The sequence below is a fragment of the Cupressus sempervirens genome, chromosome 10, assembly GCF_028749045.1.
Source record: "Cupressus sempervirens isolate cs-2001-9-10 chromosome 10, ASM2874904v1, whole genome shotgun sequence".
Taxonomy (NCBI): Eukaryota; Viridiplantae; Streptophyta; class Pinopsida; order Cupressales; family Cupressaceae; genus Cupressus; species Cupressus sempervirens.
In genome coordinates, this window is record NC_143127.1 from 14127684 (window position 1) to 14199772 (window position 72089).

General features: G+C 34.4%; 1 protein-coding gene across 2 annotated transcripts; it reads left to right on the plus strand.

Moving 5' to 3' along the window:
- The first annotated feature begins 33803 nt into the window (after window positions 1–33803).
- Window positions 33804–35599, plus strand: LOC149532325 (putative anthocyanidin reductase). 2 transcript variants are annotated; one of them, XR_016356854.1, is made up of 6 exons: window positions 33804–34192; window positions 34281–34432; window positions 34520–34726; window positions 34798–34970; window positions 35069–35282; window positions 35379–35599. XR_016356854.1 is itself a non-coding variant. In XM_089803980.1 (6 exons), exons 1-6 carry the CDS (start codon window positions 34072–34074, stop codon window positions 35524–35526), a joined length of 1002 nt encoding a protein of 333 aa, XP_089660106.1. In that variant the 5' UTR covers window positions 33807–34071; the 3' UTR covers window positions 35527–35599. The 2 variants fall into 2 exon arrangements, 1 of the variants encoding a protein (XP_089660106.1); XM_089803980.1 differs by having other exon boundaries at window positions 33807–34192; window positions 34811–34970.
- Window positions 35600–72089: the final 36490 nt, after the last annotated feature.

The following is a 72089-nucleotide window of genomic DNA, read 5'->3' on the forward strand; positions in this document are numbered from 1 at the left end:
AGTGGTAATGGGGCTCTTTCCTTCTTTTTCCCTTTCTATTTGGACAAATTTACAACTGGTTAGAGCAGTAGCACTCAACCTTGACTTGTCTACCTTGACCTTCTGAGCATCAAAGAAACCATCACACTCAAAATGATTCTCCATTCCTTCAATCCAATCCATGATGAGATCTAGATCCATCTTGCCATTGAACAAAAGGAATGCCTTCCAAGGCTTTGCTATTTATTTCTTTTAGCGCCTTCAAGAAAGGCTCCTCTAGTATAATAAGGTCTAGTTTTGGGGCTTCTCCCTCCAATTCAATTTCCTTCTCTTTGGCTTCCTGCTTTTCTTTTTGTTATATCTTTTCCTTAACTCTGTCTACCATGTCTTGGACATCACTTAACAACTCTTCTAGTTGTGCTAGTCTTTCCCTCAATGACTTGTTGTCTTCCTCTTATTATTCTACCTTCTTTTCCAATTCAATATTGGTCACCATATTTCTATATCAATTGGATTTAGTAGGTGACAACATTCACCTTGCTCTTCAATTTCTTTTTGCACACTTTTATAAGGCTCTGATACCACTTGATAGGGAGAGGGGATGAACTAATCACTGGTTCATGCTTCTAGTCTTCCATTGAGACCTAAGGTGACTTCTAAGTCCAACAAATAGATCTATAGGATCCCTCTTATATAGAGATATCCTAATCCCAAACCCCACTCTTCTATCTTGAGCAAAATCCTTCTTTTGTCACTCTCTAGGTTCTCATGCTAGATGAAGAACACCCAAGGTTCCTAAGCTTTTATAGGTCTTTCTTTTCCAATCTTTACACAATTCTTTTCAGGCCATGGAGATGATTTAAGACCTCTCAACACACTTCTTTCATTTCACAAGGTAACTCAAAAAATTTATCTTCCTTACTGATTCCACACTTTTCCACCAAAATAAGGCTACTAGAAAAGAGCCCCAATTAGCCCTTTCGCTTTGAGAAATTATGGGTTTTCTCAATCTTCCTCCACTAACCAACACAAACTACCTTTAGGGACTTCCAATTATTTCACCAACACTCACAAATTTTCTAGGTTTTGGGTCTCAAAATGGTTGTACAACACCTCTACACAAATTGAGGGTTTTTGAGGGTTTCTTGACCTTTCTAGGCTTGTCTGCTTCATGGACTAGTTTGGTGCCTTGCAAGATTTCCACCGATCTCTTTTTTTTTTCCAAGGAGTCCTAACTCACTCCCCTATCTACTTCATGCTTTTTTTTCTAACAATCTTCTAATCTTGCTTTCTATAAGCTCTAAAACATTAATCTTCCCTAGTCGAGCATGCACTGGCTCGCCTAGGGCAAGAGCTTAAAAATAATTCCATGAATTTTGAGGGCCCTTCCACCTATAGGAAAGAAGTACATAGAGTACACTCACTATCCCCAAGAGGCTGTACTATTTCCACAATGGGATAGTAAGTTACATGTCTCTCAATGCCAACTGCCTATTTCAGATAGTAAACTATCAAAAATGAAAAGATTTACAAACTTGGAAAGAAACACACACACACACACACACCTACTTTAACAAATCAAAACTACCCTAAAAAAACCAAAATACAATGGTAAGATGTTGTAGGAACTAATTCAACACAGAAAAACTTTCATTGCTCTTTATTTTATCTTTTTGCATACAAATTCCACTCTACAACATACTATCCACACCCACACACTAGCAACATGAGGGTTTTGCAAGCTTATATAGTACCTCTTACATATTTTCCCATCACAACTAGGGTTGCCATCGGTCTCCACCATATTTGGAAGAGGTTGTGAAATGTTGTTCAACAACATTTGTAAAGTTGAAACTTTTGTACCTTGCAGCATTTTGTTTACATCTTTTTTTCTTGCCAAATTGGCTAACTCTTAGCTTTCCAAGGCTAGAGACCCTTTCCTAGGCTAGATACCTATGCTAGGACTTCATGATAAGGAGTACCTTACAAATTATAAGGCTCCTCCTAGAACTCTTATGACATCCTATCCCCTAATGAATATTTCCAAAGAACACAACTAGATCACTAGACCTTTATTCTATTTACAAATATCTCTTAGAGCATAGCACAACAAAATTTCTATTGGTGAGGGCCCTATTTCTCAAGGTGCCCCTGCACCACCTCTAGATCATTATTGATAAAATGTTCTTTGCAACTTATCTTCCACATTTTCCTACTCTTACTTTCACTCACATGTCCATATTATTTCATATTCCACTTGTATATTTTATCCTCACAACTTGACCTTTCTTATATATAACAAGCTAGGGAAATTTAGCCCTTCCAAATAATCAATAACCATCGAAATAGTTGGCCTCAATCAATTAATTATTAGACAATTGCATTCTATTCTCACTAGGTTGATACTAGGATTGAATGCTCAATTAATACTGCGAGTCCTTTGATACCCAACCACTCGGTTAACATTGTAAGAAGGATACCCTTCATTAACCAACTACTTAGTTAATACTGAAAGTTCTTCTTTACTTGACTACTCAGTTAATACTAAAATATACAAGGTTAATACTGCAAACACTTCATTGCTCAGTGAATACTAACATTTGTGTAACATCAGTAACAACATACAATTAAAGAATTATTTCCAACAAAACTTGTTTCACAAAAAATACCATCATACATACACATGCATATTCTAGCTCAAATGTTATTTAATCATATCTAAATATCACTTGCATAAAATAAAACTAGTCACATATGTATACATTAGTCATCAAATGTTTATAAATACTAGAACATAATCCAACATGTAAAAGATAATGAGGGAAAATTTCCCTCTTTAGGGTCTCTTTAGGCACTAAGCCCTATAATTTTTGGAGAGAAAGACCTAAAGAGACCTCTCATCTCTTACTCTTGAGGACTATCTATATGGTATGTGCAACATATGGAGTAGCACCATAAATCTCATCGTAAATATAGGTAAGGCTATATAAAATACTCTGGCATGTACCACTATACATGCTAGAGAATGTACCTCTAGTTAGGGATTCTTGAAGTCTCTGAATCTCTTGATTATGTGTGGTCATATAGCTCATAAGGTAGAATAGGCTATTGTTGGGGGGATAGTCTTCTGTCATGGGGGACAGGTTGTTTCTGGGGGGGGGGGGGATAGGATGTTGTTGATCCATCATGTGTCAAGCTCTATAGTATGTGTGTATGTGTAAACATGAAATTTATTAAAATGACATTTAAGAAACTAGAAATCATAAACATGAAATGATGAATATGCATGCAAGTCATATGTACATGTGAAATGAGCGTACTTATATATATATAAAATTTAGGTAAACATGAAATGAACATATACAAATGAATCAAATTTATTTTTAAACATGAAATGAGCATAAACATGTATGAAATTTAATTTTAAACATGTAAGTCCTAAAACATGAATGAACATACACATGTATCAAATTTTTTTTTTTTTAACATGAAATGAGCATGCACGTATAAGTCCTAAACATGAAATGAACATATACATATGTGCATGTACATAATGTGTACAAAAACTTTTAAACTTGAAATGAACATGTTCTTGCATATAAGTCATATGCATACATGAAATGAACATATACAGTATCTTAAGTCCTAAACATGAATTGAACATATTGATATCATGTACATACATGCATAAAGGAGTCCTAATAGGATGTTTTAAAGGGATAATATAAAATGATGAATTACTTGGGGAGAATGTAAAATCAAACATATGAAATCTAGGACATCTTAAGAAAATTATCTTTAAATAATATATCATGTGGTAACTTCATGTGCGTGTTTACATATAAGGATCTAGTTGTGGTAATTTTTGGTCATAATTAAGATGGCACATGTGCAAAATTGAACATCAATCTAGATCACATGAATTTCTAAACTACAAGTGTCATGTTTTATAGTTCAAATACACATGCATGTGAACATTTAAAGGGGTCCTATGGATGTAGGGGCCTAGGCAGGTCTACGGTCATGTTATTTGTTATAGTTAATTTTTAGGACCTTAAAGGTATGATCTACTTTAAAGGGCCTTACTAAGGGATCATCTTAAAGCAATAAAACCCAAGTTATATCAATCATAAATGATCCCATGAACCATTAAAACCCCTTCCAAGAAAAAATTATGGGTAGGATAAAAGGGTAATAAGAGGTGTATAAATTAATGGGTTCTATGGGGTCATAATTGTTGATTAAGTAGGATCACATGGGTGGACTATGATACATAGATAGGTCATATAGAACTAGATCTTAATAGGATGACTTAAAAAGAGAGAATCTAATAGGATATATTTGAAGGGGTCATAATAGGATATATGAAGGGGTCTTAATAGGATGACTTAAAAAGAGAGAATCTAAAATTGAACATGTATTTATTGAGGTCATAATAAACTAAATGGTTCTAATAGATGTGTACTAAAATGGGATAACCTAAAATCAAACCTTAATCCATAATAATTTTTTAAACTTAGAGGTCATGTCTAGATAGTTCATACATGTGTGTAAAGTGGTCCTAGTTTATGATGTTCATTTACCCAGAGGAGAATCTATAATCAAACATTGAAATTTCTATATGAAAATATTCAAAGAAATCTTAAAATGATGGCTTAAGGGGAGAATATCAAAATCTATCATCAATCCATCACATGAATTTCTAAACTACAAGTGTCATAGTCTCTAGTTTATATATGCATACATTTAAAGTTAGGGTCATAGGGACCTAGGGTCATGTTATTCATTATAGTTCATTAAAATGTTTTCATGGAGTTTACGGGTATGTGCAAGTTATTTATATTTCTAGGGTTATAATTTTATGTTCACTTTGTTAATTTTGGGTTATTATTCAATTTTTTAGTTTAAGTTGTGTAATTTAGGTCAAGTATTAAAAAAAAAAATTTAATGTACATGTATTATGTGTGTGACATACACATGCACATGTGCACATATATACATGTGTGTGTATATGCATACATAAGTTAATATATATAATTTATATGAATACATATATACATGCATGCATTTATATATATAGCTAATACATTAATTTAAAGACACACAGACACACAGACACACAGACACACACACACACACACACACACACACACACACACACACACACACACACACACACACACACACATTAAAATTAATATATTACAAACACATGCATACATAATATATGTACATTAAAAAAAAATATACATGTAATATGTGCATACATAAAAATAAATGTACATAAACATTAAAAAATTAGAGAGTATGCATATCCACAATATACATGCATATAGATATTTGTGTGTATATATATGTATGTATGTATATATATACATATATAAATATAAATATATATTTGTATATATACATATTTGCATATATACATCAATATATACATATATACTGGTGTAGGGGCACCTTGAAATATAGGGCCCTCACCATTAGAAATTTTATTGTACTATGCTCTAAGAGAGCTTTATAAATAGAATAAAGGTTTGTTGACCTAGTTGTGTTCTTTGGCAATATTGGTTAGTGGATAGGAAGTCATAAGGGTCCTAGGAGGGGCCTTAGAATTAGTAAGATACTCCTTGTCATGAAGTCCTAAGATAGGTCTGTAGCCTTGGAAATCTAAGAGTTAGCCAATTTGGCAAAAAATATGTCAAAAAGATGTAAACAAAAAAAGTTGCAAGGTACAAAGTTGCAACTTTTCAAATGTTGTTGAACAATATTGCACAAACCCTTCCAAAAATGGTGGAGACTGATGAAAACCCTAGTTGTGATGGGAAAAGACCTAATAGGTAGTATATAATCTTGCAAAACCCTAATGTTGCTAGTGCGTGGGTGTTAGTGTACAAACAGTATGCTATGAAGTGGAATTTGTATGCAAACGGACAAAACCAAGAGCAATGAAAGATTTTGTGTGTTGAATTAATTTACTGTAACACCTTAGCATTGCATTTGGGTTTTTTTAGAGTAGTTTTGTTTTATTAAAGTAGGAGTGTGTGTGTGTGTGTGTTTTTCCTTTAAAGTTTGTAAATCTTTTTATTTTTGCCAGTTCACTATCTTGAACCACACAGTTGACATTGAGGAATAGGTAACTCACTATCCCACCATAGAAATAGTATGACCTCTTGGGGATAGTGATTGTACTCTATGTATTTCTTGCCTATAGAAGGAAGGGCCCTCAAAATCCATGGAAGCATTTTTAAGCTCTTTCCCTAGGTGAGCCAATGCATGCCCATCTAAGGAAGATTAATGTTGCAGAGCTTACAAAAAGTAGGGTTGTGAAGATCAACAGGAAAACAAGTATGGAGTAGAAAGGGGAGTGAGTTAAGACTCCTTGGGAAGAAGGATATAATAGAAATATTGTAAGGCACCACACTAGCCCATACAATAGATAAACCTAGGAAAGGCCAAGATACCCTTAAAAATCCTTAATTTGTGCAAAGGTGCTATACGGTCTTTTTTGAGACCCAAAACCTAGAAAATTCATGAGTACTAATGAAATGATTGGAAGGCTTTGAAGGAAGTTTGTATTAGTTATTGGAATAAGTTTGAGTAAATCCCTGATTTTTTAGAGCAAGAGGGCTGATTGGGGCTCTTTTCTAGTAGCCCTATTTTGGTGGAAAAGTGTGGAATTGATAAGGAAGATAAATGATTTGAGTTTCCTTGGGCAATGAAAGAAATGTACTGAGAGGTCTTACATCATCTGCATGATCCTACAAGATGTGTGTAAAGATCAGCCAAGAAAGACTTAGAATAGTTTAGGAACCTTGAGTGTTCTCCATTAGGCATGAGAACCTCACAAGTGGTAAGAAGAGGATTTTGTTCAAGATAGAAGAGTGGGGTTCAGTATTAGGGGATCTCTACATTAGAGTTATCCTATAGATCCATTTGGTGGACTTGGAAGTCACCTTAGGTCTTATTGGTAGACTAGAAGCATGAACTAGTGATTAGCTCATCCTCTCTCCTTATCAAGTGGTATCAGAGCCTTATAAAGTTGTGGGAAAATCAATTGAATAGAAAGGTGAATGCTGTCACCTACTGAATCTAGTAGATCTAGAAATATGGTGACCAATAGTAAATTGGCCAAGAAGGTAGAAGAACATAAGGAAGACAATAAGTCATTGAAGGAAATATTAGCACAACTTGAACAGTTGTTAAGTGATGACCAAGACATGATAGACAAAGTTAAGGACAAGATGGAACAAAAAGAGGAGCCAGAAACCAAAAAGGAGATTGAGTTGGAGGAAGAAGCCCTAACACCAGACCTTGTTATACTAGAGAAGCCTTTCTTGAAGACACTAAAAGCAATAAATAGAAAAGCCTTGGAAGGCATTCCTTTGTTCAGTGGCAAGATGGATCTTGATCTCATCATGGATTGGATTGAAGGAATTGAGAATCATTTTGAGTGTGATGGTGTCTGATGGTGTCTTTGATGCTCAAAAGTTCAAGGTGGAAAAATCAAGGTTAAGAGGTATTTCTCTAACTTGGTGGAAATTTTTCCAAACAAAAAGGGAAAAAGAAGGAAAGAGCCCCATTATCAGTTGGAAAGGAATGGTGGCTAAAATCAAGTAGGCTTATATCTCTGAAGACTATGTGATATAACTACATAGGAGAAGGCATAATCTTAGACAAAAGGAGATGGATGTATCCTCCTACACTAGAGAATTTCAAAAATTATGCTTAAGCTCCAAGGTGGTGGAAGATGAAAGCATTAAATTGGCAAGGTACTTGAATGGAATCAAGTGGTCCATCCAAGAAGAAATGAGTCTTTTCACCCCTAAAATAGTCCATCAATGCTACCAAATTTCTCTAAAGGTGGAAGAGAAGGGAAAGAGGAAGAAAGATCAGACCTAAAGAATAGAGGAAGAGGTAGAGGTAACAGAGGGCATAGGGGAAGCTATGGAGGCAGAAGCAATGAAAATAGGTCCAAAGGTGAGTCCAAGCTAACTGGATAAAGTGGAGAGACCAATCAAAGAAGTGGTTCAAGTAGAGATAGAGGATTTGTAGGAAGAGGCAGATCACTAGGAGGAAGGGGACCATCTTATTTTGCTACTATGAAGTGTTACCATTGTCAACAATTGGGGCACCCTACCTATAGGTGTCCTAAAAATGGATTAACATCACAAGGTGAAAATAAAGTACCATATGTACATGAAGATGCTTCAAGTGTGAAGTCATTTGTTATCTAATTGGATTTAGAGAGTGTTGAGAATTTGATGATAAAGAGGATTCTAATTAAGGAACTAGTTAAAGGAGAGCCCAAGCAAAGGAGTTCACTCTTCAAGGTATGGTGTAAGATTATGGGGAAGGTCTACAAAGTTATCATAGACTTAGGGTCTACTGATAACATAATCGTAGAAGAGGCCATAGCTAAGCTCAAGATTCCAAAATACCTCATATCACTCCTTACAAAGTCACTTGGTTAAACAAAGAGCAATATGTTTTAGTGAATGAGCAAGCATGGATCGAGTTCACCATAGGAGGATATAAAGACAAGATTTTATGTGATGTTTTACCCATGGATGCCTATCACCTATTACTAGGTAGGCCATGGGAGTTTGATAGAAAGGCCATACACAATGGTGAGCTAAACTCATACACCTTTAAAAAGGATGGAGTGAGTTATAAAATTTAGTCACTACTTCAATCAAACAACCAAGGAAGTGGACCTAATGTATTGATGTTGAAGGGAAAAGAGTTCATGAAAACTCTTGACAAAGAAGAAGGAGTGGGTTATGCTATTGTAGTGAAACCCAAGGAGGAGAAAGAGAATAATAAGGAGGACATACCTCATGAAGTGCAAATTTTTTTGAAGGAAATCAAGAGCATCATATCAGATGGAGCACCTATAACCCTGCCACCTTAGAGAGAAATCATCAATCAAATAGATTTGGTCCCAAGGGCATCTTTACCAAACAAGGCACCTTACAAGATGACTCCTGAACAAAATAGGGAAGTTGCAATGAAAGTACAAGAGTTGATGGATCAAGGGTTAATAAGAAAGAGCATCAATCCATGTGTTGTGCCTACTATTTTGGCACCTAAAAAAGGAGGAACATGGAGATTGTGCATAGACTCTAGAGCCATTAAAAAGATCACAATCCGGTATAGGTTTTCCATACCAAGGATTGAAGACCTGATGGATTTCCTAGGAGGGGATAAGTATTACACCAAGATAGACCTTAAAAGTGGCTATTATTAGATAAGGATAAAAGAGGGAGATGAGTGGAAAACAACTTTTAAAACCAGTCAAGAACTCTATGAATGGCTAGTCATGTCATTTGGCCTCTCCAATGCTCTAGGTACATTCGTGAGGCTCATGAGGTGTTGAAAGACTTCACAGGTAAGTTTTTGGTAGTCTATTTAGATGATATATTAATTTTAAACATGAAAAAAGATGAACATTTAGAGCATAATAAGATTGTGTTGTCTATGTTAAAAGAGGAACACCTAACCATCAATCTAGGCAAGTGTGATATCATGAAGTAGGAAATAGTCTATTTAAGCTTTATTCATCTCAAGGAGATCTTAAAATGGATGAGACTAAAGTTGCATCAATATCATGTTGGCCAAGTCTAAAGAATGTCAGTGAAGTGAGGAGTTTCCATGGCCTAGCTCAATAGTATAGAAAATTCATCAGGAACTTTAGTGGGATATGTGCTCCCATGATGCATACTATCAAGGGTGGAATGAAAACCAATTTTTTGTGGACATATGCAATAGAAAAGGGATTTGAGACATTGAATATAGAGATATCTACTATGCCTATCCTAAGGTTAACAACTTTTAATAAACCTTTTGTTGTAGAATGTGATGCTAGTAACATAATAGTGGGAGGAGTTTTAAGTCAAAGAAATAGACTAGTGGCTTTCTTTAGTGATAATTTAAATTCAAAAAAGAAAAAATAATCTTCCTATGACTTAGAACTTTATGCACTTGTTCAATCTCTTAGAAAATGGAGGTATTATCTTTTGCCTAAGGTGTTTATAGTGTTTATTGATAACCAAGTTTTGAGTTTTCTCAACTCCCAAGACAAATTGTACCATAGGCATGTTAAGTGGGTAGAGTATTTTTAGTCTTATACCTTCACCATAAAGCATAAGAAGGGGAAACTCAATAAAGTAGCAGATACCCTAAGTAGAAGGCTACTCACTATTCAAGAAATCCACGAAAGGAGTTGGATAACTTCAAGGAACTATACCAAATTGATGGAGACTTTACAGTAGCATACAAGGTGTGTCAAGAACATCTAAATCACTTTCATGGTGAGTTTGCAAAATATACATTGCAGAATGGACTAATCTTTAAACGAGGGCAATTGTGTGTACCAAAAGGATCCATGAGGGAGAGCCTCATTAAAGAAAAACATAATGGGAGTTTGAGTAGCCATTTTGGCTTTAAAAAGACCTTAGAATCAATCCAAAGATACTACTTTTGGCCTAAAATGCAAAGAGATGTCAAAACTTATGTTGAGCAATGCATCAAATGTCAAAGAGAAAATGGCACTTCTAAAAATGTAGGACTTTATCAGCCTCTTCCAATACCAAAAAGACCATGGGAATGTGTAAGTATGGATTTTGTGGTTGGTTTGCCTAGAACAAAGAGTGGCTTTGATAGCATCTATGTGGTAGTGGATATATTTTACAAAATGAGTCATTTCATCTAATGGAAAGTCACCCATGATGCAAGTCATATTACTTATTTTTTTTCAAAGAAGTTTTGAGGATTGATTGCTTTCCAAATAGCATTGTATTTGACAGGGATAGCAAATATATGGGACACTTTTGGAGGTCCTTATGGCAAAGACTAGGTACCAATCTAGCATTTAGTTTAGCCTACCATCCTCAAACTGATGGTCAAACTGAGGTGGTCAACCAGACACTTGGAAATTTGTTGAGGTGTTTAACCAAGGAATATGGTTTGACATGGGACTTATTCCTTCACTAAGTAGAGTTTTCCTATAATGATAGCAATAATAGGACTACTGGCAAGAGTCCCTTTGAAACTATCTATGGGATACATCCTAGAGGTGTATGTGAATTAAGAACTATGGATAGTCAAGTCTCTAATAGTGGTTATGTTGAAGACTTTAGTAAATTTATGAAAGAAGTGCATGATCAATTGAATCAATCTCTCATTGACAATACCAAGAAGATTAAGGAGAAAGATGATCTCAAGAGAAGAGAGGTATAGTTTGGTGTAGGGGACTTGGTCATGGTCCACCTAAACAAAGCAAGAATGGAAAAAGGAACTTCCACAAATCCCCAAATTAGAAGACATGAACCATTTCCTATACTGGCCAAGTATGGGAAAAATGCTTACAAGGTTGGGCTACCAGATGATCTAGCCATCTCCCCCATCTTCAATGTGGTAGATCTAGTTAAGTACAAAGGACCTCTTACTAAGATAGATCAGAATGTGGTAGAATTTGAGAAGGAGGCTTAGGCAAAAACTTTTCCCCATAAGCCCAAGCTCTAGAAAAAGAAGATATGTGACTGCAAGATTCATACAAGGACCAGGCATGGTACCTGTAAGGAACACCTTATCAAGTGGAAAGGTAAGCTAGACTTAGAGGCTACTTGGATCCTTGAGAATCAATTCAAACTTCAGGGCATAGATCTCCACCTTTTGTCTCTAGAGGGGATTTAGCTTATTTGGTGGGGAGTATGGTGTAGGGGCACCTTGAGAAATAGTGCCCTCACCATTATAAATTTTGATATGCTATGCTCTAAGAGAGCTTTGTAAATAGAATAAAGGTCTATTGACCTAGTTGTGTACTTTAGCAATATTGGTTAGGGGATAGGAAGTCATAAAGTCCTAGGAGGAACCTTAGAATTAGTAAGGTACTCCTTGTTATGAAGTCCTAGGATAGGTCTCTAGCCTTGGAAAGCTAAGAGTTATCCAATTTGGAAAAAAAAGATGTCAAAAAGATGTAAACAAAAAAAGTTGCAAGGTACAAAGTTGCAAATTTTCAAATGTTGCTGAACAAAATTGCACAAATCCTTTCAAACATAGTGGAGACTGATGGAATCCCTAGTTGTGATGGGAAAATACCTAAGAGGTAGTATATAAGCTTGCAAAACCCTAATGTTGCTAGTGTGTGGGTGTTAGTGTATGGACACTATGTTGTGGAGTGGAATTTGTATGCAAAAGGAAAAAATAGAGAGCAATGACAGCTTTTGTGTGCTGAATTAATTTACTGTAACACCTTAGCATTGTATTTTGGTTTGTGTAGAGTAGTTTTGTTTCAATAAAGTAGCAGTGTGTGCGTGTTTCCTTTCAAGTTTGTAAATCTTTTTATTTTTGCTAGTTCACTATCCTGAACCATTCTGTTTGCATTGACAAACATGTAACTCACCATCCCACTATAGAAATAGTACAACCTCTTGGGGATAGTGAGTTCACTCTATTTAATTCTTTCCTAAAAAAGGAAGGGCCCTTAAAAACCATGGAAGCATTTTTAAGTTGTTTCCCTAAGCGAGCTAGTGCATCCTTGGCTAGGGAAGATTAATGTTGTAGAGCTTACGAAAAGCAGGTTTTTAAAGATCACCAAGAAAAAAAGTATGGAGTAGAAAGGAGAGTGATTTAAGACTCCTTGTGAATAAGGAATGATTAATAGTAGTCTGTTAAGGCACCAAACCAACCCATACAATAGACAGACCTAGGAAAGGCCAAGAAACCCTTAAAAACCCTCAATTTGTGCAGAGGTGTTGTACGATCTTTTTTGAGACCCAAAACCTAGAAATCTATGAGTACTAATGAAATTATTGGAAGTATTTGAAGGAATTTTGTGTTGGTTAGTGGAATAAATTTGAGTAAATCCCTAATTTCTCAGAGCACGAGGGCTAATTGGGGCTCTTTTCCAGTAGCTGTATTTTGGTGGAAAAGTGTGGAATTAGTAAGGAAGATAAATTCTTTGAGTTGCCTTGGGAAATGAAAGAAGTGTGTTGAGAGGTCTTACATCATCTCCATGAACCTACAAGATGTGTGTAAAGATTAGCCAAGAAAGATCTAGAACAGTTTAGGAACCTTGAGTATGCTCCATCTAGCATGAGAACCTAGCAAGTGGTAAGAAGAGGATTTTGTTCAATATAGAAGAGTTGGGTTTGGGATTAGGGGATATCTACATAAGAGGGATCCTATAGATTCATTTGGTGGACTTGGAAGTTACCTTAGCTCTTAGTGGCAAACTAGAAGCGTGAACTAGTGATTAGTCAATCCCCTCTCCCTATCATATATATACATGTATATATATGATAGGGAGAGGGGATGAACTAATACCTATACACACACAGAGATATATATATATATATATATATATATATATATATATATATATATATATATATATATATATATATATATATATATATATATATATATATATATATATATATATATATATATATATATATATATATATATATATATATATATATATATATATATATATATATATATATATATATATATATATAGATGTACACATATATACAAATATACACATATATACATACACATATGCATACATATATGCATACACACATATATATACACATATGTACATATATACATATATGTATATACACATACATGTATACACACACATATTTATATATATGCATATACACATGTATATGCATATACACATATCATACTAGTGTATATATATACACAATACATATACCTATATATATAAATTGCATGTATATATACAAAAAAATACAAAGAAATGATATAAAATCTAATTAAAAACATTAGAGGGTTGGAAAAATAAAAATTCATATCTAATTCGACTATTGATGAGTTAGATGTTGCATTTTACCTCTATTCTGATAGAAACTCATCACTCCTCTATGCGAAAGCAATTTGTGGGGTCGAATGGTGGAGTTTTTAAATCCCACTTGGGTCATAATAGTTACGATCAAAACTATCATATGTGGGTCCACTTTTTTGGAGGAATTTCTTCCTCCAAAAAAGTGTAACCCATTATTGTGGGTTCAATCCTATTAGATATTCACCTTCCCCTAGAGGAATTAATACCTGTCTCACCAAGGTCAACAAGAAGTTTCATCTTAGGTTTAAAGGATATTGATACAATGCAAGGGTAGGTGTACCTCCAAAGGAGATGACCTAGACCCCAACAAATACATAGCACAAATTTAACAATAACACATAGATTCAGATCAATTACAATATTTATTCTCATAATAGAATCTAAGATTTGCATCCAACATGCTTGAATATAAAACCTTCTAGGTTACAACCAATACAAAGAATAATACAACTCAATCCTCATTTACAAAGATCCACCTCCTATATATCATCCATCAAGATGCTCCTAGTTGTTCCATGCTGAACTAAATCTTACTCTAGACATCACAAGATCCTCTACGTATACCAAACCAAGTGATAGGTCATCCTAATAGATTACATTAAATAAATACTCAAGGCACAAGTCAACTTGATAGATTACATAATACTTAGGATAGGCCCCAAGTTTACAATCATAACTAAATCATACGATAAAATAAAAGTATGTGGCCTTAAACATAGGCCCACACACCATCCAATGATCCACATCTAAGATCATACAAGCCAACTATGTCCATGGATCAAAACTCATAGAAATAGTCTCCAAAGTCCACCTAGGAATTAAGGAACACATTACTAGCAACCATCAAAAGAGCTCTAAGTTCAATATGATCCATCCAATCATATGCACATATAGGAAAATGTCCACTAATAAGCCTCAAACATAACCCTAACAACATGAAACATAAGGTTCACAAAATCTAGACTTGATGCTCTTGCATCAGACTCTTGAGGTAAATAGAAAAGTGTATCCTGCACTTTGATGCTAGAATAAATATCTATACTCAAATTCATCTTCACCAAAGGCTTCCAATTCCTCTCAGACAAAGGAAAAAAATTGCACATCAAGCATCTCATCTTCATCCATTCAAACATCAAACTCATATGAACCTCAACAACCCAATAAACATGCTCACTCCTAGGAACAAACTGAACATAATGCTTCACCAACATGTCCTCCAACTGATCAGAACTAGTAATAGTAAGGTACTCAAACATGAAATCCATGTCATCAAAATCATGTAAAACCAAATAAATAATAGTGGAAACATGTAGATCTTTAGCCATGTCAACCACAAGTAAATTGACATCATGCAAATGAAAATCAGTTTTAACATATAGATCCTCAACCACATCAACAAAAAATAAATACATATCAGCAACATGTAAATCAGATTCTACATTAGTAGCAAAAACCATATAATCAACATGTAGATCCATGCCCATATTAGAAATAATATAATCTCCAACCATATAAGAAGCATCAGGTGAATCCAAAACCATATTCATATCAACAACAATACAGAAATCCAAACTAATCATATCAACAAAAAATGGTACATCCTCAATTTTAGCAACATACATGAATTTAGATATGTATCAACAACCATATGCAAGTCCTCCTCCATATGTAAATCCTCATTACCACATGTGAAAATCTCAAAATCAACAATCTCATTGCTTACAATAAGATGCTCTTCAATTTTTCATGTTAGATATATCCATCTACTCATAAAAACCAAAAGATACATCTATCAACTTCAACAAAGATGACCTTTACCTCTTCCTCAATAGAAAAGTGTCTTGTTCTTTAAATAATCCTCTTAACTAGACATACAACTCTCCTTCTAATTGATAGACTCCAACTCAAACAAGACTTCATGATCTCTTCAATTCTCTGATTCAATTTAGACCATAACTAATCTAACTTATCCATTATGTTCCTCTTAAGGTGTAATTACATCACATTAATGATTCTATTGCAAGACTCTAGCTACCCCCCACTTAGAGATCTTCTTTCCATCTTCACAACCTGCCTTAATCCAATGATCTATTCACTCAAGGAAAACTTTATTTCTCACATCAATGTGTCACAATCAAAACTAGTCATCCATGAGTCCTCTACAATTGTGGGCTAGACCCACGATCTTCCACCTCATAACAAAGAGATCCAGGGCTCCACAAACAATCAATCCACCACACAACTATCACAAGATAAAAATCTACTGTGATACCACTTGATGCAGTGCAAAGCCAAGTGTACCTCCAAAGGAGATAACCTAGCCTCGAACAAGCAACAACATAGAGGAAATATAATAATAACACAATTATTTAGATAAATTGTAACATTTGTTCTCATAATAGAATCATAATCTTTATATCCAACATGCCTAGATGTGAGGCCTTCTAGGTTATGACCAATATAAAGAGGAATACAAATCAATCCTCATATATGAAGATCCACCTTCTAGCTATCATCCCTCAAAATGCTCCTAGCTACTCCATGTTGAATTGAATCCAAATCTAGAAATTACAAGACCCTCTACTTATAACAAACCAAGCCCTAGGTCAGCCTGATAGATTATATTAAAAAAACAATCACATTAAATAAACACTCAAGCCACAAGTTGTCTTAGTAGATTAAATAATACTTAGGGTAGGCCCCAAGTTTACAACCATAACTAACTCATAAGATAAAATAATATTATGTGTCCTTAGATATAGGTCCACATACCATCCAATGATCCACATCTAAGATCACACAAGCCAACTCCCACAAATCAAAGCTCGAGGAAATAATCTCCAAAGTTCGCCCAAGAAATAAGGAACACATTACCAACAACCCCAAAAAGAGCTCTAACTTCAATGCAATCCATCCAATCATTATGAGCACATAGCCGAACAAAGTATACCAATATGCCTTGAACATAACCCTAACAAAATAAACATAGGGTCCACAAAATCCAAGCCCAATTCTCTTGTATGAGGATTTCCTACTAATGGAAGAAGGAGAGTCTTGAGAAATAATAGGGGAATTGGGAATATAGGTGGAAGCCACCACATGGGAGGTATTGGGGGTTGGGGGTTGTAGAAAAATAATATTCCAAGGAGGGCACATGGCACAATAAAAGTTGTAAAGCTAAAAATGAATCCTTGGTGCAGAATGGTATAACTTTTACCTTCTTCCCTACACTTCCTAACATCTATGATAGATGCCTCTAAATCATATAGTAAAAATAAAGGAAAAGAAATTTCATCATGATAGTGAAAGTGTTTCAATAGAGGAAAGTTGTAATAGTAACTCACTTTGTGATGACCCTCCAAAGTTAGGTGTTTCATGATAAAAAAAAAATAGACATTGTTTCATGGGGTTGAAAGCTTCTCCCTATTAAAGTCATTTCTCAACCAAATTGTCTCTTCATCCTCCTTGAAGAAACCATTCGTACTTTTATCGTCAACAACTTTAGTCATCCTTTTCTATTTTTTCCCTTCCAAAAAAAGACCAATAACTTGAGAAATAACATCCTCATTAACCTCAAAATTAATATCATTTATGGTCACCTTACGGTCTTTCTAGGAGTTAACCAACTGCATGGACACCAACTCATCGTAGCCTTCCATGACGTTCATGAACGATAGGAAACCACCCTCAGTGATATGCATCTAGGCACATTCCTTCTTTCGCTATTCACTTACAATTTTCCAGGGCTCAATTATGTCTTTGTACCCTCCTATATCAAGCAGAAACTCAGGCTCCTCTATTTCCTTCAACAAGAAAAACTTAAGGGAATCATAGAGTGTATCTTTCACTTTGAAAACAAAAAACTTGTTAAGTTGTTTAAGTTTAGTGAAAGGGTTAAATTAATCCTTCCAAATGGTTTTGACATGCTAATTATTATTCTGAGTGCCTTGATTGAAAAGTGTACTGTCACCTTTATTATTATTCCAAGTATGATAAAAAATATCTTAAGGCCAATTATTTGGAACGTGCAAAAGGCTATTTGGAAAAGCCCCTTCATTAAAGTTAAAATTTCAGAAATTGCCAACATAATAGAAATAAGGCTTTTTAGAGCTATCATTAATGCTCCATTCCCAAGCAAACCTTACCAAAATATACCTTGAGAGAATTCCATAGAAAACTACAGATGAGATCATGTAATTATTTGGCATGATAATGTACCTCTCGATGTCATCACCCATAAACTAGATGCTAGCGGTCCCATCTATTCTATGTTTTTTTAATATTGAAATATAATTAGATATAAAAGCTAGAGGTAATGTAGCATTGATATGTATATATATGTGAGATGTTCAAAGAAAAGATCTAATAAAGGATTTCCATGTAGTTTTAATCTACTAGTGATTGAATCATTAAACAAATTATATTTTTTTGATATTATTTATTATAAAAATTAAAATGTTGGTGTGTGGATTATAAATAAATATATACCAGTGTCTTAGTTTAACATAAAAATTTATATATCCTTCATAGGTTAATTTAGTAACTTGAGAAAATAATTTATTCGCGGTCTTTGAATTATGATTCTATCCAATTGAACCTTACCACCATTCCAACTAATCATAAATTGATATGACAGTTATTCATCCTTCTATTTTATAGCCTTGAAAATTTGATTAATTTATCCTCTTTCAAATTCCCCAGATCTCCACATTTTTCTTTAAGGAGATGAAGGTGGTAAGTTCCACTCTTAGATGCCAGCTCTCCATTTTTTTAATACTTCTCTATCTTACAAACTATTCATAGAATTAAACCCAAAAGATAGAATAAAAAAAAATCAAAGACCTATAATAATAAGAAAACATGGAATATATATAGTCTAAATGACTTTATTGTTTATTAAATGGACCACCACAAGAGCGATGTGAGTGTAACTTCCATGTGAGAGATGTGGGTTCCTTTCTAATCCAATACACAGACACATGCCTACTGCGAGTGATTTCAATGATGACATGGGAAGAAGTGTTCCTCATCAAGTGAAAGAGTTCAAAAAGATAGGAGAAGCAATGATTTGTAATGATTTTCTGATAGAGGACTATATACTGGTTCTTGATTGTGTAGTCCAATCATTGCCAATTCTTCCTCTTCTCTTCCTTTTTGTCTTCCACTGGATGTGACTAGAAAAGAATATGGAAAGTTAGTTGATGTTGCTATCCATTTGTATTGTAGAATTAATCTAAATAGAGATATTTCCATGCTTGAGGAGTGGATGTTGTCTAGACATTCCGAATAAACCACTATAAATCTTGGTGTTAAATTCTTTGCATTTCTGGTTGTTTGATTTAGTTTAGATTTTTTTTTTTGTTTTTAAATTTTTTTTTTCTTAAGCTCAACAATTGGTATCAGAGTTGGTGAAACTCAATTTTATTTTCTATAAATTGGTGAATATTTACATGCACCATGGAAGAGGTGGATAAGTGGAAAATTGAAAAAAATTATAGGCAAAGTTTTGGGCTATGGAAAGTGCAGATAGAGTGTTTTCTTATCAAGTGGGTTTTGTAACCTGCACTACTTGGTAAAGAAAAGTGAAAAGGAAATATGACAGATGATGACTAGGAGAAAATGGATTTGAAAGCAAGGTCAATGATTTTCTTATCTCTCTCAAGCAATGTGTTGTTTAATGTTTTAGGAGAGCAGACCACAAGAGAGCTGGTTGAGAAATTATCTTCATTATATGACATAACTTCAACATCAAACAAATTTTTTTATAATAAATAAATTATATAATTTGAAAATGAAATAAGGGGGTGTGATGTCAAATCATTTAAATGAGTTCAATACACTAATTACTAAACTCATTTCAATTGATATACCTTTAGATGATGAAATAAAAGGCATTTTATTATTGTGTTCAGTTCTAAACAACTGTAAAAGTGTAGTAATGGACATGAGCACTTTAGTAGCAGCCAAGAATAAGCTGGAATTTGATGAAGTTTCAGCCATGCTACTTAGTGAAGACATGCAAATGAAGCACCGAGAACCCTCTTTTAATGATGTTTTTACATTTTTGAGCATAAGAAATAGAGGTAGAAGTCATGAAAGAGGTAGATTGAATCATCATTCAAGGTCTAGAGGAAGAAATGACACTTTTTGGTTTTGTGGTAAACTAGGGCACACAAAGAAACAATATTGGAATTACAAGAAGGCTCAAAATAAAGTGAATGATGACATACATACTATAGTTGTTAAAGATGACAAAGTTTTGGTACTTGCAGTTGGTGACAAAAATGCAAGTTCATGGGTTCTTGATTTTGGTGCATCCTTTCATGCTATTCTATGCTGGAATGCATTCACAAATAACCATGAAGGTACATTTGGTAAAGCTTTTCCTAGGGAAAACAAAGAATGTGATATCGTCGGCAAAATGGATACTTTATTATCGCTAAAAAATGGTAATCAATGGCTTTTAAAATTTTTTTAGGCATGTTTCAACATAAGGCTATAATGTCAATTATGATCTTGATTCATGGAAAGTGTTAAAAGGTTAGTTAGTTTTAGCTAAAGGAAAGAAATAAGGGAGTTTATATATTTCAAAGTGCAATGGTGAAGTGGGAGAAGCCATGGTGGCTACAAATAATAATGCTGAAATTTGGCATAAGAGGCTCAATCATATGAGTAAAAAGGGTCTTGAAGTGATGCTTCGAATGGAACAACTCCTAGGTCTTAAATCACTTGATTTGGAGCTATGCAAACATTGTCTTTATGGAAAGAAAAATTGAGCCATCTTCGTAAGGACTAGTCATGAGAAGAAATCTTCTCCATTAGAGCTTGTAAATTTCTATGTTTTTGGTCCTACGGAGAAAACTTCGATCACTATTTCTAATTATTTTGTAACTTTTCTTGATGATTGTACTCATTAAGTTTTGATTTAGATGCTGAATAAGAAATCAGAGGCATTTTCAAAATTTAAAACTTCTAAGGATTTGGTTGAAAATTAGATTGGGAAGAAAATTAAATGTTTATTAGTTGCTAATGGTGGTGAGTTTTTAACTTTGGTGTTTGATAATTTTTTTCTAGATCATGACATTAGACATATAAAAATAGTCCCTTATACACCTCAAGGAAATGGTGTAGCTAAGAGGTTGAATCATACTATATTGGAAAGAGCTTAGTGTATGTTATCAAATGCTAGTTTGGGGAAGGAATCTTGGAAAAAGGTGTGCAACACTACTATTTGTTTAATTAATAGAGCTCCTTCATCTCATCTCAATTTTGATATTCCCGAGAAGTAGTGGCCTAAGAAATGGATTTCATTTAACCATCTATGAGTTTTTGGTTGTGAGGCATATGTCCACATTCCTAAGGAGCAAAGAAAAAAATTGGATTTTAAATCCAAAAGATGTGTATTTCTGGAGTATGGAGAGGATCAATTTGGTTTTCATTTGTGGGTTCCAATTGTGCACAAAGTGATCTGTAGTTGGAATATAATCTTCAATGAAAAATCATTTTATTGTGTGCAAAAATTGAATGCCACTTCTCATGATTACTTTAAATATGATTTGTTTGATAATGACACCCATTCTATTTCAAAAGGCCAAGTTCAACATGGAAAATTTGTTAGTTTTTCCCCATTATTAAACATTCTCCTCCATGCCTATAGTTACCCCACACATAGCTACAGTTCAAATTCCAAATGTTATGATTCCTATGAGTCAATCCCAATCCACCCTAAGTGGTGAACCCACCACAAAACTTCCCACTTTCTCCCAAATATCCCCTCTATGTAGTCCTCTATGTGATGCTACCATTAAGAAAGTTCATTAGATGTTACCCATCCCATTCTTCCAACATGCCTCCCCTTCCTTATTTTACCAAACACAAGAACAAGGCCACACACATGCTAAGCATACTTCAATTTCTCATGTCTCTTTTGCACTAGGGGGTGCTATTATAACCATGCCATTTCATCTATTATCATCATAGTCTACCTTGCCAACAACACCATCCCTGTTGGTTGGTTATTTAGTATAAACTCCTTAAATGAAAAATTCCCCATATCATGTGCACCATTATATGTTGGGCACTGGTGGCCCCATAGAGCAAGAGACTTTATTTGAACAACATGATCAATCTATTCACCTACACACATGCATTCATAAGAAACGTGATGTTGGTGGCTCTATAAAAATACAAACATATCAAGTATTAGAGCAGGGGATTGATAATGTCCCACACATTTCTTCAATTCAAATACTAGAGAATCAATTGGGCACTCCACACATTGATTTTTCTATTGGCAATAAAGGGAGTGTTCCACACTCAAATGTTGATGATGCACAAAAACATAAATAAAATATAGAGTCATGATAATGAACGAGATATTTAGCTATGAAGATCTACTAGATAAAGAAAATATCCTCATAAATATGATGATTATGAATTGCTATTTTCTTTGTGTTCTAATCAAGCAAAACCTTAGACATTTAAGCAAGCACGTGATGATCTTAATTCAGTGTATTGGATGGATACCATGAAAAATGAACTAGAGTCTCTACATGCCAATTAGACAAGGGATTTGGTATTGCTTCTGCTGAATCGCAAATATTTGAAAAACAAATGGGTATACTGGATAAAAGAGGAAGATGGAGGACGGACAAAATACAAAGATAGATTAGTGGTGAAGATGAGTTTCTCAAAAAAAGGGTATTGATTTTAATAAAATTTTCTCCCCAATTATTAAAGTGTGGACTATTCATTTGGTACTGGGCATTTTAGCATCTTGGGACCTTGAGCTTGAACAACTTGATGTAAAACTAACGTTCCTACATGGTGATATTGAAGAGGATTTATACATGGAGCAGCCAAAGGGATTTTTTAAACAAGGGTAGGAACATCTACATTGTAGGTTAAAGAGGAGTTTATATGTAGACTAAAGAAAGCTCTTCACCAATCGTATTTAAAGTTTGAAATTTCATGACACAACAAGGTTTTACTCATTGCAAATCAGACCCATGTGTTTACTACAAGAGGTTTCCTACTGGTGAATTTGTGATTTTTCTACTTTAAGTTGATGATATGTTGGTTGTTGGGAACAATATGTGAGTTGTTCATGAGATAAAAATGCATTTGGATCTTTATTTTGTCATGCAATATTTGAAACAAGAAAAGAGTACTCTTGGGATGGACATAATCTACAATAGACATAAAAGGGAAATTAAATCATCTAAAGAAAAATGCATTCTTAAAGTGTTGGAAAAGTTCAATATGCAAATGCCAAATCAGTTGCTACTCCATTGGTTGATAACTTTTGCTTGTCCTCTAAGATGCACCCTTCCAATCTAGAAGAAAAATGTGATATGGATGGTATTCCTTATTCTTCAACAGTTGAGAGTTTGATGTATGCAATGGTTATCATGCATCTGGATATTGCTCATGCAATGGGAGTTGTGAGTGGTTTTATGAGTAATCTGGGAAAAACTCATTGGCAAACAATCTAATGGATTCTTCGGTATCTAAGAGGTAATTCCTCTCATGTTCTATATTTTAATAGTAAGACTCCTAATATTTGTGGTTATTTTGATAATGGTACGACTAGAGATTTACTATAGGCTATGCATTTACTTTTGTTGGGATAGCTATTAGCTGCACTTCTCCTAAGCAACAAGTTGTTTCTCTTTCCTCTATTGAGGCCAAATACATTTCTCTTACTGAGGGGGCCAAAGAGATGATATAGTTACCATGATTGTTTGGAGAGTTGTGGTTTAAACAATTGAACTTCACTCTATTTTATGATAGTAGGAGTGTCATTCACTTGACAAAAAAAATCAACTTTTTGGAGTCTCACAAAGCATATAGAAACCAGATTTTACTTCATTTATCATGCTCTTGAAGATGGAAGATTATAGCTAGAAAATATTGATACTAAGGTTAAACTGGTTGATGTTTTCATAAATGTACTATCCTAAAAGAAGTTTGAATTATGTAGAGATTCTCTTGGCATTGTCATGACATAGCCATAAGAATTTCAAGTAGGGGATATCCATGTGTAGCAATGATTGGACCTCGGGTGGGAGATTGTAACATGGTTTTCTGATAGAGGAATATGCAATGGTTCTGATTCTGTAGTACAATCATTGCCAACTCTTCCTTTTCATATTCCACTAGATGTGACTAGAAAATAATATGTAAAGTCAGTTGATGATGTTTTTTATTTGTATTGTTGAATTAATCTAAATAGAGATATTGCCCTCCTTGTTCAAAGAGTGGGTGTAGTCTAGAAATTTTGGATGAACCACTATAAATCCCGGTGTCAAATTCTTTGAATTTTTAATTGTCTAATTTAGTTTAGATTTTATTTTATTTTATGTATTTTCTTAAGCTCAACATGATTTTCATGTTGAGATTGATAATTCAAAAATTAGATCCCACATGTAAAAACACATGTCCATCTCATCATCCATGTGAGCATCTAAGTATAACGTACATGGTCATTTGTGATCATAAGGAATATCCTCATTTTCCCCATCCAAAGGACAATGTGAACTCGTAAGGTAGGAAGACCCTAGGCCAGAGGAAATGGTCTATGTGATGAGGCAATATGTGTATGCACATAATTTGTGTATAGAGCATTGAATGAATTTTGGGGTTGTGATGAGACCATCAGGAACTTAATTTTGGGACTTCAATGCTATTGGATTCCTCCAAGTAGTAAAAATGAATCACCATGATCACTCTTTGTCATACTCTTACGATGAATGATCAAATCATCATAGTAAATACTTTTTTCTTAATAAGTGGCAAGGTTGGATTTAAATGTAAGATACGTTGTCATATAGTTTATATTTAAGTTTTACAATAGTAAATGCATACATTTTAAGATTATTAAATGGAACATATAATATACATTATTAAGATTAAATATAAAATAATTGTGCACAAGTTTAATATAAAATATTTAAGAATAAATATATTATTTTTAAGAAAAATGAGTTTGAGAATGTTGAAATTATTTATTAACTATGCTATGATATAGCTTATGAATTAACATAAATTTTAATATCAATTTATATAAGATAATTATTAAAACATAATTATAACTATTGAAATAAAATTTTAACATTCAACATCAAGTTTAATGAAGGAGATACATTTTAAAAACTATAAACAAGAGCTGTGAGCACAGCTAGAGTTCCTGCCATATTCAATATTTAGCAAGAGTAGTTCAAGACATGTTTAAAATGTTCTCAAGGGTGAAGGGTTTGATTCACATCAAGTTCTATCTTATTCAAAATGTGATTCACCCTAATACAATTCATGTACTATCATGAAAATTTTTACTCAAAACATTCTTTAGAATATACATGGCCACAAGTATTACCTTGCTGCAAGTATTTGAAAGAGTAAACATTATTGAATCATGTAAAAAATATTTTTTTAAACCAACATTACAAAAAATGAACCACAATTTACTACCATGTATACTATCACTAAAAATCCTATGCAACCCCACTTTAATATCTAATTCAAAAAGATTATATTTTTTTTCTTCTTGAAACTAACATTATGAAAAATAAGTTGTGATGCACTATACATCTTATCACTAAAATATATGCAACCCCACATCAACAATTAGTGAAAACATTCATAAGTTTTTCCACTAATACAATTATTTTGATAATTGTTGGGGACACCATATGAAGAGGATTAACAATCACATGCATGGGACCCTACTGTATAGCTCCAAATCGAAAGGCATAAGATATTATTAAAAAATAGCACAAGGAGAATATTTTTAACGAGTGATGTATATTTTGAAGAAACAACATAGGGAAAACATTATTAACTAATGATATTAGGATTTTTCAAACTTTGAAGCCTACCATTGAATGTGCCAGATATTGTCTTAGCTATTGTATGAGCACCTTGCAGATTCATTATAAAGAAGAAACAAAGAGAAAACAACTTGAAAATAAGTTAATTTGATATCTTTTCTTATTTATACATTCATATTTTATCCATTACTATATAGTTTTTGATAATGTTGAAAATTTAGACATGAAAGGATTCCTTATAAAAAAAAATCATAATTAACTTAAAAATTCTTAGACTTTTATATAATCATAATTAAAATTTCATACGGGTGCAGTGAATTCAAACTTGAAGAATTTCTTTTTTCTAATATTTTATTTTCATACTATCTTATTGTGATTGAAATCTTATTTTCCATTTTTTTTTCTACATTTCTTCAAACACAACATAAATTACATAGATACAGTCAATAAATTCAAAAAATAATAATTAAATGAATATTCATTGAAAGATATGAGCTTAGGGGAAAAATAAAAGGAAGCTGATATTTAAAACTTTTGTGTTTAAACATTTGTAACATGAAGACTAAAATATGCCATAAAAACTTAAGTTTTCGAAAAGCACTCTGAAATCTATAGGTCAAAATGAAGACTAGTCACAATAATGCAAACATTAGCCAAAGTCTTAAAACACCTAGATCTATAAGGCCATGCTTGATATTGTGCAATCCTTCCTCCAACAACAATAGTGTCTAGTAGTATCTAGTCAGTCCATGATGCACCTACCATCATGGTCATGAATGATTATCTATAGGCTCCACTCTCAATGTACATATGGTTGAACCTTTTTGTTTCTATTAGAATGTAGTGAAAAAATAAGGTGAGATAAAGTTGTAGCTTCAAATAAGAATACAAAATGTCATTCTTTAAAAGTAATATAATTCTAATAAACATAAAAATATTTTAATAAGACAAGAATTCACATTCATTCATGTATTCAAATGAAAATAATTGCAAAAATGGCATTAAAACTATAACTCCTTTATGTAATAATACTATATTTTTTCATTTGCTAGGAAAGAGAGTAACATCTCAATTTCATGTATAGAAAAGAATGTGTATTCACGCATGGAAGAACATAAAGCATTTTTAGTTAAAGCCTATAAAGGATATCAAAAAATCAGATATATTTAATCATTATCAATTATATAATTTTTATTACAAAGAAATATATCCATGATTGATTACTGTCTAAAATCTATTTCTTGTAGACATCAAGAAGATAAAGTAACCATCCCTTTCAAACGCAGGACTTCTATTTCCATGGTCTGACTTTGTTTTGATTCTTGCAATGATCCAATTGGTTTGGGGATAGTTTTTTGCACTTTTGTGAATATAACCTACTTGATGTTGTACAATTGTTAATCATCAAATATTTTAGTGGAGACAACCAATTTATTTAATATCAACAAACACCCAAATATAGAAATGAACATTTAATAGAGTTCAAATTGTTTACCAAATGATCCACAAATAATTGGCTTTGTCACACTTTGCATTCTAGCTATAGATTTAGTTTGATATGAATATCTCAAACAAAATACAATTTGTATCAAATTTAATTAATAATGGCCTAACTACTAGTCCTGTTTATGGAAATCAATCAAATAGAGATATTAGTCATTATAAATGTTGAAATTGATGAAACAAAAATGAACAAATCTAAAAAGAGTCATATAGTTTGGAGAGGAATTCATTCTATGTAGAATAAGGAAGGCAAAGATCTCAATATAATTAAATGCTTAAGAATGGTATAGTTACAACATAATATAGTCCAAAAAAGTTGTCATGATGCTTATACAAGTTCTAAAATGATTTAACAAATACCACCCTATGCACACAAATTTTGCATAAACATGTAGTCTTCTACAATAGATCAAAGTCATCAACAATTTTCTAATCCTCTTCTGATTGTGGAAATAGGATAAAAAAATGTCCCTTTGCCTTGCCATTATTAGAATAAAGTTGATCAAATTTTGATCCAAAGATCACAAATTTTGAGTGCAAAATCTTAATTTGTAATACATCCTACATGAAAACAAGGGGCACAAGTGCCAAAGTTGCTACCTTTGTTGTCGGGGGTTTTTTAATTGTGATCTCAATAGGAAACCAAAAGTTATAGTTAGTTTGAAATATTTTGTAATGAGGGTCTTATTGTTAATTAGATATCTTACTTTGCTCATAAACAAATACAATGTCAATTGCTTTCAAATATTTCTAAATTTAATTGTTGAAAAAATTACAATATTTGTAACTAGATAATAATACATAAAATGTGCCAATAAAAACAAAAACAAAAACAAAAATTATTCTTTCTTTTAATCGTCGTCCAAGTTTAGATTAGGTTTTCTTTTTCTATTAAAATATTTTAAAGATGAATCAAATAAATATATTAAATTAATAAAAATTACAAATGTAAAGCATCTTAAATTAACAATTATGAATGTAAAATATATTAAATAAAATAATAATTATTAATTATTCTTTTTCATATAGTATTATGTAAAACTAGTTTAATTTTCTTCTTTTCTCTTAGCAATAAGAAAAGAGAATCAAAATTTCAAATTCTAAAAAGTGAAAAAACAAATTGATTTCGAAGATTGTTCTTCCTCTAGCCAATAGGAAAGAAAAGATTTTTTAACATTATATATTTCTAAATTTTTCCATCTCAAGAAAGAATATAACAATAATAGCCTTATCACAACTTACATTCATAATATTATTTAAATCATAATTAAAACAAAACTATGTCCCCATAGAAGAAAATTTAAAGAGTTTTAAATGTTTTATATATCTACAATTTCTCCTATCATATGTAATAATATCCTCACAATATAGGGGGATAACAATATCTAGAAAATAATTATGACTAGTTTAGAACTTTACAACTATGAAACACATGCATACAATCACTTTTGGAGCTGCATGTTAGTCATTGTACATGATTGCCAGCTATAAGATGAAAAGAAAAAACTCTAAGAAAACTTCAATAATACTATGAATATGGATTGATTTTGCCTCATTGCTTGCTCCTCTATTGGGAGAAAAGAACTCTTATAAAATTTTCAAATATAACTCTAGATGTATATTCCAAGGTAAGACTTTTGTATGCATTTTATATCATTGTTCATTTCTCTGATGTTGTTTAGTTTTGCTAAGGCATGGAGTTATCAATTCTTTGCTCTGATGCTCCTTAGTGTTGGTAAATCCATAGAGTTTTCTATTGATTTATATGAATAACCAATTGTTTTAAATAAAAATTTATTTATGTCACTAGATTAGCAATAATTACTTTGTGACATCATAATGCACATCTTAGTTACATGAATAATGAAAAATGCAAAATTAATTCTATTAAGTACATAGTCATGAATTCGTGGCTCACAATACTCACAACATAACGAGCAACTAGCATGACAACTAGGGAAATGTCACATGTTATAGATACATAAAACAAACAACAAGGAAGCTTGCGAAATTTATACAGCAAATATCAACTATAAAAGCAGAGAATGTCAAATATAAACAATGACACAAAAAATCAACAATTGAACCAAAACTACCTATAGTATAGGACCAACTTCCCACTAATATTATTTCTTGTGGTACTTTTAATATCTATTGATATTGATATTTGTCACAAACATACATTCTCTGGTGTTTATAAACCCCACTAGTTTATTTATAATTGGCTACCTATTCTACAACTAGTGATTTGGTTGTTTGTAAAAAATGATAAGATTTTATAACCTTGTCTTTAGTTAATCTGGTTGTTTGCTAAAACTGATCAGCCACTTCCTAAAATTAAAATTTACTAGGATAGACATGTGCCAACATCCATCACACATGTCTATTCACTTGCTTTGAGGTACAAGTTGGCTTTCCTGTAGGGTAAGTGACATTTTGTATAAATTCCATATTCTATCCTATGGAACATTTGGTTTGGGAAAATGGGTTTTTGGGATCTTCCTTCCATTTCTTTTCAGTGATTTGTATTCATTATCACCAAAGCCCTTGTGGCATGTTTAAATCTCAAGTTGTCTTCCCATTAGCACTATTTTTGTTTTATTGGTGTCTTTGTTTTTGTGTTGCTAGGTCATTTATAGTATTTTAAAGGTAAAATTTTAGTAATTGTTTAGTCTTTTTGGGTTATTTGATTGAAATTTTCTTAGGCATTTTCAACATATTTGTTGACCATATAGATCCTTTAGCTCTGTATTCCATGTGTTCACATTATGTAAATTAAAAACTTTTGAATTTGTTCTAATATTTGTTCTGCACCTACAGAGCAGACTAGATTTAGCTCAGGCCCTAATGGCTACATCTGTGTGCCACCCAATAGTGGGCAACAAAAATAGATAAGGCAAATGAACTGATGGGGTGTGAGTGGCCCCAGTAGTGTATTGCAAAAAAAAAGCTCTCTACTAAAGTGTGCATGAGTTTTTGCCATCATTTTCATGTACTATGAAAAAATAAAACAATCTCTTTAAATCTTGAAAACAATGGAATTAACTGATTATAGGGGCCTTTCTCCAAAGGGTTGTGACACTAGTTTGGTGTAGCATGGTCAAGGCATACCTTGTGATTGTTTTCGTTGTGTTCTTTGTCGGCTACATCTTTGCTCTGCTAAATATCAAATTTTGTTTGCAAAAGAGAAAGCACACAAATCCTTGCTCCTCATTTCTACACTGCAAACTTTAATGTTGCGACCTCTGCTATTGATTCATATGTTGAATAACCTAGATTGGAACAAGAAACTTATCATTTCAACACAATGGTTGAGGGGGATTTGGAGCTTTTCAGAAATATCTAGTATAAAGTCATAGAAAGTTATGGAATGTATCTAACAAAGTTTTTTTTATTCAATAGAAAGTCATTGAAAGTTCTAGAATAGTATCTAACGAAGCATTGTAATGTGGAATTTTTTGTATTTTTAAGGGAAAATGATTTTTTTTCATTGTTCCAATGAATGAAAATTAAGAAAAATTATATTTTCTGATTGTTAAAAATAAATATAATTAATCAATTATAATGTTTTGATTTCACAACCTGTTTAATACTTTCTTGTGCTTGGTTCATTGATCAATCAACTAAAAAAAATATGTTCATAAATGAATACATAAGTATCCTGCGTGGGCAAGAACTAGAACCAATAACTTGGGTGGTTGTATTATATGTTTTTAAAAAAAATGAATAGAAAAGCCATTACAACTTTGGCATCCATACTTTTGTCCAACAATTCTACAAAAAATGGGTTTTCTTATAAACAATTATTTAATCTGTGAAGCATTGACATTTTTTAAATCTGTGAAGCTTTGATGATTCATCATGGGTTTAGAGGCTATGAAAATATATTCCTTAATAGTGGGCATTCAGGTCTCTTGGATTGATGGATGTTCTCATGGAGAAGGAATATCTAAGGGTGAAAGCCTCTTACCTCTTTCTTTTGCCTCGTATAGCTTGGGAAGTTCTATTTTGTACCCAATTGCATTCTTTCTTGACAAGTACACTTAAAATGAAGATTTCTTGTTTTATTCTATTCTGCGCCTATTCTTAATCTTTAAAGCATTGTTTGAGTTCTCTTATGCATGAAAGAGAGGTCAAAAATGAGCTTAAATCTATTAGCTCAACTGCTTCTAATGTCTTTCAGTGGGTGAGTTCACAATAAATAGATGACTGCTCTTATACATGGCACTCATTTTGAATATTGATGAGTGTAGATTCACAAGCACCAAATTCAAATGATTTAATTTTTGGTTAGTATGAGCATGTTGATGGGACCCTAACTAGGTACTGAATACTTTAAAAGAGAAGAAATACATTCCTCCAGTATGGAACACTTTGAAAATAGTTGAGATAGATACAAGATATTCTATTTTCTATTTTCTCAAAACCCTAAACCACTTTGTGGATGTTTCAAATGTATATTGACTCTAAAACTCAAACCCTCTTGCTTGTATGCTAAATTTCTCAAATTTTTCATCCATTTCTCAAATATCATCTGGTATTACTAATTTTCTAGACAAAGTCGGTATCTTGCAATAGTAGGAAAAAAATGAAATGTCAATTCACCAATTAAAGTCTAGTGATGTAGAGCATCCTGAAACTTCACAAAATCTATATATTAAAACTACATTTATTGTCTTAACCTTGACATAACACTTTAGCTTACAGTCACAATATTGATAGAATAGAGGAAAATATTAAACCAGGTCCCAAACTCAGATTACTACCGGAATACATGTTCCTATAACATTTTAGTTTGAATATCTGAAGATAATGTCGTATTCTTTCCGCAAGACTTCTATCAAATCTCAAATAACTTATATAGAGCCTCAATACCCAAGACATCGTTTATGATTGCAGAATTATGGAAACTCATTCAAATTTCAATGCATTTTCATGGGCTCAATCAAATCAGAATACTAACCATAATCAGATTTATTCATGAACCGATTCCAATATCATTCCTTCTAAGAAACCCGACCACTTAGAAATGTATGCCATATAGTGAATTCAATAGTTTGGCAATAAATAATTTTTTAATAGAGTTTATGTGTAACTGATATCGTGTCACCTGATTCTTGTAATTCATAGGTCGATAACATGCAAAGGAAATTAATAAGATACCTATAAAATAATGCAATCCTATACCATTTAAGTTTCAACCCAATTCAACAAATCAATAATACGAGATTGCAATAAATTGGTTCATAAATATAGCAAAAGGCTATGTGCAGTTCAGTTTAAACCATAACTGATTCTTGAATCAAATTGACATACACCAGGTCTGTTTTGAAACCCGGCAATGGATAAAGAATCTAATGAAACCTATTCTTTGGGAATCGATTCCAGTCACATACAAACCACAACATCAAAGAAATGTGAAATGTGATCTCAACCAATACCCACTGAATGAAAACTCAAATAGAAGCATGATTGAAATATGCGCTAGAAATTGACCAAGCAATTTTTTATTGAAAAAGTAAGAATGCTCCTTCTTTAATTTCGGTAGGGGTGCGTGAAAACTTACTTGGCTCGATATCTTCTTTAATTGCAATAATTCCACTGAATGAGATAGAGGACGAAAAGACAACATCATTGAAATAAATAGGAGGAGATGGGTGAGCTTTTTTGTACAATGCAGATGAGTATTGCTTGCAATAGGTGTAATGTGAGAATGTAGGAGACGTTTTTTTTTGTTGGGCTAAAATCTTATAGCAAGCATAACACCATGAAAAGTCATCATCTGCCACATGTCCCATGTCCATGACATGTGGTTCAGCATTGACAAGTTAGGTGTTTTGTTTATAATAGTTATGTACAACTTACATATTTTTTACTAAATTTTTGAATAGAAAAGAAAAAGACTATAGGCAATCTTTGTTCAATCAGAAAAAACAAAAATTAAAGTAAAAATCAGTTTAATGAATTAATTATAGTTAGACTATAGGTTATAAACACTAGCATGGTTTTCAAGAAGACAATTAATTGCAATAGGTGACTTGAAAACTTTAGCCTCCTGCCTTAATGACAGGGACTAATAAACCATTTACTTTGATATATATATATATATTTCAAATTAAGTACATTTTTCTTTTAATCACATCTAACTTGCATAGGTGGTATACATGAGCGTGGATACTAAAAAAAATGTACAAAGAAGAACGTTTAAGAAAAAAAAGTTGTGATGGAAATAAGAATATTTAGATATTTGTACATGTACTTAAATTCTAATAATAGAAAATCCAATCCTTCAATTTGAAAGTCAAGAATCATTGCTTCAGAACTTATGAAAATTTGAAACTTTATCTATATCAATTCCATCTAAACTCTATGTCAACAATGCAATTTTCATGGCTTATTTGCTAGTTATTTTGTGATTGCATTTAATATTTGTGATTAGGGCGACGAGGCCTAAGTTTGAACTTGTTGAATGTCAAATCTAATTTTTAACACAATTGTGAAAGTGGCGAGAAGAAGCATACTTGATTTTGCACTCTCTTACCCGGCTTCGAGGCAATGTGAAAGCGAGGACAAAATCTAAATAAGATAAGAGTAGGTGTGTCTATGACGATGATAAAGTAGATGTAAATCCAAGCACGACGCTTACCACTCTTTTCTTTAGCCTGAAAACGATACTCTTGATAATTGGCTCTAAAATTATTGTAATCAATACTGCTCGATTCCAAGGGGAGTACACCGATCCACTGCAGCCCATCATGCATCTTCTCATCAAATTGTATACACCTTCTCATAAAATATCCCTGATATCTTGTTATGCATGAAATTATAATTAGGAATCGAAGCCTTTGGGCATCTTAGAACGGCAGCAGAGAGGAGATGGAGATGGATGACAGGAAAAGAGTGTGTGTAACTGGAGCGGGAGGATTCATCGGATCATGCCTTGTCAAAAATCTGCTGCAAAGGGGTTTTGTTGTCCACGCCACCTTGAGAGATCCTGGTAAGTCCCAACTGCCCAAGTCTTCCTTCATCAACTGCATATTTTCTTCATTTATACTCTCTACTTATGTGTTTCTAATCTCCCGTAGAAAACCCAGCTAAAAACAGTCATCTGCTATCCCTTCCGGGAGCCAAAGAAAGGCTGCATCTGTTCAAGGCCGATCTTTTGCAACATGAAAGCTTCGATTCCGCTATTAAAGGCTGCGATTTCGTCATGAATTTGGCCACTGTTCTCGATTTCCAGTTAATCCGGATTCATCCACTCTTGTAGATCCTGTCTTCATATTTAAAGAAAAAGATTGAGATTTGAGATTTGAGAGAGGAGTATCAGGCCGATATTGTGCAGCCTACTGTGGATGGAACGCTGGACATTATGAGAGCTTGCAAGAAATCAAAAACTGTGAAGAGAGTAATCCACACGTCTGCCATTGTCGCAGCTTATCCTGTTCATGAAGACGGGCATCTAAAGGAGGTCCTCGATGAATCCTGCTGGACTCCTCTTAATTACATCAAGGGAAAAGACGGCTTTGCTGGAGTAAGTGTTGAAGTTTTTCCTCGATTGTTATATTCAGATGTATAATTAATTGGTCCATCCTTGATTAGTAGATTGTATATTCAGATTTATGCAGAATCAAAGACTTTGGCGGAGGAAGCAGCTCTGAGATACGGAGAAGACGAGGAGATGGAAGTGGTAACAGTGTTGATAGGAATGGTGGGAGGTCATTCTCTAACACCCATTATTGCCCGGAGCGTTCCATACATGTTTGCACCACTCACAGGTAAATAATATTGTATCACATGCCCACTTCAGCGCCTTGTCAATTTTCAATTAAGGTTTCTTCTCTTCGTATATAATTGGCATGTGAATTGGAACCAGGAAACAGAGAACTTTATCAAGTCACAGTTTCAAGAACAAAGTTGATAGGATCGGTGCCATTGGTCCACGTGGAAGATGTGTCCAGTGCCCATATTCATCTGATGGAACACCCATCTGCAGCAGGTCGATATGTGTGTTGTTCGGATCCTGTGACTGTTTCTGACATGCTTAATTTCCTCCGCAAACGATATCCAGAATTCCCCTTGGCTATTGGGTAAGAAATTTAATGTTCAGACAAGCTATATTTATTTCTTTCGAAATCAGGGGAATTGCTCAATAGGTGACTCATTTCCTTTGTTATGTGAAAAAGGAATGAAGAGGAAGAAGATGAGGAGAAGAAAGTAGTTGTACCAATTTCATCCAAGAAATTGATTGATCTGGGATTCTCGTACAAGTATCATATGGAGGAAATCGTTAATGACAGCTTCGAATGTGCAAAACAAATGAAATTCTTGTGACGGATGTAGCCTACTAGGCTGTATATTGACAACATTCTGTACTGCATTTATATAGAGCATTCTAATTCCATCATTTTAATGGGTTCTTCTTCTTCTGACTGAACTTCCTAATATAATACTGTGAACTTGCATCTTCTAAACTACTTAGATTTGCACAATTTTGAATGAAAAATGGTCAGCGATGTCTGAGGATGTGAAATTTAGAACTTAATGTTCATAAACATGATAGATTAGAAGGTTTTTAATGCTTAAGAGGATTACAAATATATCATATTTGCTCCCTGGGTTATACAGTAATGTGAATCTACAACTTTAAAATAAGTAAATAGTAATATTGTGAATCTGCATCCATAAAATCGGTGAAATTTGTGCAGTTTCGAATGCCCAAAGTGTTTGGGGATTTCTGGAGCTGTGGAATTTAAAGCACAATGTTAAAAATCATGATAGACTAGAAGTTGTTTAATTTCTACCAGGATTAAAATATACACTACACTTGTTCCTTAGCTTATATACCACTTGGGAAACTATATCTTTTAAAATCACTAAAATATGTAAGTGATACTGTGAATCTGTATTCGTATTACAGTGAATCTGCATCTTTAAAATCAGTGAAATTTGTAGAGTATTATAGTGAATATGCATCTTCCTCCTCTGACTCTGCTATCCTCAAAGGTTGATTAAAACCCATTAGGTCATAGATTGCTCTCAATTCTATTGGAATACTACCATCCTTAGGTCCCTCTTGAATCTTCATCTCTGTATTAACATATAGGGCTACTCCTTCGTCAGTTTTTCTCATATTCATTTTTCTCCAAGCACTCTATGAATTAAGTGTTTCTTCCTTCTATATATCATATTTATTCATGTGTTTTACATATTTATTCAATAAAATCTTTTTTTCTAGATACTTTTCATGTTGTATAAGTTTTTCATGCATTGAACCCTTGGGTATGCTTAGGTCTACTCTTTAATTAGAAAACAATCTTTTAATCTGCATAAATAGAAGTATTCATCAGTTAGTGAACAAATTGTCCTTCGTGAAAGTGCGTGCAAATATGATCCTGAATGCCCGAGTAGGAGGATTAATCGGCACCAACAGTTGGACAAGTTATCATTGGATTGATAACCCTCTTTTGAATTTTTATCGGGTACAACTCCCTGTGCAAGATATACAATGAATTAATTGTGGATGCTTTTGACCAAAAAGCACAAAAGGATTTCAAACATCTACTTGTAAACACAAAGTAGATGCAAGAAAACTAAACAACTACAAGAAATTAAATGGTAAATGACACAAAGTCCATTCACCACGACATGCTACAAAAGATGAAATCAAGAAATGTGTTTTCCATCTTCTTGAGAAAGTGCAGAAACAAAGCTATGAACATGTCTTGCAATCTGAATGTATACAGGAAACAACGATAGTAAAAGCACATTTAGAGAAAACTAAAGTGACACAAAGTTCACAATTAGTGGAAAGAGGATCGCTCAAACTCAAAGTTTTGATATACAATCAACTTTCAAGTCTCCCTTCCCTAAAGCATAAAAGATACAAAGACCTTATTACACATTTGCAATTACAACCACCATAAAATTCTCCTATTGCTAACGCACAGTTCAGAACAGGAAAATGAAAACTTGCTCTGCCTCCTGCAGCCTCACAAGAAAATGAAATAATTTTGGAAAACCTCCTCCCCTATTGGAGCACATAGTCTACAGTCCGGAAGCAGAAGAATGGAACCCCTTGGTAATGAGAGAATCTTCCATAAATAATCTTCTATTTCGATTTTCCAACAGTTTTAAATAACTGATTCTTTGAAAGAAAACCCATCTTTTTATCTTCTGGAACATCCGATCAACTCCCTTCTCCTCATGTATTTATATCTGTCTCTCAATAACTTCCTCTTTCCTCAGATTAACTTTCTTCATCATACTCTTAATAATTATAATGTTGTTCACATTATAATCACAACTTTATTATAGGAAAATGTATTGTTAAAATTTAATAGTGGGCCACGATGCTAAAATTAATCCTTTCTGGATAAATCTAAACCCGCTTATATACCATGTAATTTGCAATTTCCATATACGAAAACAAATTCTTTAGGTGTCTCGCACTTTCACCCCAAACTGGGAAAAAAAGGCTTATCGCCACATAACAAGAGTCTCCCCATTCTCCATGTGAACAGCAGATCCAGGGTTGCAAGAAGTTTGTCCTACGTGCTCATTACATTTAGCTACAGACATATGATGGTTGTGGCAAAAATAGAGCACTCCTAGGCGTCTAGTATCACTGAGAACAAGCTCTCCACCTTTCAAATGTGGATGTGATCTCAAAAAGGTAGGTATGCACGAGAGATCATTATTTATATTTTATGAGCATGCCATTTGTACCAAAACAAAACACACGTGGTCTAGCTTTCATCACTGAAAGAGATTGTTCAACTTCAACATATCGTGTTCCTGTCCATGTCTTTGGCAAACGTGTACTTTGAATGTTGTTTATTTGTTGTTGTCGAAGGTTTGCTGCCTCTGCTAGCCACTGTGAAATAGATGTCTCAGTCTCAGTATCATGAACAGTTGAACGAAAGCCCTGCTTAAAAATGTCAGACACATGTGAACAGACATTGCCAAAATCAAAATTGTCGTGAAATGTTGCCACTCGATTATAACCAGCGGGCAGCAATTCTCTTGATGTACCAATATGAGACATTTCTAGCCCATTTCCAAATCTTCCATTTCCATTGATTTGACTGACAGAGGAAACATCTGAGGCAGTCAATGAAGGTCAAGATCCATTCTCTAAGGCATTGATCTGATAGAATGGTGAATTGCCAAGTTCAGGCCTTCCAATTTTACTACTGCAACCTGAATACCTACAGTTAGCTGAGTTTGATGCCACGGGTTCTTGTCGAACTCTATCACCTATCACGTAGGAATTCCCCTTGATCAGATCTAATTGATATTAACCACATTCACACATGACTGGGGCACGTTCCAACTATCAGTAGCCAGTATACTTGATGACGAGGCATCGTGGCTATATTTTGCTTAAGACACAAAGTTTATTATGCTTGGGTGGATGCTGGTTTTCTTGCAACATAACTCCCTTCATTGTGTTGGGTGATTTTCTTGATACAGCCGTAGTGCGATCTTCATGGTACATAATCAGTCATCTTAACGTCGCTCCAAGCATGTTGATGCACATGCTCACTTTGTTCGTCATGCAGTCGAAGAGGGCAAGCTGAATGTTGTCAAGATTGACACCAAAATCAATCCGGCTGATATATTCATGAAGGTTGTTGCCAAAGAGAAGTTCGAATGTGCTAGAACTTCTCTTGGGCTTGTGAAGAAAAGATAGATCATTCTTTGAGCAGGGTATTGGGTGATCAGTTGCAGCATTGGTTGTCCTTCAAGTGGGAGTTTGTTGATATTGTGAAGGCCAACAGTCATCTTTGTTCCCTCCAATAATCGAGTCTCTTGATTTCCAAAGACTCTTCATTTGTAATATTATTGGAGCCCATTTATATACTGCTCCTGCTCATTTTGTAAACAACTTTTTCTTATTAATTCAATACTCTGCAGTCTGGACGTAGCCACTAATTGTGGTGAACCAGGATAAATCCGGTGTTGTGTATTTCTTCTTAGTGCGACATTTAATTTCTTTGTTTAAATCCTTTCACATTGTTTATCTTTCACACCGTCTGAAGATCTTGGTTGACCGCGGCATGCAACATGTAAAGATACTTGAATTTTCATCGATTCTGTATCGGGCTTATATATGATTCAATCATTACTATCACCGCCTTCGATCTTCATTATCTTGATATCGTAATAAGCCACAGTCACTAACCCATCATCTTTAACAAAAAGCCGCTACATAGGTTCCGAGCATATCGCTCATATCTGACAATGATAAAACTGATCTCTCTCAGTGTGTATTTTCAATGTACGAGTCCTTTGATTCATCTTTACTGATCCGGGAGCCCCGCGTTCCTCATTTTATGATGGAAGTGTAGTCACTAACAAACTTCAAGTTATATGCTGGTGGAATATCTGCATCATCTGGTGCATGGAGGGAGTTTCGAAGAACATGTATACTAGCACTTGATCATCCCCGAGCATCAATACTATTGATGACTGTATTAAGGTGCGTTTACTAGCAATGACATCAATCGGCTATCACCCGAACTAGATCATTATGACATTGCCCAATGCCTTGCGGGTTTGCCCTTTTTTATTTAACCTCCTTCTTAACAAAGGATGGGATTTGAGCATATGGTGTTCATCACCAACTTGGCATACGTAACACAATCCTTGGCCTCAGCTGATCTTCATGGGAGTGTGAGTCGACCAAACTAGGGCATTAATACACTCGCTTTCCTCGGGTTGCGATCACAATTCCGACATATGCAGATGTCCACTTATTACCTTTAACACACTTTATCAAACAGTTTACAAGATTCTTTGACTTAAAATGCTTCCCATTGTTCATTCTCAGTCTATCTGTGTCTCACGGGCTACTTGAATATATTGCAGTAGTGAATAAATAATACCATCATTGGAGGTCACAATTGGCTTAGAATTGGGAGATTGCAAATTTTGCATGGAGGCTTGATACTTTTATATGTAAACCATTGGTATCCCAATTTTATATATTTTAAAGATCCATGCTCTTGAAATCCTCCTATAATACCATTGAATTGTTCTTGCTGCTCTTAAACCATTTGAAACTACATTACGGGAATATCCGAACTAGTTGAACCTGTCAATTCTGCACTTCAGATTTTGCACCTCAAGCTTCTGCCCTCTGACACTTTTAAACCAATCTATGTCAAGTCACAAGAAGTATGTAAGTTTCTGATATTTTCTTCTACATTTTAAATTTTGGAATTATCAAACCTTTATTTTCAAACTGATTCATATCTTCGAGCTTCCAGCTTCGAATTCTAGCTTGAACATTGAGCATTTGAATCATTACACTTTGAAACCTTAGGGTCATTCCAAATTTTGCTTGTGTTGAACTTGCAGTATGAGTCATTTGAACCACTGAACCTTTGAATGAACCTCTCAGAATAGATCATTAAACCTGCATGAGCAAATGAATTGTTTTGAACTACTTCGAACTTTAGTTCGAAGTGGTTCAAAAACTTTGCACTTGAAGTTTTAGAATCTAGGTCCATATGTGTATCAACAGGGGCTCTAACTGCGGGCCTATTTTTGATGCAAAAATAGAGAACTCTAGCAATCTCTAGAAAAGACAAGTGCCTTATCCATTGGGCAGATAGAGTCAGCAAGAAAAGAAGACTGAGAGCTGCTTGTAGAAAGGGTGGAGGGGAGCAAGGCAAAGCCAACAAACCAAACACACCTAAACTACCAGCAAGCACGAAGCTTGCACATTATTTCAAACTACCACTATGCACACCAAAAAGACATATTTACAAAGTATATACAAAGGTAGGAAAAGATCCTACCACGAATCCAGAAGAAAGACAAAGGATCACGTGAAACCATTTACCAGTTGGGAGAAATAGTAACCATTCCGAATCAACAAATCGTACCTCAATTGAACAACTCCAAACCATTCCTTGCTAATGACTCTTTCAATGCCAAGCTTCAAATTGGCAGTGTACATGCATATGCTGATCCAATTCTCCTTTCCGAAAAACCATAACTCATCATAGTACTCATCTTCACTTAAGAATTGATCTTTCACATTTACAGGGTTAGATTCCACTTCATGATGGCAAACATAAAATGTAGAGATCTCACTAAGAAATGATGCACAATACCTAGAAATACTGTCATGAAGATTCAATTCCTGCACATGTTCATGGTCAACTTCCAACCATAGAGACACCTCATCCAACATAGGGTCAATTCTCAAGGATATGTTCTCTTTAGCCCTCTCAAGGATCAAACTGTCATGAAGCATACAATGCATAATATATTTTGTCTTTCCCAAAATGTCATCACATTTTCCAGCACTACTTCCACAATCCAAATCAGCAAAGCCACACGTAGATGAATGGAAAGAAAATTTATCAATGAATGCTTCATTCTCAACCTGATTTGAATGAATACCTGGGTCATCATCATAGGGACAATCTAGTTGGAGTGATGATAGAAATTTGCATATAATTTCCTCTTCCTCATTGGGAAAAGTGTTTTTCAACATTTCGACTGAGTCATCAAGTTTTCTTAACAGAATCTCATCGTGAGAAGCTCCATCCAAAGGCATATTTATCTCATCACAAACATCACTTCCATTTTTAGAGTGACAAGGCTCTTCAATGGGCTGACCACCATTTTCACAATAGGACATCATTTTCAGCTTCACTTTGTGGAAGAAAAACATCATTGCTGTGTATACCAAGCATCCCATCCGCTTCATCATGGTGCTCAACCTCATTTCCACATTCTGAATTTTTCATAACAAGGTCGTCTTCTTTGATAACTAATCTTTCTTGTTGCTATGGTACTGCATAGGCATGGTTATGTTTCCATTCCATCTCAACATTAACATTGCATAACAAATCTTTAGAGTTAGACAAATCATTATCATTAGCATATGTCATCTTATTATCGACACAAGCTCTAGGTGGAGAATATGATATTGCTTCATTATCACAAATGATAGATTCTTTAATTTGCTGATTACAAATTCTAGAATGTAAAGGATCATCATTGTTCATCCTTTCAATGAGAGTAGAAATGTTACACTTGTTAATTATTGTTAGTTGGACAGCTGTTATTTCTGACCCGGAAATAGTAGTAGTATTTATGGGTAGCTTGGACAGCTGTTCGTCCTTATCTATGAATAGCAGTTGTATTTATGGGTGGTTTGGACAGTTGTTTGTCCACTTGCCAAGAATTAGTAAATGGTTATTATTTACTAATTTTAGAGATTCCCTTTTGGACACCTTGCAAGCAATTCTATTGTTAGCTGTCGAGTTGTCTTAATCTCAATCGTCGATTGTAAATCAATCTCAGGCGTTGGGTTACCAACAAGAGTAGTATAAAAAGGGGTCATTGGGTCATTTGGAGTAAGAAGTTTTGTTTTGAAACGTTTGCAGTGTTAGCAAACAGTCTTGCAGTGTTAGCAAGGGCGCAATGTTAGCATGGAGATAACAGCGGGGAATATCAATGGGAGACATTAGGAGGTTGTTGGAGTTCTGCCAGTGAGAGGCAAGGAATTTTGTATCTCTTGATTTGTTGAAGTTTAATATAATTCCTCATCTGTGGAACTGGTTTTCCCTTAGGGGTTTTTCCAGGGACAAATTTTCCGAAAATATTGTGTTCATTGTGTTGTTCATTTCTTTCCGTATTATAAGTGAAATTGCAGTTGTGTTATTTTTCAATATTAGCTGGAAATTTGTTTTCAGCAGTTTAATAATCATTTATGATAGGAGATTAATAATCAGTGACTGCAATAGTTTGATTTTTCACATGGTATCAGAGCATTGTTAAGGGTAGAAGAGTTTTGCCCTAGGAAAGAAATTTTGATCTCTTTAGATTTATAATTCTTTAAACACTTGAGATGGCTTCAGCTGGTTTGAGAGATCAGGATAGATTGGATGCTGCCTCAAATTTTGGTGTCTGGAAGGCCAGAATTTCTTTATTGTTGGAAGAGAATGGTATCAAGGATTATGCTACCAGTGGTGTACCTGTACCAACGGATGCAACACAGCTTGCAGCATATAGGAAGGACGATGCCAAAGCGAGGAGGATTATCCTTGATGGTGTCAAGGATCATATTGTTCCACATATCTCGGAGCTAGATACAACAAAGAAGATGTGGGACGCCATTCTAAATCTGTACCAGAATGCTACCACCAACAGGAAGTTGATTCTCAGAGAGAGCTAAAGAATACTCGGATGAATCAGGGAGAAGATGTCACAAGTTACCTCACCAGGCTTAGACTTGTCAAGGATGAGTTAGCAGCTGTTGGAGATAGCCCCAGTGATGATGAGCTAGTGAGAATAGCCCTAAATGGGTTCACTAAACAATGGAGTGTCTTTGTTCAAGTTGTCAGTGGACGAGATACTTTACCGAGTTGGGATAGACTATGGACTGATTTCACTCAGGAGGAGTTTAGACTAAGTCTTGTCAATGGGGCCAACAAGAGTCAAAAAAAATGAGGTGGAACAAGAGAACATTGCCCTAGCGGGTAAAGGGAAAGCAAAGAAGGGATCTAGCAAAGGATCAAATTCACAAAGTGAAAAGAAGAAGAAGGACCTTTCTCAGGTCAAGTGCTTTGGATGTCACGAGTTTGGCCACTATGTCAGTGATTGCCCAGAGAGGAAGAAGGGTAAGAAGAAGGTGGTAGCTTCAGCAAGTGCAGAAGAACTCTCTAGTAGAATGGAAGATGAGTTTGCACTCATAGCTTGTATGGTTAGGTCAACCTCATAGTGTGTTTGGTATATAGATAGTGGGGCGTCATTTCATATGACAGGAGTTAGAGAGTACTTCTCCAGTTACAAGGAGGAGGACACCAACATCCAGATTTCTATGGGAAACTTGTCCAAACTCAACCCTGTTGGGAAAGGGACTGTTCAGTTTCAGAGGGAGAATGGAAAGATAATTCCACTTCATGATGTGTTATATGTGCCAGGCTTAGGTATGAATTTGATTTATGTATCTGTTCTTCAGGATAGGGGGTATAATGTACTCTTTAGAGGGACACATGTGTTGATTAAGCACAAGGATTAGAAATCACCCATAACTATTGGAGTTAGGAGTGGTCGCCTTTATAGATTGCAGTTTGATGCTCCTAAGGCACTTATGAGCAACAATAATCCTAGAGATCTTGGAGAGCTATGGCATAGGAGGATGGGCCATATTCATCATGGAGCACTTAGATTGCTTCGTGAGACCATGACAGGTGTTCCAGAGGTGAGCACAAAGCATGACGATGTATGTAAGGGATGTGTGTTGGGGAAGTTTGTGAAAGCATCTTTTCCAAGGATTGACACCAGATCTAAGGGTGTTCTTGATCTAGTACATTCAGATGTTTGTGGACCAAATGTCGACGAAATCTCTCAGAGGATATGAGTACTATGTTACTTTTATTGATGATTTCTCTAGAAAGACCTGGATATACTTCTTGAAGACTAAGGATGAGGTTTTCAGTCGATTCCAAGAGTTCAAGGCTCTTGTGGAGAACTCGACAGGAAAGAAGATAAAGGTTCTTCGGTCAGACAATGGAGGCGAGTACAAAGGATATGTCTTCCAGGAGTTCTGCACCAAAGAAGGAATCAAGAGAGAATGGACTGTTCCTTACAATCCATAGCAGAATGGAGTTGCTGAGAGGAAGAACCGTTCTATATTGGAGGCAACAAGAGCTATGCTACATGACCAGGACATGCCCCATTACTTATGGACAGAGGTGTGTAATATAGCAGTCTACATTCATAATAGAGTTCCACACAAGGTGCTAGGGAAGATGACACCAGAGGAGGCTTTCACAGGGAAGAAGCCAGATGTTAGTCACTTCAGGATATTCGGGAGTTTGGCATATTGTCATATTCCTGGAGATACATGTACAAAGTTAGATCAGACTGCAGAGAGGGGGTATTTTGTTGGGTACAGTGAGACCTCAAAGGCATATAGGATTTTCATTCCAAGGAGTAAAATAATTATTGTCAGACGGGATGTCAAGTTCATGGAGGACAAGGCATTCAGGAGATCCAGAGATTTGCCAGCAGATGATCAGAGTGAGCAGCCAACAGAAGCTCCAAGACCAAGTCAAGGGCAGAAAAGCTCAAGTACAGTTACCAGTACGAATGTAGACTCAATTAGTGAAGATTCACAAAGTATGGAGCAATAGGTGCAACAGGAAATGCATCTAGAAGACTTAGAGGTTGACATTTCATCCTCTACAGTTGGTAGCAGGAATCATGTGGTTCCAAATACACAAAGGGATACTCAGGAGTTTGTGGGAGCTCCTAGGAAGAGTACTAGACAACGAAGACAACCAGCCAAGTTCAATGACTATGTGGCATTAGTTAGTCAGTTGGTAGATAGTGAGCCTTCTAGCTATCAGGAAGCTGCAGAACATCAAGTATCGCGAGATGCTATGGTTGAGGAATATTCTTCAATAATGCAGAATGATGTGTGGGAGGTAGTACCTAGACCAACAGATAGGGTTGTAGTTGGATCACACTGGATCTATAAGATAAAGCACGATGCAGATGGTAGCATCGAAAAATACAAGGCTAGGTTCGTGGCAAAGGGGTTCTCTCAGAAGGAGGGAATAGAGTATGAGGAGACATTTGCTCCAATTGCCAGGTATACTTCTATACGAGCTGTAATCTCACTTGCAGCACAGATAGGATGGAAAATCTATCAAATGGATGTCAAGACAACATTCCTCAATGGTGAGTTGAAGGAGGAGGTATACATAGAACAACCAGAAGGCTTTGTAGCACACAACAAAGAGACCCACGTGTGCAGATTGAAGAAAGCATTATACGGACTCAAGAAGGCTCCTAGAGCGTGGTATGAGCGCATTGATACATGCTTGCAGAAAATGGGCTTTGTGAAGAGTGAAGCAGATGCTAACCTCTACTACTTGATGGTTAGGGGTGAGATTCTTATTCTTGTTCTTTATGTGGACGATCTATTTCTTACAAGTTCACTAGGGCTCATAGTGGATTGCAAGAGGAACCTTGCAGAAGAGTTCAAGATGAAGGATTTAGGACTTATGCACTACTTTCTAGGCATGGAAGTGTGGTAGACAGATGGGGAGATTTTCCTTGGTCAAGGGAAATATTGCATTGAAATCTTGAAGAAATTTGGGATGGAGGATTGCAAAGCCATGTCTACACCCATGATCACGAATTGGAGGAAGGTAGATACATCTAAGGAGAAAGATGTAGATCCCACTTTATATAGACAGTTGATTGGTTTGCTTATGTATTTGGTCAACACTAGACCAGATATAGCATTTGCAGTTAACTCTCTTAGTCAGTTCATGGTTGAACTAAAGAGAATGCATTAGATAGCGGCTAAGCATGTGCTACATAACTTGCGTGGTACAGTCAAGTATGGGATCAGATATGTTCGAGGTGAAGGTATCAGGCTGATAGGCTATACTAATGTAGATTGGGCAGGAAGTACAACAAACAAAAGGAGCACTTCAGGGTGTTGTTTCAGCTTGGGATCAGGAGTTGTATTTTGGTTCAGCAGGAAGTAGAAGTCTGTGGCTCTAAGTTCAGCAGAAGTAGAATACATAGCAGCTAGCATGGTGACATGTGAAGCTATATGGCTTCGGAAGTTGTTAGTAGCCTTGTTTGGTCAGAAGGTTGAGACTACTGTGATACATTGTGACAATCAGAGTTGCATCAAGTTGTCTGAGAATCCAGTGTTTCATGATAGGTCTAAACATATAGATATCAGTTATCACTTCATCAGAGATTGTGTACAAAGGGGAGTTGTTTGACTACAATACATACCTACAGATGAGCAGGTAGTAGACATTCTGACGAAGGCTTTGGGAAAGGCCAAATTTATCTTCTTCAGAGATAAGATGGGTGTCATGCAGAACAACTTCCTTGCTAAGAGGGAGTGTTAATTATTGTTAGTTGGACAGCTGTTATTTCTAACCTGGAAATAACAGTAGTATTTATGGGTAGCTTGGACAGCTGTTCGTCCTTATCTATGAATAGCAATTGTATTTATGGGTGGTTTGGACAGCTGCTTGTCCACTTGCCAAGAATTAGTAAATGGTTATTATTTACTAATTTTAGACATTCCCTTTTGGACACCTTGCAACCAATTCTATTGTTGGCTATCGAGTTGTCTTAATCTCGACCGTCGATTGTAAATCAATCTCGGGCATTGGGTTACCAACAGGAGTAGTATAAAAAGGGGTCATTGGGTCATTTGGAGTAAGAAGTTTTGTTTTGAAACGTTTCCAGTGTTAGCAAGGGCGCAGTGTTAGCGTGGAGATAGCAGTGGGGAATATCAGCAGGAGAAATTAGGAGGTTGTTGGAGTTCTGCTAGTGAGAGGCAAGGAATTTTGTATCTCTTGATTTGCTGAAGTTTAATATAATTCCTCATCTGTAGAACTGGTTTTCCCTTAAGAGTTTTTCCAGGGACAATTTGTCCGAAAATATTGTGTTCATTGTGTTGTTTATTTCTTTCCATATTATAAGTGAAATTGCAGTTGTGTTATTTTTCAATATTAGCTGAGAATTTGTTTTCAGTAGTTTAATAATCATTTATGATAGGAGATTAATAATCAATGACTGCAATAGTTTGATTTTTCACAACACTGCTGCATACTAGTCTGAAAATCTATATTATCATAACCATTTGAATATAGATGGCTTTCCATACCTATGGATTTGTAAGATTCTACCTCTAGGCTAAAGAAAGATTGTAGTAAAGTCTTGTCATTTGAGTCTACGAGCTCTTTGATATCACTTTGCTCATTTTCACTCGCTGATTCTTGCACATGGGGTTTCTTCTTGTTGAGAATAGCACCATAGAATGACTTCAGCCAATTCACTTGCTTGGCCACTTCTTCAGCAACTTCTTTGATGGGATCACCTTTGAATGGTGGGATGAAGATAAAGAGATTTGATGTATCTTCATCTTTTGTTGGAACCTAATCCTTTAAAATTTCCTGATATGCAAGAAAGACTTTCTGGCATTCTTCCTCAATAGAGCCGCCAACCTCCATCCTAGGGGAGGTACCTCTAATTTGGAAAAAGAAGACACTAGAGCCTTTAACCAAAATTCAGAAATTCAAAACCGAGTCACCAATCTCCAACAGACAGAGATAATTACAAAACTGAGGAAACAAATGTTAGGCAATGATCTTTGCTTCCTTCCCCAGCATCATCCTACACATATTGTACCTCGGTTAAGTCAAAGTTCCTTGACTAAAGTTGTATTCCCACTGGCCATCTTTATTCTTTAGCCTAATAAATTTATAAGCTCTACATTCTGAAAAACGATAGCAACCTATAAGATTATTATCAAAGCTTTGACTTCAATTCTGACAAAGTAATATTTAATCCTTTAATTTAATGGATGGATTTAAAGTCAAGTTATTGTTTCTACATAGAATTAATAACTTCATTTATATAGAATTAGCCAATAAATTATAGAAATGAAATAGTCAGGTAATAGATAAAGAATATATTAAAATGTGAAGGTGACTCTATTTATGTCATTATGCAATATCATGAGATACTATTTATACATTTGGATTTGATTAAGGTCAAAACTTTTGAACATGATTTTGAAATGGGAAAGGAATAAGAGAATAATAGTTTGTAGTGTGAAAATGTGTCAATTGGCAAAGAACTTCACTCTCCACTCAAAGATGAAACATATACAATTTTTGTACAATTTCATTAGGTCAGTTTTGAAAGATGGACAATTGATTTAGAGAAGATACACTATCAAGAATCCTATAGATATGTTGACCAAGGAGATGACTATACACCATTGTTGGGATACTGCACTTCTAGCTTAGTTCCTCATTTCTACTAAGTTTCTCATTTCTACTAACGACATACTTGAAAGTGGACATAATTCGATCAGGAAAGTGGCGAGAAAAAGCAATTAAGTAATGTATTGAATTTTCCACTGTCCGAGACAATACAAAAAGTGGACAAAATCTAAATAAAATAAAATCTTAGAGTGATGTAGCTTCCACAGTCCATAATGTTAAATCTTCTCATTTGTGAATTAAACTATCTAAAAACTCGTCAAAACAATAAAAAGCCTTGCACTTTGTGATGGTGAATCACGCAAATTGATGGTAGAAATAATATCCAAGCACGTCACTGAACCATATTTCCCTCCACCTCACAACCATAGCTTCGATAAGTGGAAAGCAGAAATAGTCGATGTAATAGAAAAAATAATTTAAAAAACAAATATCTCAATTGTAACGACTGATTTGATTTGATTTGATTTTTTTGATTTTGATTTTCCCATCGACTTTGATTTTATGCATTACCCAGATTTACGCCTCTTGGACTTTTATGATTTACGTCTCTTGTATTGTAATATTTGTGGTATGCCCACTTTTGAGTCAACATGAAACTGTCGGTTGCTTCTTTTCCACGTATCCTGCACATTCTGGTCAAACTATATAAAATACTGGTCAAAACAACCAATGCCAAGTTCCTAATATCTGATCACCCATGATAATTATCAATAGGAAGTCCTTGGGCTGCTTAGAACGCCAACGGAGAAGAGATGGATAAAGAAGATGGTAAGAACTAATTTTAATTTTAATTGTTTGGTATAGACCTATCTAAAAAAAATCAGCTCTCACTAAGGGAGCAGATCAAACATAGACGTTGTTGAGGTTGAGGTTTCTTAATAAGTACATATTATGGATTGCTCTTTTGACTAATTGATAGGTCAAGTATACCTACTCTTTTTCATTATAGGTTAAGTATTACATGGTCATGTTCAATCTGATAAACATCAAAGAAAAATGTGGAAACACAAAAAAAAAAAAAAAGAAGAAAAAAGAAAAGAAAAGCCATGCAGCTATTGACCCATAATTATAAGAACAATCACTCCTTCGAATCCAGCTACCAAATAAAAAGGAATGACTCATTTGCAATTGCATTGTCATTGACAAAAAAAAATCAACTGTGTACATAGAAACTAAACTATATAAAAGAGTTCACCTTGATATCCCGTTTATGGCAAAAGAAGCCTAAGTTGATAGTGAATGATATCACTAGTACATTTGCACTTGTTTTTCTACCAAAATTTTTGACCAAAGGTATGATTTATTTTATTTTTTGGTTTTCATCCCCATATTGGTCGAAAATGTATTAAGTTTTCCCAAGTTAGTCAAAATTTTGACCAACTTGGGTCATAAGAAATAAAAAGTATGTTAATCTTATATGTATATAGGCTTATAGTCATATGATATTATTGTTTAATCTTATTTCATTCTTGCCCGTGTAGGGTATCATTGCTGGTAATATTGGGGTTTCGCGGGTAAATTTTGTAGAATATCCATCATTGGAGGAAGGTGAAAGGATTAGGGTTCTGGAGATGTTGAGAATTTTGACTTGTCTTGGTAATCTTCTAGGCTTGATATAAACAAGATTCAATGTCGAAGAATCATATTTACTCTCTGATTGTTTTCACTTCAATGATTTTCCTTTAGAACTTTTTCAGAAGTGTTTGACAGAAGATATACTTGATTATCTACATCTTTGAATTTTCTTTATATTGATTTCGATGGGCAAATAGAAATATGGATTATCCAGAATTACAGATATATTTCAATTGTTTAGATTGTTGGTACTTGGACCTTTGTCGAAACGAGTATTCTTGTGATGATGGCATTTGATATTTTTAAAAATATTGTTCCAAAAATTGAAATATCAATGTGGAACTGAAGAGATGTCTGAGGAACAAATAATTCTATGATTTCATTGAGTCTGATGGTACGCTTTTATCTTGCTTCCTAATTTCAGAGGGTTTCTAGCTTTTTTTAATATATCTTTATATTTCTGCGATAAAAAGTATTTTCTATTTCTGGTTATCGCATCACAAAAATGATAGCATAAAATCTTGTGGTAATTGTTTTCTTTTCTATAAATGTGTTTTTGGTTGTTCCTTTTATATTTCCATTTACGTTGGGAGGTATTTGACAAATTAGTTCACGCTTTAACTAAAAACTCTCTTAACCCTTCTCCGAGATTGGTTTACAATGCTTTATATTTAGGTGTGAAATGTGATTCATATAGCTAATGTCACAACATTTAATAAAAAATAGTCTTATAACTGAGCTTGGGTGATTGTTAGTGGTGTTCAATCAACATGATACCAGGAGTGTATTGTTCTTGGCCTTGGTGGAATCCCCATTCTCATGGTTTTAAATGTTCATTTAGATTTTCTGTTTGAGATCCCCATTCACAATGTAATGATGCTATGAGAGTCACCAATGCTTGCTATAATTTTATTGTTTCATTGTCATTTTGATCTTATTGCAATGTCTACTAAAAAATGAAGACCTTTGATATGTCCAATACAATGGCAATCCTCAAACGTGAGTATTGATACTAGCCAAATTTTCACATTTTTGAATTTTGACATATGAAAAACCAGTCTAACAACCTTTGTACTTGTACTGATCTCATTTCTTCTCATCAACTTCATCTTTCCAAATTTTGTTTTGGTGGTCAAAATTTTTCTACTTGTACTGATCTCTTTTCTTCACATCAGCTTCATCTTTCCTATTTTTGTTTTGCTGCTCAAGTTTTTTTGATCAATTTAAATGAGTTCTCTGTTTCTTTCATAAATTGTTTCGTATATGCACAGACCCATGCATTTGAAGGAACATAGCTCAATTTAGTCATTCTACCTTAAAGAGGGACTAATCCTTCAGGGACCATTTAATAGCCTAAGCCTATTTTCTGGCTTGACGATGTTATGCAAAGCTATATGCAAGTTGCTTTTTCTAAAATCAGACAGAAATCCCTGTAACCAACCATTTTTTTGAAGAAAAGTCTCTTAATATTCTTTACATAATCTTGTTTATCACAAGCTATGGAACTTTCCATTCTAGATTTTGTAACTTGGAAAGAAAAATAAATGCTTAAGTACAAATAAAAACTCTCCTTGGGGGTTTATTATAATTGAGGATTTGTAACTTAGCAAATCCAAGCCAAGGATCCATGTGGTATATGATTGTCATTTACTCAACCTATTTTATAATGCATTGGACTAATTAAAAAGTGAACGACATACAAAAGTTATTACAACCATCAAAATCTAACATATTCTCGATTTACATTTACTAAGATATTCTTTATTGGAGCTATGTCTATTCTTCATCTTCTTTTGTGCCTCTAACAAGCTTGTGGAGTTCAAGATTTTCTTGTCTTCTAGTTCTGTAACTTCTTTTTGTTTTGGTCATTTTCCTACATTTAGCTTGTAGTTATTTTGTAAGTGCTCCTTGTCTCCTATTAGCTATTGCACTAGTTTCTATGATTTTTTCTCTCAACATATTGATGTCATATAAAAGGTCCCCTCGAACAATGCCTTCCTTCACAGTTACTTGATTTTGGCATTTCATAATTTCTTTTTGCAAACTGCCTAGCTGACCTTGTTGCCTGCATGTCTATTTTATTTTGGTAGGAGTTGCTCAAGCCTTGTTCTCTTCAGTGTTCATTCAATAGTTCTCTCTACCTATAATATGATGTAAATTGAATGCTTTTTTTAAAGCTATAAATCTAAACAAAATTGTAGCCATTGTTTCAGTTCCCTCTTGGAAAATTAATAATTTTCTTAGTGCTTGAACTGTCAAAGCCATCAATCAATTAATAGACAATATGTTTTGTATTGTTTGCTCTTCTAAAAAAGTTATTGTAATTTATTTTTTAATTTGGATTCAATTATGTTTCTTTCATTTTCCTATTTTAAGTTTGATCATTCCCATGTGAAGGAATTCTTTCATCCTGGTGTTGTAACCATTTATCTGAACTGTGAGTTAACTTCACAAAAGGATTCTTAATTGTTGGAAAGTGACGAGTGTACATGAGAATATTATTGTTCATTTGTAATATTGAAGCCCATAATACAAACAAAGTAGTTTATGAAGGCTATAAGGACTACACACACAATTGTATCTCCTTTGATGAAGGTACTTTAAGTAAGTTAAGTAGTGGTACACTTTACTTACCCTGATCTTTATAGAAATAAACAGAAATAAACAAAATAACATGCATATCACAACAGAGTGATTTATGTGGGGAAAATATTTTTGAGGGGAAAACCTCATTTCAAAAGTTGTTCAATACATTATTGAGAAATTAATATCTATAGACCATGCTTTTCATAGGAATATCACCAGCAGAGATTTCAAGGTACCTCAATAGCTATCAAGCTCTAAAAAATCATTAGAATGTATCACACTCTATATCTATGTCACAAGGTTTGAATTTGTTTGTCTATTCATAAAATTTGAATGAAATTAGGAAAGGGTACGAATTTGGAAAAACAATTGACATTTAACAGTAGTGCTGGGGCATGGGGGATGGTGGAAAATAGGCCTCAATTTTGGGATGATAGGGGATGGCAATGAGGGAACAATGGGGTAGGAAGGGGTGTTTTATACTACTCATATAGAACTTTGAAATGCTAGTTATTATGAAATGATGTTTTGGTATAATATACCAAATTTAACATTGTAAAATTGCAACACAAACTAGAATTGTTGAACATATAACATAGTGACATACTACATACCCAATATTAATTTTCAAAAATCAAAATAGAAATAGAAATTCAAGCACCCATCCTAGCTGTGGTGTGGTTGTGGAATAGTAGAGGTGGGGGTGGCTACTCCAAGTACTTGCTGCGGGGATGTCTCAGAGATGGGTACTTCGACATTAGGGAGGGGGTGTGAGTGCCCAAGTCTCACTGTAAAATAAAGATGAAGTTTAGAAAGGATAAAAAGTCCTTGAAATTTGATGTATCCTGTGACTTAACCTAATAAATAAGAGATATAAAATAGAACATTATCAAATGGTATTACAAAACTTAAAACCATCCCCACAAAAAAAGGTGCATGAAATATCCTTTAAGAACCTTTTGCAATCCCCATGGTTGGGGTTGTCCTTTCAAATTCCCAAAGTGGAGGTTTCTAGTTCTGAACCCATCTCTCATGTATCAACAATTTTTCATGTATCAACAATGAACTCTTTAAGAGACCATTTTTCTAACAAGAACACCCTTAGAATGATGTATTTGTATGTGGCCTTGTCATCTCAAACTATGTTTCAAGGTTAGATGTCAAATCTCATATATTAAAGCCCAATTAGAGAAGCATGTAAAACTATGAAAACATCTTAAATTATCTTATTGATTGTGGTCAGCTTGAACTTGAATAATCAGCAAGGACATTGTAAGAATTTACCATAGGGAAAAATCACCCAAGATCAAGGAACTCAAGCACAACCACAGAATAGACCAAAGTATGATCAGAATAATAACATCAAAATGAATTGATGTAATTGCATGTACATACACACTAGGAGTGCCTAAATATAAAGGCCTTTGGAATGCTTCTAGAATGTCTAGGAGTCAACACACTAATAAGTCTCTCTACCTTCTTGTGATTAGCCTCCTTCCCAGGATACCTATAGGATTGATGCCCAATGCCTTTACAATTAAATCATTTACTAGTGAATGCTCTATTACCTCTACCATAACCAAATCTTCCATGTCCTCTTTGTTTTGAATCAACATTGTTTCTCTTCTCCTCATTAGCTTGTTCCTTCTCATTAGTAGATTTTCCTCCTCTACCTTTGTTTGCATTTCCACTACCACCACTATTATTTTCTCTTCTCTTCAACTTCTCTTTAGCTCTTATGGCCAACTTGTAACATTCCTCAATAGATCTATGGGTTGTAAGAATTAATTCATCTTGGATGTTGAATCTAAACCCCCCCAAGTATCTTGCCATTTTCTCTTCTAGATCCTCATCATGACCCACTCTGATATCCAACTTATGAAATTCTTCTGTGTACCCTTGTACATTCTAGTCTCTTTGCCTAAGACTTTACATCTTCTTGTACATATACTCCTTGTAGTCACTAGGTAAAATGTTTTCCTTCATTTTGTCCATCATAGTATACCAAGAAGTAATCTTGGGTCTACTATTCTTCCACCTCTCTGCCTATACAATCCCATCAAAGTAAGGCATGCGCTTTCAGTCTAGTCTTAGCAATCCTTACCATCTATTTGTCCTCTATGTTCTCAAACTCAAAGTAGTTCTCAATAGCATTGAACCAATCAACGAGTTCTTCATCATCCATCTTACTTGCACACAAAGGTAAGTTTGATCTTCCTTTTGCATCACCACTCCTTATGGCTTTAACAAACCTAGCCATCCTACCCTCCTTAGGATCTAGCTGCACTTTTTCTCTCAAAGGGACATCTTCTTCATCCTGCTCTTCAAAATCATCTTTCTCTTCTAATCTTCTTTTTCGTTTGTTTTCCAATATGATCAATCTACCAATCAAGGATTTCATCTCCTTGTCCTTCTCAATCTTTTCCCTTCTCTCTTGTTCAAGGGTTGCTCTTATCCTTCTATTCTCTTCTATTTTTTCCTTTACAAGATTTTCAAGTTCAGCATTAGTGACCCTCTAAGGGATCCCCTCATCTTCTCCTTCTGACATCTCCTCAAGTATCAAGACCCACTAGGAATGCTCAAAAGGTAAGGGACACTCTTAGGCTTCAACAAGGATCAAATACACAAATGACCCCAATAACCCTCTCTTCCTTCAGCGTAGGATGCTCCTAATATCTAATACCAAATAATGCAACAAACAAGTTTGATGTGGCCCAACCAAGTTCACAAAGGTGAAAATGTGCAAGGTAAAGGCTACATTCCCCAAACCTAGAAAACAAAAAATATCCACTATACAACTCTTACACCCTCCCAATGGATATGGTGGATGTATTTCACTTATCTAAGATGGATTCAAGAGGTTCCAAGTGGTTTTAGACCCCCAACCCAATCCTAGCACTCATATCCTTCAAAATTGCCTAGTAGGCCTAATTGCCCCCAACTAGGTTTCCAACGAGAAATATTTCAAGTTTTATCCAAATTTTTTCAAAGGAATATTAAAAAAAAAAGGTTTTCAGATACCTATTTTGGGCTTCTTTAGCATATGTAAAACTTAGTATAGGTTGTTTTGGACCAACAACCAGATCTCCAAACTAGACACCCTTTTTAGCATAAAATATGGTGATTTTACAAATCAAGTATATGTTGCCTGTACTTCTAAAGCTTCAAGATTTCAATAGTCCTTCAAAATGACCCCAATTAAAGGAAAATCAAATCAATTTGACTCCCCATCCTCTAAAAATAAATAACCCCTAGTTTGCCTCTTATAAACCCCCAAATCTAGGGCTTTCTCAATGTGTGACCTCCCAAGCCAATATCAACCAATTGAAGGTTGATTCACCATGCCTCTCCAATGGATAGATCTCTAGCTGCTACACTCTAGGCATGCATTTCATGCACCTACAACCACCAAAAACCCATTAAAATCCTCCATTCATGTAAACTCCTGCCCAATCATTATTAGAAGGTTTATTTACACCGAAATATGGGTTCATTCCATAGGAATCAAATTCCTACATCCATGGAATGAACAAATGATCTCTAAATGCTCAAAACTTGCACAAATTATTGCAAAAATTGCTTGCAATTAGCACTTTTGGCTAAATGATCTTCTACTTGCCTCAATGCACTAGAAAATGGTTAGATATCATTCCAATGGATTTAAAACATGAAAACAACAATGAGAAACCAATCCAAATAAAAGGTCCAATGCAAAATGCTCAAAAATCAAGTTTTTATTGCATTCCAACTATCAAATCCATACAATGTTGATGGTATCCGTACAATACCTTCAATATGATTATAATATGCCTTTAATAGGCTATATAGGATGAAATACTACTTCTCAAACCATATTCCATTGGTTGGAATCCATAACAAAGGTTAAAACACTCAAATATTGATTTTCCTTCCTAATCTAGTATATAGTCGTTAGGATTCAAAATTTGAATTTTAAAACCTTATTAAATTGTTTTAACTCATATTTTATTGATTTCTACCACTTAGGACTTAGTCTAATACCCCCCTAGGACCTATTTGATCCCTTTGACCAATATAGATCCCTTGTTGGCACTATTGGCCACCCTTACATCATTTTTATGCCTAAATCCTTTATCATGACCTTTAGGACTTTTCAAGTTAACATTAAATTGTTCATTATATTTTTCCATTATTGGCTTCAATACATTCCAATTCACTTTCAAGGATACCACATATTCTTTGCTTTTGTTTTCATCCAAGGTGTGCCTAGATTTTTTCCTAGGTGCTCTTGTACTAGAGAGAGAGAGAGAGAGAGAGAGAGAGAGAGAGAGAGAGAGAGAGAGAGAGAGAGAGAGAGAGAGAGAGAGAGATTTTGGGAAAGGATAGAAAGATTGAGAGAGAGAAGGGGGTAGGATAAAGAGGGAGGGGGATAGGAGAGGGAGAGAGAGGGTAGATAGAGAGATTAGTGGATATGAAATAAAGAGTGTGAGAGAGAAGGGAATATGAGAAAGAGAGACAGGGATAGGATAAAGAGAAAAAATGAGAGAGAGAGAGAGAGAGAGAGAGAGAGAGAGAGAGAGAGAGAGAGAGAGAGAGAGAGAGAGAGAGAGAGAGAGAGAGAGAGAGAGAGAGAGAGAGAGAGAGAGAGAGAGAGAGAGAGGATGGGATGCAGATAAGGATTGGGGGATATGATAGACACTTGTTTAGTATAATACATAACCTAATCTCTCTCTCTCACTCTAACCTTGTGAAATAGTAATACAAAACCTGATCGGGTTTTGTAGAATCTGATAAGGTTTTGTAGAACCTGATATGGTTTTATAGAAATTGGTCAGGTTTTATAAAACTCGATCAATTTGGAATGCATTTTCTATTTTTATAACCCAATCGGGTTATTTGAATCCAAAAAACCCGTTAGGTTATGGCTTGGTGATAGCCTAGGAGAATGACCCAAAGGCTTGGGAGGTTGTTTTCCCTCCATTTTGTTCCTTTAGATGTTTTTTCATCTTCTAAGATGAATTATCATCTTTGTCTTCATCAGGTATGCTAATCGTGAAGTGGGTATGTCTAAAATCACCACCATAATCTTACACATCTTCTTAGTTTTCTAACCATATAATTTTTTCTTTTATTGGACAACAATAATATTGTAAACTTTAATTAATTTTACCAATGCTTGACATTCCTTGCAGACATATGTCTACCATTATTTTAAAAATATTTAATATACTTAACCAAATTCAAAGTAAATTACATATTATTATTCCAAACTTGATTATATACACATTTAAAAAAAAATTCCATTTTTAATTATTTTGATGCAAGTTATGCTTAGCACACGAATAGGTATCAAAATTTTAGGATGTAGTATATTCAATAATTCATAAGAAAAAAAATACTCATCATAAAATTACAAAAAAATACAAAAATTCTAGATATGACTCTCAACTATCATCCTACCAGAGGGATATGCAAAATACTAAATATAACTATGTCTTTTGTGCTGCACAAGAAAATAGCTATTTATGTTTTCTAAAAAATTAGGAACTATTTTTCTTGTGCACAAGGTTTGACCCACCTAATCCTATCCATTTTGTAAAAACTCTAGGAGTTTAGAAAGTAGATTTAGATTACTATAATTTAAATGTTTTATTTTTTTAGAAGTATAAGAGGAGTAACTGAGAGGGGAGGGGTGAATCAGTGACCACTAAAATAAATCCCATATCCCTTAGATGTCAGTACAAATCAAAATTGAACTCTATTGTAACTCGATAAACACACAAGAACGGTAAACAATAAATAGCTTGGTAAATGCTTTAACATGAAAATCTTCAATATATTATCTATGGTTAATCTTACTTAACTTAATTGTAAACACATAAGAGAAATAACATGAACACAATTGACCCCAAGATTTAACGTGGAAACCCAATTTGAGAAAAAACACCAATTGCAACTAGTTACTAATTTTTACTCTTCTGAGGTAAGCCCTATTAGGAGCCAACCCTGTTAAAGGCTACAAAACACATTGTTAGGTGTGATCTTGTGAGAGGATTTAATCACCTTATTAGGAGTGGCCTTGTTAGAGGTCTTTAGACAATTCAATAGAAATGCCATCTTGTCAAAGGATTTACAAATAGTTGCTAAGCCAACTCTATTAAGAGATTTAGATCATTGTTACAATGGTTAGAGAGTAACAATGAGATAACCCGATTTCTGATGCAACTAAATTGCTACTTACAAATCTCAATTTTGGCTTGTATACTTGATCCTTCCTGATCAAATGTATCTTTGCATCTTAACAAGGATATTATGCTTATCCTTCTAATTCACTTCCTTTTAGCATCATCAAATCTTCAAATGTGTTCCACTTATGTTGCTTCTTCTAATCCTTAACTTGACCTTATATTTATATCTTACATATTGTCAAGTCAGCTTGAATACATCTTAAAATAATTAATATTCATCTTCTCAATAAGCTAGAACCAAAAAACAATTCAATTCAACTCAATATGCCAAGACAAGAAAATCCTTCGTTAATCGACCTTGCTTCGTAGATACTAACTCAAAGCAATTTTACTATGTTAACCTAGTGAACTTAGTTAACACTGCATATTCAAAAAGTTCCTTTGGTAACTGAGTGAGCTCAGTTAACATTGGTTCCATCTAGCGTTTCCTTCATTAACCAAGTGATCTCAGTTAATACTAAACTTTTGCTAACTTTCCTTTGTTGCCCGAGTGAACTCGGTAGATACTATCTTTTGAACTAGTCAAACTCTAGAATGCTCGGCATACACAGAAAACTATCTTCAATGCCCAAGTGAGGTTGACATACACTAACTGACAATGATATGACATTTTGTGTAACATAAAAGACAATACACAATTAATCAATTGTTTCCAACAATCTCCCTCTTTGGCATTGATGGCAACACAACATGTCATAATGCAATAAAATTTTAGAGCAAGAATAAAGTAATAAACATATCCTTAGTTTCATTTTGATTCTCACCCATGAGAACTCCCTCTATTAGTGTGAACTCCCTCTACCTTCAATTTCTCCCTCTGTCAACAAACGTATGCCTTTGATATTTCCTTTTTTGTCATCTCTTTAAGTGATAAAATTTCTATGAGATATGACATAAAACTTCCCCCTCTTTGACATTACATGCCAAAGACAATATTCAGTATATATCAATGTACCTTATGTACTAATTCATTTACAATATGCCTTTGTCAATTTTGCATCAACTGATTGATCTTTATCATGCTCTAGTTGATGCATCACTAGACTTCATTTAGTGAGCTTCATATAGGGAAATGACCCCTAGCTTACCTCTTAGATAAAAAAATGCATCCTTAGGTAATGGCTTGGTGAATATGTTTGCAATTTGTTCTTTAGTGTTCACATATTCCAATCTTACTTCTTTATGTTGTACCAATTCTCTCAAAAAATGATATTTTATAGCAATGTGTTTTGTTTTGGTATGCATTACTAGATTCTTTGATATATTAATTGCACTAGTGTTATCTCAATATATAACCATTGGATCCATGATCTCTATCTTAATACCTGTCAGCAGTTGTTTGAACCAAACAATATTAGAACAATCAACTATTGCTGCCACATATTCTGCCTCTACTGTGAACTAAGAAATAAAATTATGTTTCTTGCTTTTCCAAGAAACTAGTCTTTTATCAAGAAATAATGCTCCACCACTAGTGCTCTTATGGCCTCATTCCCTGACTCTCCAAGCAAAGCTTTAATGCCATCAAGCTTAGAGAAAGCTTCTGTTGAGTTGGTTGTGGAAACCATTGCAAATCCATGCACACAACCAATCTCTGCACCTGTTCATCTAAGTACCATATTGACCGAAGTGATCAACACTTCATCTACCAAGAAACTAGTGCTTCCTTCTTCATTAGATTTGGCTACACAACAACTAGTTATTTCTACTTTACGCATCTTTTCATTTTTAGTGGATGTCCCTCAAATGTCTTGTCCAAGTTTAGGTTTACCTAATTTTAGAAAAAAGGTGTCCACTTATACCCCAATTTTTGTACACCATCTTGGTGCACTCACCCATGAGCATATACTTTACAACCAAAGACACATAAATGTCTTATTGAGGGATTCTTACTAGACCATGCTTCCATAGGTGTCTTGTCAACTAGCACTGCCATAGGAGAACAATTCAACAAGTAACATGTTGTTGCCACTACTTCATTCCAAAACATTTTTTCAAGACCAACACTTTCCATCATGTTCCTTACTCTCTCCATCAATGATTGATTCATCCTTTTTGCTACTCCATTCTATTATGGAGTATAGGTTGTAGTTTATTCCTCTTAATACCATGACCTACATAGAAGCTATCAAAATCTACATTGCAAAACTCTCCATTTTTATCCGTCCTTAAACATTTAACCATTCTCCTAGTCTAATTTTTAAAAAATAAAATTAATTCCTTAAACTGACCAAAGACTTTTGATTTACTTCTTAAAAATAAAATTAATGTTCTTCTTGAATAGTTATCAATAAATGACACATAATATCTTGAGTTAGATAGAAAAAGGAACATCCACATGACCAAACACATCAAAATGAATATAGTCCAACAAACCAAAATATTTTTGAGAGCTAGAATAAAACCAAACACAGTTTTGCTTTCCATAGATGAAATATTCGTAGAAATCAAATTTGAGGTTACAATTAGCCAACCCTTCACCCAAGTTTTTATTTTTCAAGGTTTTTAAATCTTTCTCATCAATATTTCAAAGCCTAGAATTACAAAAAATTGTTTTCTCAGTAGGAAGCTTAACTTCCATCGCATTTACACCATGTGTTTCCATATTGATTTTAATAGACTTAATAGAGAAACTATTACAACATACAGGTTTGGCATCTAACTAATACAATGTTCTAATGTGTTCACCCTTTGCTAAAAGAATAGACTCCCTAGTTTTCTTAAAACCACCATTTAAAACGTTACCTAGACTCTGACATCATTCAACTTACTAACAAAAAGTAGGTTTCAAGCCAAACCAGGTATGTGAAGTACTCCATCAATTCCCTTTACTCTGCCATCGGGGAATTGAATTTTGACTCATCCTCTTCTAATGATCTCTAGTGTGGAATCACTCACCAAGAAAATATTTGTTGGAAATATTCAAGACTATGCTAAGTTACTGAGAGGGGAGGGGTGAATCAATAACTTCTAAAACTTCTACCAATTTAATTCTGAATCCAATAAACCATTTAGAATTTAATTCATCACATCTAATTCAATTGCATGCATGAGAAACTAAAAATATGAAAGCATCCACAACACTTGAACACAATGATTTGGTGACACAAAAACCTTCCATATAGAAAGTAAAACTTGGGTGGGGATGATACCCACAAACTTTAATACTGTAGCATAAAGGTGGCTGGTTAAAGCTTACATTGATCACTTTTGATGATCTACCCTATTAGGAGCAAATAGGACTGCTAGGTCCACCTTGTGAGAGGATTTATGAACATAAAATGAAGTATGCACTCGATAAAGAGATTTAGAAAAGATTGTTAGGTCTACCTTGTTAAAGGATTTTGACTGGTTCACTTGTTAGGATGAAGTAGTAGATCTCTGATTTGCAACTAAGTTTTCTGATAGAGATTCCTTAGTGTACTGATCACCTTTCTGTGATAGATTTGTCACTACTACTCCTTGTACTGATATGGCCTTTACAATTCTTTATCTGTTCTATATGCTTTCACATTTGCATTCTTGCACATTCTTGCTCTTGCTTTTTTTCATTACATTACATTGGATATGATACAATACATCATATATATATACCACTCCAATTTACAAAATTATAAAGTTGGCCATGACACAAGTTAGCACAAATATTACAAAGTCAGCCCATATGAAGATACTCGAGTTCTGAAGGCTGACTTGGTGAGCTTCTAATACTCAACATCCACTGTCACTACTTGGAATCGTCATGCTCTTGGCAAATGTAGAAGCTCGGTCCATACTGATCACTTTCCAGTAGTCTTGAACTTAGTCTACATTGGTGACTTGGTAGATATTGTGCAACTCAAAAAACACTAAATCACTTGGTTACCATGGAGTGGTTTGGTTAACACTGTCTTCACATCACATGAATTGAGAACTTGGTAGACACTACAATGCTCAGTAACTACTGGCTTCACATTACATGAACTACGAACTCGGTTACCACTGATAAACTTGGTGCATACTAAAATGCTTAGTTTGAACGATTGAGCTTCATGCTAATTGAATCTGATCAGTAATTACTGGAATTGGTCAAAAGGACTCAATAGCAACTGTAAAGCTTGGTGGCTATTGAATTACATGGCAAACACTATAAACTATTCAATGAGCTTGATAGCTGTATAGAATCTGAATAAGTGTGTGTCACTAATAAAAAAACCTGATTGATATGTCAACAATCTCCCCCTTTGGCATTAGTGACAAAAACACTTATTAGCCCAAAACTGAATACCTTGTATTCATCACCATGTGATACTAGCTCAGTCTATTTTGAGATTTTTAAAAATTGATCTTTGTAAGGTATATATAGAGTAGTTCTTCTCCATAGCATATTTCTCCCCCATACTATGTGATCTATTATGTACATGTAGCTTTTCTCTTATATAAATATGACATATCTTCCCCTGTAACTCTTCTCTTCTCCCCTTTTAAATTTTCTCCCGTATCTCATCTCCTCTCATATCTCATCTCCCCCTTTTTGACAGTAATGTCATAGATTTATTCACCATATTTACATGGAGACACCAAAATTAGATAAGAATTTAGAGTGTACCTTAAGAGTAATTACTAATGTTTTATCTCAACTTTCTTGAAGTACCTTACATGTATGAATGGAAATTTGCACTTCTGCTGATAATTCAATCATGTGATCAATAATAGAGAAGTTGTTAGCATGAATCAAGGTTTTTAAATAAATAATGTTATTTTGCATAGAGTCCATGACTAGAAGGATCATATTTTGTATATCAACTAATGTTGAATGGATCCTTGCTTCTTCTCTTAATAACCATGCTTGCATATCTGACAAAAATCTAATCTTCTTGAAATGTGCAGAGCTTGAATTAGGGTCAAGTTACAGCTGCTGAGCACTTGCTTTAAGATCAATATTAATTTTGGACAATTTGTCCTTAACTTCCTTTGTATACTCGGTGACATCACATAGCTTTGCAAAAAGTGATGATACATTTGAACAAGATGCCTTAAGATTGAACAAAATTATTGATAACTCAACTTGATAAATAGAAATTTGCTGAGCAATGGGCTCCAACACTTTGTTATTGAATTTATTTTTAGCCTTTTCAACCAACTTTTCTTTTCCTTTAGTGTCCTCATTGGACTTTCAAGTGCCTCTCCAAGTTGAAACAAAATAGGTTGAGAAGAATCAACCTCAATTCCAATAGCCTTAGAAAAAATATTCTTGGCATCATCTGATATTTTGTACTCTCTATCTCTTTCTTCTCTCAATCTTTGCTACTTGGCCTTTTTCTAAAGAAGTTCACCAAATATGTGCATTTGTTCTGTAAAAGGATTGTAGATATCCCATTTGGGAATTTCTATTTCCTCATCCAAATCTATATCTCCTTCTATCTCCTTTTCTTTCAAAAATTTTGTACTCCGTTGAGTCTTAGGCGCAACTATCCTTGCACTTATTACTTTTGTACTTAGAATAGAATCAACAGTAGACATAATCGAGCTTGTAGTAAAAATTGATAATGCATTGACTGATGGAAGACTTATAGAAATGCTTGAAGAATCCAAAATTGATGAAGTCAAAACTTTAGAATCCAAAAATGTTGTAGACAAAATTGGAGTGCTTACCATAGATGAGTTCAAAACTAAAGAAGTCAAAATTGGAGAGGTGATGACTGAAGAGCTCAACTCAGCAGATGAAGTGGGAGTTTGCAACTCGGTTGATGAAGTGGAAGTCACTATTGTCAATAATATGTTGAGCTATGTTGGACCAAAGAGTGATTGGACATTTGATGTATCTGTAATAGTCACAACCAAACTTTTTGATGTTGTCTCCAAACTTGATGTAGTCAAACATTTTTCAAGGAGCGAGGAAGTGAGGCAATGACTGTAGCAGCTATCTTGATTGGGTTAGTCTCCTCAACATCTTCCTTATCTTCCTCAGTAGCTTCTGCACCTTACTCCTCTTCTTCTTCCTCGTTATCAAAATGAGTTACTTCTTCAACATTTTCCTCCTCATATTTTTCCTTATCTTCTTCTTCATCAATATCCTTTACTTCAATTGGATATTCACTTGATTTATGAAGATGATAAACATTTTTCCAAGTGTTTGTAGCATTCTTAACTACAGGCTCTATATCCTTAATCAAAATTAAGCAAGTATTAAATCTTAGAGTCATTTTCTCTTCATTTTCTTTAAAGACTCTTTTACCTTAGCATTTGATATACTCAATAGTAACTACCTTAGGGTTTGTGCATATATGTCTTTTACTATTTGCATGGAAAAATCCCATCTTCGCTTTATCTTCTCCAAGAATTCATTAGAGATTTGAGAGGCAATTTGGTCTAGTGAGTACTTCCATTTACCCATTTTGTTTAGCACCAATTCTTCAACTTGTTTTTGTTCTGCCTTTGTCCTTGTCTCATATTTCAAAGATTTGAAATTTGTTATTCCATCTCTTGTTGGCATTAAGTTATATTTTTCATTAGTGACAACACTTATTCAATTCTGTATGGTTACTGAGCATAGCAGAGTCTTCAACAATGTCTACAAGGAGCAGTAAAGCTATATCTATCACAAGAGGTGATATGTACTTCAAGGATCTAATCAACAATCAAGTTGTAAGTCAGATCTACTATTTCATCCTAACAGGTGATTCAATTTCTAAAATCCTTTAATAGGGTAGACTTAATAATCTTTCTTTAATCGCTTAACAAAGTGCATACTTCATTGTATGTTTGTAAAACCTCTAACAAGGTAGATCTAGCAATCCAAATTGCTCTTAATAGGATAGATCACTAGAAGTGGTCAATGTAAGCCTTAACAAGCCAACTTTATACTGTAGTAGTGAAGTTTTGTGGGTATCATCCCCACCCCAGTTTTACTTTCTATTTGGAAGGTTTTTGGGTCACCAAATTCGTTGTTCATGTGTCATGAATGCTTATCTTTCATTTTCTCATGCATGAAATAGATTAGATGAATTAATGGTGTATGGATTATGCAGATCAAGTGCTAAATTAATTTAAAGTTTTTAAGGTTACTAATTCACCCCTCCCCTCTCAGTAACCTAGCTAGTCTTGATTATTTCCAATAGCTCCTTCTTCCATTTGCTTCAATTTTTCTTGAAAGGTGGGTGGAGGTTTGCTAAAAAAAATGTCACTTCCTTTCTTCCATGACCTCCTTGTGAAGACTATAGTGGATGCCTTTGTAGGCTTGGTGATGATCAACTTGCCCTTTTTCTTCAAAGTTTCTTCCTCTTTCTTAGATTCCTCTTCATCCTCTGCTTCTTTCTCATCCTCACATTTTCCCTCAGTTAACATGAGAGGTGTACTAGATTTCAGTTTGGCTGTCCTCCTCTTCTCTTTGTCAACCACCTGAGGGAGCTTTATCTCTAGCTCTATTCTTGTCTTTGCCTCTTCACAAGTACCAAAACAAGGGGCCTTGGGATCAACAGGTTCATTGACAATGGCTTCAATGATATCCTTGGTCTCATCAATGTTTACCTCATAAACAAGAGGCTTGACCCACACAACTCTAGGCTTGACTACCTGGATGTATACCTTGTCACAATCAACCATGAAGCACACATCATCCTTGTAGTCTTCAACTAAATTCTTAGGTATCTTGAACCTATTGCTCATTTTCTCTTTGAACACGTCGAAGTAGTTGTCCATGATGCTTCCATAATTTTCTCCCATTTCTACAATATATTCATTTATTTGGTATAATAGAGGCACATCTTTTCTCCAGACTATGGTGCCTTTGGAAGGGAAGAACTTCTGAACATAAAAGAATAAACATGTTAATAGAGAACTAAATTTGCATGGGTTATTATTGGAGGTTCTAATACTTTCCATATTCTTGTTGAATTTCCTTAATAACAACTCGACAAGGTCATAAGACAGGTTGTTCTTAACCACTTTATACGCCAAATCCACCGCTTCACATGATACACTGTTGAGATGGCTTGAATTATATATCTTATGAGCTATAACATGAATTCCAAACTTTACCTCTGCATCAGTAACACTACTTATTTTTATGCCTCTACCATCCCACTCGGCTAGGGTTTTCTTTTCCAACTCTACTTGACCTAGGGTTTTGGTTGTTTTGGCTTTGGTGAGCATGGTAAGGCCAGTGATTCGATGAATCATTTTCTTGGTTATCAAAATTGGCTGCTCTAACCATAGTTGTCCATTATGCACCCAACTAAGTATACACCTAATCCATTTAATTTTAAACTCTTAAGGCATGTGGGGAATATGTGTTAACCCTTTTGCTTCTAAATGTTGATGCTCGAGTTTTAGGGTTCCATCAACGCATAACTGACCTAGGGCATCATCCATCTCTAGAGTACCAATTTCTTGAATTGCACATTTAAAATGAGCTCGAATGTCATTAACAAGAAGTACCTTGGGAGGGATTTGAGATTGAGCTCCGTTGGGGTCTGGGTTTCAGCAACTATGGGCATGAGCTTAAAATCTAGTCCTTTCCATTCAACACCTTGAACCAACATGTCAGAACCTTTCTTTGCCTTGCTACTGTTGGATGCCATTTTTCTCGGTAGCTTGAGAGAAATTTGAAAAATTCTTGCAGGAAATTTTCTCAAGTCACTTGATCGCATAGAAAATTGCTCTTTGCAATAGCACTCAAAAACTCATGATAATAAATGAATTCACTTCCATGCCTTTTGTCATTAATTCTTGGTACGAAGATAGATGAGTTTCAATATTATACTTGATAGATTGTCATCCACTATTGTATATTGATCACTTGGTAAAGTCTTCATGACTTGGTAACCATAAGTGCCTTATTACTCCCGACCTTGCTCAGTAGAGTCTATGACCCAACCTTACTCGGTAAATAAGTTAACTCGGTAACTGATATAGATCTCACTCAGTGATCCCTTTGTATATTGCATACAGATTTGGATCTTTGTTACCTTTCAATTAGAACTAATTTTGATGACTTCTTTGATAGATTGGTTCTAGTTCTTCCTTAAGAACTTAATTAGAAATGGTAGAATCACCCGATTCTTGAGTGACTTGACCTTCATTACTTAGACCAATATCCTCAGTAGACTTAGGAATCCATTGCTGTCTCATCTTCTTTCAAATGTTATCACCCTTTGCCTTCTTTTCATCTTCAACTTTATCAGTATTCATACAATTCTTAGCAAGATGACCAAGTTTTGTACAAATGAAACATCTCATAGTGGTATCTCTTTTCCTCATATGATGTTTAACACAATTCATATTAATGTGTCCAAATTCTCCACAATAATGACATCTACACCAGGTATTGTAGTCCCATCCAAATATTGCTTTCACAATTTGTTCTACAGGATTCAATGTCCTTGTTTTGCATTTTGATGCCTTGTATCCTTGTTTCTTACATTTATGGCAATTGCCTTCAAATTTTGGTTTCTCTTTGCATTCATTATCCCTGTGACCATGCTAATTGCAATTGTTGCATTTTCCATTGAATTTTTCTTTTCCATTACTCCAACATTTGTTTGATGCATGACCTATCTTACCACAATGATTTCAAGTAGGTCTTTGATTCTTTTGAGCACCTTTTTTAGAAGATTCACCTTCTTCTTTGTATCCAATTCCTACTTTTCTTTTTTTCCTATAGAGACTTTTCTCATTCAGTTGATCCATGTCCGCTTGAGATTTCATCATTCTTTCATTGATTTGCTTCTTAGTGTTTAAGTCATTTCTCAATCTTTCACTAATTTTCTTCTCAATTTTTGGGCCATTTCTCAATCTTTCACTGATTTTCTTTTTAGATCTCAGCTCATTTCTTATTCTTTCATTGATTTTTCTTTGGCTCATAATTTCTTCATTTGCATTAGAGAGCTAATCAATAAGTTCTGCATGTTGAAGGGATTAGTTCTAGATCTCATTGTTCCTTCCATCCATCTCTTCTTTTATCTTGTTTCTCTATTCCAAGACTTCACATAACCTTACTGACCGAATTTATTGTTCTCTTTTTAGCTTTCTTACTTCTTCTTGCAGGGAACCATTCTTCTCCAAGAGTTCTTTGATTGCATCCTTTGCTTCATATGAACTACTTGAAGGGTGAAAGTATTCAATTCTTTCTTCAATGTAGATATGATCATTTGTTTGATTTGCAAGTTCCTTTCTTCTTTTTAGGGATTGGGAGAGTTGCTCCTTAGCTTTCTTGAGTTGGGCATTGGCCATTTCTAGATCCAACTTTTCATTGTCAATAACTTTGTCAAGTCTAAATATCTCCATATCCTTGATCTTTGCTCAAGTTGTTAAACTTTCTCCTAAGAACCACAAAGCTCTAATACCAATTGTTAAAAATATTCAAGACTATGCTAAGTTACTGAGAGGAGAGGGGTGAATCAGTAACTTCTAAAACTTTTACCAATTTAATTCTTAATCCAATAAACCATTTAGCATTTAATTCATCACATATGATTCAATTGCATGCATGAGAAACTAAAAATATGAAAGCATCCACAACACTTGAACACAATGATTTGGTGACCCAGAAACCTTCCAAATAGAAAAAATTGGGATGGGGATGATACTCACAAACTTTAATACTACAAAATAAAGTTGGCTAGTTAAGGCTTACATTGATCACTTATGATGATTTGCCCTGTTAGGAGCAAATAAGACTGCTAGGTTCTCCTTGTAAGAGGATTTACAAACATACAATGAAGTATGTACTCAGTAAAGAGATTTAGAAAAGACTGTTAGGTGTACCTTGTTAGAGGATTTTGACTAGTTCACCTATTAGGATGAAGTAGTAGATCTCTAATTTGCAACTGAGTTTTTTGATAGAGATTCCTTAGTATATTGATCACCTTTCTATGATAGATTTGTCATCATTGCTCCTTGTATTGATATGGCCTTTACAATTTTTTATCTACTATATATGCTTTCACATTCACATTCTTGCACCTTCTTGCTCTTGCTTTTTTCCATTACATTACATTGGATATGATACAATACATCACATATATATATCAATCCAATTTACAAAATTACAAAGTCGTCCATGACACAAGTTAACACAAATATTGCAAAGCTGGCCCATATGAAGATACTTGATTTCTGAAGATTGACTCGGTGAGGTTTTGATACTTAGTATCCATTGTCACTACTTGGCATCGTGATGCTCTTGGTAGATGTAGAAGCTTGGTCCATACTGATCACTTTTAAGTAGTCTTGAACTTGGTCTGCACTGGTGACTCAGTAGATATTGTGCAACTTGGCAAACACTAAATCACTTGGTTACCTTGGAGTGGCTTGGTTAACACTGTCTTCACATCGCATGAACTAAGAACTCAGTAGACACTGTAATGTTCAGTAACTACTAGCTTCACATCACATGAACTACGAACTCAGTAACCACTGATAAACTTGGTGTATACTGAAACACTCGATTTGAATTGTTAAACTTCACACTAACTAAATCTACTCAATAACCACTGAAATTGGTCCAAAGGACTCGGTAGCAACTATAAAAATTAGTGGCTACTGAATTACATGGCAGACACTATAAACTATTCAATGAGCCCGATAGCTATATAGAATCTGAATAAGTGTGTGTCACTAATAACAAACTTGAATAATATGTCAACAACCTTTTCATCATTGTACAATTCATATTTTGAGAACCACTCTTTGTGAGATGTCATGTGGAATGATGCTCTCAAATATACCTACCATACATCGTCAGACGTAGGCATTACTGAGGCTACTACAAAGGCATCAACATTACTTTGAGAAGATTCAATGTTAGAAGTAAATTTCTTCTTCTTCTTTTTCTCCTCCTTGCAATCCCTTTGGATATGACATTTCTGCCCATAGTTTGAACACTTCACCTTGGACTTCTTTCCAAGAGTGGTAGATCGCTCTTGAGAGTTTGACTTTGTGTCCTTTTTACTTCTTTCCTTAGATCTCCCTTGTATAGTCAGAGCTTCTTTGGCCACCTCAAAGGACTTCTTTCAAATCTCCTTTGATAAAATTGTAGAAACTACTTTTTCCATTTTAAACTTGGTAGCCATACTTCTGATAGTCATTACCAAATGATCCTACGAATCAGGCAATGAGCATAATAGTAACATGTACTAATATTATTCATCAACAGACACAAAAATAGATGTTAACTATGCAATACCATATTGAATGAGTTTAAATGATCTTCCATACTCATTCCTCCATCCATCTTCAATGAGTACAATTTCTTCCTTAGGAAAATCTTGTTTACCAAGGATTTTCCCTAATAAATGTCTCCTAATTTCTTCCATAAGGAATGTGCAGGTTTCTCTTCATGGAAATTCAATAAAACTAAGTCTACAAGACTCAGTCTTATCAATCCTTTGACCTTTCGATATTTTAGTTCCTAATCTTCATACATTTAATTCTTGAAGGCTTAATGCCAGTCATGACAGTCCACAAATTTCGATCAACTAACAAATCTTCTACCTTAAGTTTCCACAACTCAAAGTTGGTGTCATTGAACTTTTCAACATTCACTCATCTTGACATACTAGCCATCTCAATTTACATAATTTTTTTTTGCAAACTCCCACTAAAATCAAGTTGGCACAAAAAACCAAACCCTAACTGACAAGGATAACATAATTGGCCAAGCTCTAATACCACTTGTTAGGAAAAAAACAGTGTGGAAATGCTTTTCGAATGTCGCATTAACAGG

Bases quoted from the DNA above. Each gene is read 5' to 3' on its own strand.
- LOC149532325 (XM_089803980.1), top strand. From the start codon at position 34,072: ATGGAGATGGATGACAGGAAAAGAGTGTGTGTAACTGGAGCGGGAGGA. The intron at 34,193-34,280 runs GTAAGTCCCAAC...AATCTCCCGTAG, and splicing joins CGCCACCTTGAGAGATCCTG to AAAACCCAGCTAAAAACAGT. The intron at 34,433-34,519 runs CAGTTAATCCGG...AGAGAGGAGTAT, and splicing joins TGGCCACTGTTCTCGATTTC to CAGGCCGATATTGTGCAGCC.